This window comes from Manihot esculenta, chromosome 15 (assembly GCF_001659605.2).
Source record: "Manihot esculenta cultivar AM560-2 chromosome 15, M.esculenta_v8, whole genome shotgun sequence".
Classification (NCBI taxonomy): Eukaryota; Viridiplantae; Streptophyta; class Magnoliopsida; order Malpighiales; family Euphorbiaceae; genus Manihot; species Manihot esculenta.
This window is the reverse complement of record NC_035175.2, coordinates 16,337,426-16,409,514: the sequence shown is the minus strand read 5'-3', so window position 1 is coordinate 16,409,514 and position 72,089 is coordinate 16,337,426. Positions and strand designations below refer to the sequence as shown.

General features: G+C 38.2%; 3 protein-coding genes across 3 annotated transcripts; all 3 read right to left on the bottom strand.

Annotated features, from left to right (window-relative positions):
• Window positions 1–24,864: 24,864 nt before the first annotated feature.
• LOC110601408 (transcription factor PRE5) lies at window positions 24,865–26,136 on the bottom strand. The gene is made up of 2 exons (XM_021738530.1): window positions 25,784–26,136; window positions 24,865–25,290 (listed from the first exon to the last, which is right to left on the bottom strand). The coding sequence occupies exons 1-2, from the start codon at window positions 25,904–25,906 to the stop codon at window positions 25,138–25,140; spliced, it is 276 nt and encodes a 91-aa protein (XP_021594222.1). The 5' UTR covers window positions 25,907–26,136; the 3' UTR covers window positions 24,865–25,137.
• Window positions 26,137–42,726: 16,590 nt separating this feature from the next.
• LOC122721957 lies at window positions 42,727–43,701 on the bottom strand. The gene is made up of 2 exons (XM_043951376.1): window positions 43,378–43,701; window positions 42,727–43,293 (listed from the first exon to the last, which is right to left on the bottom strand). The coding sequence occupies exons 1-2, from the start codon at window positions 43,699–43,701 to the stop codon at window positions 42,727–42,729; spliced, it is 891 nt and encodes a 296-aa protein (XP_043807311.1).
• An 87-nt stretch (window positions 43,702–43,788) lies between these two features.
• On the bottom strand, window positions 43,789–59,516 carry LOC110602061 (zinc finger MYM-type protein 1). Its single transcript, XM_043951375.1, has 3 exons — window positions 59,435–59,516; window positions 59,149–59,333; window positions 43,789–45,141 (listed from the first exon to the last, which is right to left on the bottom strand). Exons 1-3 carry the CDS (start codon window positions 59,514–59,516, stop codon window positions 43,789–43,791), a joined length of 1,620 nt encoding a protein of 539 aa, XP_043807310.1.
• Window positions 59,517–72,089: the final 12,573 nt, after the last annotated feature.

The following is a 72,089-nucleotide window of genomic DNA, read 5'->3' as shown; positions in this document are numbered from 1 at the left end:
GGAGGCATTGCAGAGGGTTCATGGGTAGTAGAGGTCTTTAAGTCTCGACGGGTAATTGGGTTTGGGAATCTGGTTCGATTTGAGGAGCAGGTTCGGTTGGATTGGAAGTAAGTGAAACAAGGAGGATTGAATGTTGTAATTCGGTGGAGGTTGGGATTAATGAAATGGGGCGTGTAGGAGGGGCAAGGTTGGTCGGAGCTAGAGCTAGTGATGCGAATCGAATTGGTGATGGGCCTGGGTCTGGTTGGTGTGGACAAAATGATAAATTCTGTGGGGTGGTGATAGTTTCATTTTGTGTGGGTATAGTGCATTTTGGAGTAGGACCAAGAAGACCAGCTTGTTATTGGAAAACGGGTATTGGTGGTAGAGGAATAGATGTTGGATGAGCAGTAGTTCTCGTGCTAGTATCATCAAGTTGCTGAAAAGGGAACACCTGCTCATAAAATAAAACATGATGTGAGATAAATTTTTGACGAGACAAAAGATCAAGACATAAATATCCTTTATGAACTTTACTGTAACCAAGAAAGGCACAACGAGAAGACTTGAGAGCTTTATGTGGAGAATAAGTTTTTAGCCATGGGTAACATAGGAATCCAAAAACACGCAACTCATCATAATTTGGTTTTACATGAAATAAAATTTCGTAGGGAGTTTTATTATGAGTATTAGATGATGGCAATTGGTTGAGAGTGTAGACTACAGTGTTAAAGGCATTGGTCCAATAGATATAAGGAACAAATGTATTATGCAATAAAACACGACCTAATTCAACAATATGCCTATGTTGACACTCGGCACAGTCATTTTGCTCAGGTGTATAAGGACAGGATACATATTGAGTAATGCCATTATCTTATTGATATTTAGTCAAGGACTGAAATTCACCCTCCCAATCAGATTGAAAGCTTTTAATTGGTACCCCAAAGTATTTTTCAACCAATTGCCAAAATTAAATAAAGATAGAAAATACATCAGACTTTTATTTTAGAAAATTTAACCAACTATACTTACTAAAGTGGTCATAAAAAATAACATAATATCGATATCCATCCACAGAAATAATAGGAGATGACCCCATACATCAGAAGAAATTAACTGTAAGGGTTGGGTAGCATGATAAGCAGATTAAGAGAAAGGTAACTTGTGTGATTTACTCACACTACAGACATGAAAAAATTGAAAAGAATTACTAGAATCAATTGAAATTTTATTTGTTCTAAGAATAGTATTAACAATTCTAATGTTGGTATGGCCCAGACGTTCATGCCAAAGAGAAACAGTTACTGGAAACGCTTGAGGAGAGAATGAACGAACAGACTGCAATGGAAACAAATAAAGTTCATTCTTACTCTGGCCTTGGTAGAGTACCTGCCTTGTGGGGATATCCTTTATAAAATAAGTGTTAGGAAAAGTACAATAGAAACATTATTTTGTGTTGAAAATGTAGATATAGATAACAGATTATTTTGGACAGCAAGAGAATAAAGGACATCATTAAAAATAAATGAACGACAATTAATTAAAGATGATGAGGACCCATGAGAATGAATATGAAGAGTATTACCATCGACAATAGTGAGAGAAACAGTATCAAGAACAAGAAGAGGATGAGCAATGTTCTCTTGATTAGCAACAAGATGATAATTGGCTCTAGAATCTACTGTCCATGCTTGAGGTATTAAGATTTCAGTTTTGACACCATTGACTTGAGGTTGAGGTGCAGATTTGGGAGACGGACATTGTCTAGATACATGCCCACTGCCATTACAATTGAAACATGTCAAAGTGGAGAAACCTTAGCCAACACGACTAGCAGAATATGAATAAGAACTATATCCCCTAGGTCGCCCATAACCAGATTGTGATCCAACACGTCCAAGAAAGCCTCGACCACGCGAATGTCCTTCATATCCACGACCAGTAGAAAATTTCGTATTGCTATAGTATAGGGTGGGAGGAATTGCAACAGTCAGTTGAAGATTATCAAGGCGTAACTGAGTTTCTTCACTTAGCAGGAGCGTATACAGCTCATCAAATGTAGTTGAAGTATTTTTGTGCCTGAAGTGCCCAAGTGAATGGACGATACTCCATTCCAAGACCTTCCAGAACATCACAGATCAAGTTTTCTTTAGAGATAGGACTTTGAAAAGCATTCAATTGGTCAGCTATAGATCGAGCTCGCTGCATATAAATTTCAATAGTTTCAGATCCACAAGTTAAATGTTTTAATTACTTGTGCAATTGTTGAACCTGGGATTTTGCACCTATGGAATAAATGGTGGCTAACTTATCCTAAGCCTCCTTAGCGATGGTACGGCGAATGATCTGACACACTATAGATTCAAAAACTACGTAATTTATCCAGCTCTTTACGATCTAATCCTGACTGAACCATCTAATAAACTCAGGATTTGGTTCTCCAGTGGACAAAGTACTATGAGGCATTGAAAGAGATCCATCAATGTGAGAGGACAACCTATATCCATGAAGCAAAGGCAAAATTTGGGCCTCCCACAGTAAATAATTAGATGATGTGGGTTTGATAGAAAGGAATGAAGTCACATTAGGAATTTGCAGAACTATATTTGAGAGAGGCTGGTAGAAGAAGAATAAGAAAAAGATGAAGAAACAAGACTATGTTCAGTGGACATCTTTGACAGAAAATAACGAAAGAAATTGATGATAGAAAAGAAAAGAAGAATACGATTTAATTGGTGGAGCACATCAGCTCTGATACCATAAAGACGATTGTGGTATAATGAATTCTGTATATTTTCTTGTGTATTCGTGTAGGTGCATATATAGGAGTTACAATCTTATCAATATAGTTATATTAGATAACTACAAAGAATTTACAAAATATTGAAAGACTACTCTAATCCTTATCATATATTAAGTGCAATATATGTATTTATTTTTAATTTATAAATTTCACTTATCATTTTTTAACCTTACAAAGCTAATTACTTTAAAAGTTTATAAGGCAAATTAGACAAACAGAATTCAAGGCCACCAAACCTTGTAATAAAACCCCTGACCCATAGCCTAAGAATGGAAGTCTCATCTACAGAGCCAAACCAAATCCAACCGATGCCGTCTGAAACCACGACCGCCTCCACCGTCTCGCCACTACATGCGCTGAAAATCAAGCCATAACCAACTATAAGGACATACACAATTCAAAATCCAAACAACAACAGGAAAACAAACTAAAACCGAAAAATACAAAACAAATCACAAGATCTCCAACCACCAACAAGCACTATCAAACCAGTTAAAAACTATTATAAGTAAGGCATGAGTTAATATTATAAGTAAAGCATGAGTTAATGGGAATGTAATTCTCTTGTTCCATCTTTGTATGTACAAGCCTATATATATACAGTTGGAGGACGTTTATACTTAGTTAACAGTAACAGAATTAACATACTTTGCTGATATAGAATTTACAGAAAACTAACACAACTAACTAACTTAACTAATTGTTCATTGATATAATTTTGGCTTCCTTTAATGCTAAATAATCTTGATACTTCCCCTCAAGTTGAACATATATATTCTTTATATTCAACTTATTTAATAGAAATTTAAATTGTGAAGGGTGCAGCCTTTGTGAAGATTTTTGCAATCTGTTCTTTAGAACACATGTATTTTGTTTTGGTTATCCCTTCTATAATCTTTGCTCTTATGAAAAGGTAATCAATTTCAATGTGTTTGGTCCTCTCATAAAGAACTAGATTTTTTGAGATATGCATTGTAGACATACCATTAGAAAACAATGATATTGAATGTGGTATTTTTATTTGTAAAACCTTTAACAGAGTGATTAACCAAAGAATTTCTGCAACTGTTGATGCCATGGATCTATATTCTGCCTCAGCTGAACTTCTTGATACTGTGGATTGTTTCTTGAACTTCCAACTAATTAAGGAGTTTTCAAGAAAAATCCAAAAGCCAATCAAGAATCTCTTGGTTTCGTTACAACCTACCTAGTCACTATCTGAGTATGCTACCAGTTTCATTTCTTATTGTGAAGATAGGAGCAAGCCTTGCCCTAGAGATGTTTTAAGTACTTGAGGACTCTGTATGCTGTATTTAGATGAATTTGTGCTGGCTTATCCATGAATTAAGATAAAAACATGAACACCATATGCTATATCTGTAATACCCGGCTAGACTCCGGTATCGGGATTCCTACCGTCCGGTGGAATCTCGAGTGTCAGAGACCTCTAGAAGGGTAAAACCATGTTTTTATAAAATGTTTTAATGTGTTTTATGTTTTAAGCATGAAAGAAAATGAGTTTTTGCATGAAAATAGCTTTGGAGGAAAACTCAGGTTCGGCCGCTGAACCTCAAGTTCGGCCGCCGAACATGCATGCGTTGCGGGTGTGCTTTAGGCCCCCGAAAGCATAAGTGAGGGAAGTCCAGGTTCGGCCGCCGAACCTCAAGTTCGGCCGCCGAACATGGCATGCATGCGGAGGCACATTCGGCCCCCGAACGTGGCCTGGCCAGCCACTATAAAAGGGTCCCTTAGCCGAAAACGGGCGAGCTTTTTCCCCATTTTCGGCCAAGGTGAGCTCTCCGCCGTCCCTCACCAATCTTTGATGTTCTTCCTCTAAATCTTTCAAGATTTTCATTTGTTTTAACTTTGTTTTGAAGATTTAAGCTTTTGAGCAAAGTTTTGGAGATTGGAGGTTCAAGAACCCAATCTCTCCCAACTCCGAGTTTTAGGTCGTCTCTCTCGATCTTGAAGAGGTAAGAGCCGATCTTAAGCTCATTGCATGTTTTAAGTAAGTTTTAAGTAGATCTATGGGTTAGAATGCATGTTTAAGTTATGGTTATGTTTATGGGTATAAATGTGTGTTCTTGAACAATGTGGATGCTTGATGTGTTGTAGATGGGGTTTATGATGGTTTGAGGCCCCTAGGAACATGTATGCTTGTGTTTGTGTGTTGTAGAATAGGTTTGATGCATGTTTGGAAGGTTTGGAGGCGAAATGTGCAAATGGAGCCAAGTTTCTGCCCTTTGGCAGAAACCAGGTTCGGCAGCCGAAGGACTTTCGGCCGCCGAACATGGCTGGGGAAGCAGCCTTTCGGTTGCCGAAGCCTGCCCCCGAAAGGAGACTTTTGTCTCTGTCTGGCAGTTTCGGCCGCCGAAACTGCCGCCGAACATGCATGAGTTTCGTCTCTGTCTGGGAGTTTCGGCCGCCGAAGGTGCCGCCGAACCTGCCTGACTTTCGGCTCTGGAGGGACTTTCGGCCACCGAACCTGCCGCCGAAAGTGCCCTGTCCAGGCCTCCTTTGCATGTTTTTCTATGGTTGCTTCATGATGTTTTAGGGGGTTTTTGGGGAGTAGTTTAGAGATATGTTCCAGTATGTTTGGTCCCTCATTTGAGTCCACCTGTGTAGGTTCGGACCCGAGGAACCGAGGACCCCAGCAGTGAGTCCAGCTGCTTCGGTGTTGTCAGAGTCAGCCAGAGGTGAGTGGAACTAAACTTAACCTTTTAAATTGAGAAATTGAATGTTTTATCATGTTTCATGCATCATGATTATGCAATAGGATGATTGCATTAGTTTTCGCGAATATGCCGCATTGCATCAAATGTTGTTGATGTGGGTGAATATTGGATGACCCAATTAGTCCATGACAGGAAGACTAGGACCCCATTCTACGGCCTGGCACAGAGTAAGGAAAGACCAGGACCCCATTCTACGGCCTGGCACGGTTATGGGACTCGAAGACTAGGAGCCCAGAGGAGGCCCTGGGGAAAATGGTAAGTAATGTATGTTATGACAGGAAGACCAGGACCCCATGCTACGGCCTGGCACAGAGTTAGCTTGGACTAATTGGTGACAAGTTCACCCAACCCTTATGTGAATTGTCTGTGTTATGATGCATCTCATTGGAGCATAGTGTTAAAATGTTTTATAGTTCAACTCACTGGGCTTTTAGCTCACCCCTCTCCATTTACCCCCAGGCTTGCAGGTACAGTATAGCGCAGGAGTCCGGATAGAGTAGAGGATTCATGGTTGTGTAATAGCTAGCAATGGACATGATCGAATTGTAATGTAATGTCTTAATCAGTATAGTTATGTAATGAGATGATGTTTATGGATGTTAGAGGTGTGCTTGACCATAGATTGTTGTTATCCCTTTTATTACATGATCTTAGAGACTTTTATGATGTTTATGTAAACCAACTCAACATATGTTATGTCACCCATTGGGGGCATTGATGAGATCCCGCAGAGGGATCAATGTTATGTTAATGTATATGCACAGGTTGAGTTTGGTTGATGTATTTGGAAAGAAAAGTTTTAATATTTATGTATGTTGTTGATCATGTATGGGATTATACAGGTTTACAGGATTTATGTCAGGCTTGCTACGGGTCCCGGCGGCCTTAAGCCGATCTGGATCCTAGCACCGGTAGCGGTCTGATTTTTGGGTCGTTACAGAATGGTATCAGAGCCCTAGGTTCATATGGTCGGACCTAGAGTGTTGGGCTCATAGAGGTTGTAGAAGGTCAAGCACAATAGGAAGATCATGTCCACTAGGATAGGATGTGGAGTCCTGTCTTGTATGATGATGTGAAATGTCATGATAATATGCATGTGCATTACTAATATGCTATGATATGTTATGTATGTGATGCGGGTTCATGTGTGCCCACATGAACCATATGATGCTAATGTTTATTTGCTGTGCACTGTTTTTCAGAAAACAGGATGAGAGGAACTCATCGATCAGCAAGATTGACTGGAGTACCACCTGAGGATGAGGGCACGAGCGCCCGTCCTCCAGCATTGCCTAGGGCAATGTCTAGTAGGTCTAGCAAAGACAGAGCAGTAAGAGACCCTAGAAGGTCTTTGGATCTGGGTAGGAGTAGATCAGTCAGAGGAACAGTTCAGGGAGGAGCGTCAGAGGACATAGGGGATGATATGGATGTAGAGCAGAGAAGGGATGGCAGTCTGGGAGTTAGCATGTCAGAAGAAGGAATGGGAGAGTCCCAAGGAGGCACTCAGGCCTCGGGATTTGTTCAGCCACCCCACTACCCACACTTCACACAACGTCCCGGGTATTCGATGGGAGGTACATCGGATTACCCTAGCTTCACCCCTTATCCCACACAGATGCCATACCCACCATACTACCCACCATATTCACAATACCCAATGTATCCACCTCCACCTTACTATCCAAATCCAGAAAACCCTACCTCAGAAAATGTTGCACCACCTCCACCACCTACAGAACCAGCAGCCCCAGTTGCTCAGCCATCTAGACCTAGCTCAGCCAGTGGGAGCAAGGTTAAGATGACTGACTACATGAAGTTGGGTGCTCCTCAGTATGAAAAAGGGGATGACCCATTTGTGTATCTCGAAAGGGTTAAAGTGATCACAGAGGAGATTGGGGCTGATGACAGTAGAGCCATTCAAATGGCTGGGTTCACGCTTAAGTGCAAGAAGGCACGAGAGTGGTTCAAGAATTATGTGAACCCGAGAGTGGACAGCATGTCTTGGGAAGAGTTTGCAAACGAGTTTGCAGGATGGGCTTTTCCCGATAGTTCAAGGGAGCTGAAAATGATAGAGTTTGAACAGTTGAGGCAGACAGAGGATATGAGTGTAGAGGAGTACACCGACAGGTTCTTGGAGCTTTGCCTTTTGCTGGGCAGAGTCTGGATACAGATTCGAAGAAGTCAAGGAGGTATGTTATGAAACTTCATTCTAGGTATTCCTCCTTGATTCAGTCCGTGGACAGGGAGAGCTTCCATGCCATAGTAGATATGGCAAGGAAAATGGAGGCCAGTGCCATCATTCAGGGGGCAGTTAAGCAGATAGTGGCACAGCCTTCTGGTTCTAAAACTCCGAGTGGGGGAAGGTTAGATCCCTCTACCCTGAGTGCAGCAGCTTCAGGCAGTAAGAGATGGGGTAAGCCCAAGGGTAAGAAGAACAAGTTCTGGAACAAGGTTAAGTCTAGTCTGGGATTTGGAAGTGGCTCAAGCTCTGGTGCGGATATTGCAGTTTGTGCGAGGTGTGGTAGGCCACACAAGGGAGTATGTCGGTTTGGGATGAACGCCTGCTTCAGATGTGGTCAGGAGGGGCATATGGCTCGAGAATGTCCAAGACCAGTCCCGATGGCTCAGTCCCAGAAGACAGCCTCAGGCAGTGTAGCGCAGCCAGCAGCCCCAGCCATGACTCAGACCAGTGGCAGAGGCAGAGGGAGAGGGGCAACCTTTTCTTCAGCGGGTTTCAGAGGTGAAGGTCCATCAACTCCAGCACGGATCTTCACAATGACACAGCAGGAGGCAGATGCATCTAACACCGTGGTGGCAGGTAACTTAATCATTGGTTGTTCAGATGTGTATGCCTTGATGGACCCTGGTGCATCTCATTCTTTTATCGCTCCGAGAGCCGTGGGGAGGTTGGGTCTGATGACTTCTGGGTTAGAGTGTCCTCTCTGGGTCAGTGGACCCAAGTGTGATCCATCAGTGGCAGAGTCAGTCTGCCAGTGTAGTCCTGTGTTTGTTGAGGGAAGGTGCTTGTCCACTGACCTAGTGGTTCTAGATTTGACAGATTTTGACGTCATTCTAGGAATGGACTGGTTATCTACCCATGGTGCTACCTTGGACTGCAGGGACAAGGTAGTCAGGTTCAGAGGTCAGGATGGGTCTGAGGTTGTCTTCAGAGGAGACAGGAGGGGTACACCTAGAGGTCTGATATCAGCTCTTCAGGCTCGTAAGTTGCTCAGGAGGGGATGTCAGGGGTTTTTGGCTCATGTGAGAGAGCTTAGCAGTCAGGTTAGAGAGCCCGCCTCGGTGCCAGTGGTTAGAGAGTTCTTAGATGTGTTCCCAGACGAGCTGCCAGGTTTACCACCTGCTAGGGAGATAGAGTTCGAGATAGAACTGATGCCTGAAACCTGACCGATCTCTATCCCTCCCTACAGGATGGCGCCAGCAGAATTGAAAGAGTTGAAGGAGCAGTTACAGGAACTGGTAGACAAGGGCTTCATCCGACCGAGTACCTCACCCTGGGGTGCTCCAGTCTTGTTTGTCAGAAAGAAGGATGGATCCCTTAGACTTTGTAACGACTATAGACAGTTGAACAAAGTCACTACCAAGAACAAGTACCCTTTGCCAAGGATCGACGATCTATTCGACCAGCTAGCAGGAGCGGGTTGTTTCTCCAAAATAGATCTGAGATCGGGGTACCATCAGCTGAGGATCAGAGAAGAAGACGTACCAAAGACAGCTTTCAGGACCATATATGGGCATTTTGAGTTCCTTGTGATGCCGTTCGGGTTAACCAACGCCCCTGTAGCATTCATGGATCTCATGAACAGAGTGTTTAGCCAGTACCTGGATCACTTCGTTATTGTCTTTATAGATGATATCTTGGTGTATTCCAGGAATGCAGAGGAGCATGCCCATCATCTGAGGTTGGTTCTACAGACCTTGAGGGAACATGGCTTGTATGCCAAGTTCTCCAAGTGTGAGTTCTGGCTGAGGAGCATTTCATTCTTGGGGCATGTGGTGTCAGAAAATGATATAGAGGTAGACCCCAAGAAGGTAGAAGCTGTGGCTAACTGGCCTAGACCCACTTCCGTGACAGAGATGATAAGTTTCTTGGGTTTAGCAGGTTACTACAGGAGGTTCGTTCAGGACTTCTCGAAAGTTGCAGCTCCTCTGACCAGGTTAACCAGGAAGAATCAGAAGTTTGTGTGGACTGACCAGTGCGAAGAGAGTTTTGAAGAGCTTAAGAAGAGGTTGACTTCAGCACCAGTGTTAGCTCTGCCATCTAGTGATGCAGACTTTATAGTCTTTTGTGATGCGTCCCGTGTGGGACTGGGTTGTGTACTAATGCAGAATGAGAGGGTGATTGCTTATGCTTCTAGGCAGCTAAAGAAGCATGAGTTGAATTACCCCACACATGACCTTGAGATGGTAGCAGTAATCTTTGCACTCAAGATGTGGAGGCACTACCTCTATGGGGTAAAATGTGAGATCTTCACAGATCATAAAAGCCTGCAGTACATCCTGAGTCAAAGAGATTTGAACTTGAGACAGAGGAGATGGGTAGAGCTGCTGAGTGACTATGATTGCAAGATTCAGTATCATCCGGGTAAGACGAATGTCGTGGCAGACGCCCTAAGCCGGAAGTCACTAGGTAGTCTATCCCACATCACGGCAGAGAGGAGACCAGTGGTGAAGGAGTTTTACAAGCTCATTGATGAAGGTCTTCAGTTGGAGTTGTCTGGTACAGGTGCTTTAGTTGCTCAGATTAAAGTGACGCTCGTGTTTCTGAAGCAGGTGGCTCAGAAACAGCATGAGGACCCAGAATTAGTGAAGATTGCCAGGACTGTTCAGTCAGGCAAAGGCAGTGAGTTTAGATTTGACAGCAAGGGGATCCTCCGCTATGGGAGTCGACTTTGTGTACCAGATGACATAGGGCTAAAAGGAGACATTATGAGAGAGGCTCATAATGCAAGATACAGCGTTCACCTCGGAGCCACCAAGATGTATCAAGATCTGAAGAAAGTTTATTGGTGGCCAGCTATGAAGAGAGAAGTGGCACAGTTTGTGTCAGCCTGCGAAGTGTGTCAGAGGGTGAAGCTGGAACATCAGAGGGTGAAGCTGGAACATCAGAAGCCGGCTGGAATGCTTAACCCGCTACCTATTCCAGAGTGGAAATGGGAGAATATAGCTATGGACTTCGTAGTGGGGTTACCGGCGACGTCCAACAGATTAGACTCCATATGGGTGATTGTGGACAGACTCACCAAATCTGCTCACTTCATCCCTGTCAGGAGTGGCTATTCTGTGGACAAGTTGGCGCAGGTGTATGTTGATGAGATAGTCAGACTGCATGGGGTTCCTGTTTCTATAGTGTCAGATAGAGGACCCCAGTTCACCTCCAGGTTTTGGCGGAGTCTGTAGAATGCCATGGGTACTAGATTGGATTTCAGTACTGCCTTCCATCCACAGACAGACGGACAGTCAGAGAGGACCATCCAGACCATAGAAGATATGCTAAGAATGTGTGTGCTGGACTTTGGCGGTTCTTGGAGGCAGCATCTACCCTTGGTGGAGTTTGCCTACAACAACAGCCATCATGCTAGCATCGGGATGGCTCCATATGAAGCTTTATATGGAAGGAAGTGCAGATCACCTGTTTGCTGGGAAGAAGTTGGAGAAAAGGCCTTGGCAGGGCCTGAGCTAGTAGAGATCACCAGCAGGGTGGTACCCCTAATCAGAGAAAGAATCAAGACTGCTGCAAGTAGGCAGAAGAGTTATGCAGACATCCGCAGAAGACTAGTAGAGTTTTAGGAGGGGGATCTGGTATTGCTCAAGGTGTCTCCAATGAAAGGAGTGGTCCGCTTTGGGAAGAAAGGTAAACTAGCCCCACGATACATCGGACCCTTTGAAGTCTTGCAAAAGATTGGGAATGTGTCGTACAAGCTAGATTTGCCTGCTTCAATGGGAAGAATCCATCCGGTTTTCCATGTTTCAATGTTGAGGAAGTTTGTGTCAGATCCGGGCAAGGTTCTTAGTGAGCCTGATGTGGAGATCCAAGAGGATCTCACCTATGTTGAGCAGCCAGTGCGGATCATAGACACTCAGATCAGGAAGCTAAGAAACAAGGAAATCCCGATGGTGAAAGTCCTTTGGAACCACCACAATCTGGAAGAATGCACTTGGGAGACACGGGAGTCCATGCTCCAGCAATACCCTTATCTTTTCTAAGGTTAGTCCCTTATAAGTTTTATGTGCTTTGTGTGTTTGTTATATGTATGCCTTACATGTGCTAGTTAAGGAACATTCGGGGACGAATGTTCTTAAGGGGGGGAGAATGTAATACCCGGCTAGACTCCGGTATCGGGATTCCTACCGTCCGGTGGAATCTCGGGTGTCGGATACCTCTAGAAGGGTAAAACCATGTTTTTATAAAATGTTTTAATGTGTTTTATGTTTTAAGCATGAAAGAAAATGAGTTTTTGCATGAAAATAGCTTTGGAGGAAAACTCAGGTTCGGCCGCCGAACATGCATGCGTTGCGGGTGTGCTTTAGGCCCCCGAAAGCATAAGTGAGGGAAGTCCAGGTTCGGCCGCCGAACCTCAAGTTCGGCCGCCGAACATGGCATGCATGCGGAGGCACATTCGGCCCCCGAACGTGGCCTGGCCAGCCACTATAAAAGGGTCCCTTAGCCGAAAACGGGCGAGCTTTTTCCCCATTTTCGGCCAAGGTGAGCTCTCCGCCGTCCCTCACCAATCTTTGATGTTCTTCCTCTAAATCTTTCAAGATTTTCATTTGTTTTAACTTTGTTTTGAAGATTTAAGCTTTTGAGCAAAGTTTTGGAGCTTGGAGGTTCAAGAACCCAATCTCTCCCAACTCCGAGTTTTAGGTCGTCTCTTTCGATCTTGAAGAGGTAAGAGCCGATCTTAAGCTCATTGCATGTTTTAAGTAAGTTTTAAGTAGATCTATGGGTTAGAATGCATGTTTAAGTTATGGTTATGTTTATGGGTATAAATGTGTGTTCTTGAACAATGTGGATGCTTGATGTGTTGTAGATGGGGTTTATGATAGTTTGAGGCCCCTAGGAACATGTATGCTTGTGTTTGTGTGTTGTAGAATAGGTTTGATGCATGTTTGGAAGGTTTGGAGGCGAAATGTGCAAATGGAGCCAAGTTTCTGCCCTTTGGCAGAAACCAGGTTCGGCAGCCGAAGGACTTTCGGCCGCCGAACATGGCTGGGGAAGCAGCCTTTCGGCTGCCGAAGCCTGCCCCCGAAAGGAGACTTTTGTCTCTGTCTGGCAGTTTCGGCCGCCGAAACTGCCGCCGAACATGCATGAGTTTCGTCTCTGTCTGGGAGTTTCGGCCGCCGAAGGTGCCGCCGAACCTGCCTGACTTTCGGCTCTGGAGGGACTTTCGGCCACCGAACCTGCCGCCGAAAGTGCCCTGTCCAGGCCTCCTTTGCATGTTTTTCTATGGTTGCTTCATGATGTTTTAGGGGGTTTTTGGGGAGTAGTTTAGAGATATGTTCCAGTATGTTTGGTCCCTCATTTGAGTCCACCTGTGTAGGTTCGGACCCGAGGAACCGAGGACCCCAGCAGTGAGTCCAGCTGCTTCGGTGTTGCCAGAGTCAGCCAGAGGTGAGTGGAACTAAACTTAACCTTTTAAATTGAGAAATTGAATGTTTTATCATGTTTCATGCATCATGATTATGCAATAGGATGATTGCATTAGTTTTCGCGAATATGCCGCATTGCATCAAATGTTGTTGATGTGGGTGAATATTGGATGACCCAATTAGTCCATGACAGGAAGACTAGGACCCCATTCTACGGCCTGGCACAGAGTAAGGAAAGACCAGGACCCCATTCTACGGCCTGGCACGGTTATGGGACTCGAAGACCAGGAGCCCAGAGGAGGCCCTGGGGAAAATGGTAAGTAATGTATGTTATGACAGGAAGACCAGGACCCCATGCTACGGCCTGGCACAGAGTTAGCTTGGACTAATTGGTGACAAGTTCACCCAACCCTTATGTGAATTGTCTGTGTTATGATGCATCTCATTGGAGCATAGTGTTAAAATGTTTTATAGTTCAACTCACTGGGCTTTTAGCTCACCCCTCTCCCTTTACCCCCAGGCTTGCAGGTACAGTATAGTGCAGGAGTCCGGATAGAGTAGAGGATTCATGGTTCTGTAATAGCTAGCAATGGACATGATCGAATTGTAATGTAATGTCTTAATCAGTATAGTTATGTAATGAGATGATGTTTATGGATGTTAGAGGTGTGCTTGACCATAGATTGTTGTTATCCCTTTTATTACATGATCTTAGAGACTTTTATGATGTTTATGTAAACCAACTCAACATATGTTATGTCACCCATTGGGGGCATTGATGAGATCCCGCAGAGGAATCAATGTTATGTTAATGTATATGCACAGGTTGAGTTTGGTTGATGTATTTGGAAAGAAAAGTTTTAATATTTATGTATGTTGTTGATCATGTATGGGATTATACAGGTTTACAGGATTTATGTCAGGCTTGCTACGGGTCCCGGCAGCCTTAAGCCGATCTGGATCCTAGCGCCGGTAGCGGTCTGATTTTTGGGTCGTTACAATATCAGGTTTGATCAAGGTGACATACATGAGTTTTCCCACAAGTTGGCTATAAATACTAGGATCTGTAAGGAGCCATCCTTAGTATGAACAAGTTTTGCATTGACTTCTACTGGTACTGAGTTTGGTTTTGCTCAAAGCACTTCATATTCTTCGAACATTTCTAACATGAACTTTCTCTATGCAACTACAATGCCTTTGGATGACTTGGCTATTCCTAGTCCAAAAAAGTATTGACAGTTGCTTAGATTTTTTAATTTGAAAGTTGCACTTAATGTTGTCTTGAATTGATTTATTAGATCTTGACACTTACTACCAATGACAATGTCATCTACATATACCAGAACTGCAATGAATCCTTCTTTTAATTGTCTTGTGAAAAAAAAAAATATTATGCTTTGGATTGGACAAATCCATTCTGTAACAGACATTCAGTAAACTTGAGATTCCATTTCCTTGAGGCTTATTTTAGCCCATTTAATAATTTTTTAAGTTTACAGACTAGCTTTTCTAGTTTTCCTTGACACTCCCCCTTCATTTCATAACCCAATGGAATGTCTATGTATACCTTTTCATGAAGATCACCATTGATAAATGCATTATTAATATCTAACTAAGCTAATTTTTATTCATGAGCAGCTACAAGGGCTAGAAAAGATCTCACAGTAGTGTGTTTTGCTACTAGGCTGAAAGTCTCTAAAAAATCAAAGCTAGCCTATTCCTTGGCAACTAACCTTGCCTTATACCTTTTAATACTGCTAACTGCATTGAACTTGACCTTATATATCCATTTGTATCCTACAATTTTGGCACCTTCAGGTAAGGTGGTGATAATCCAAGTTTGATTGGATTCCAGCACATCAATTTCAATTTTCATGGCCTCCTTCTAGTGATGAAATTGAGCAGCTTGATGGAAGGTTTGAGGTTCATAGGTAGAGGAAACATTGAGAATAAAAGACTTGTAAGTTGAGAATAGTTTATCATAAGAGAGATACTCATGTATTGGATAAAGAAAAATAGCATGAAGCTGAAGGGGCTACTAAATTTCTTTTGAGTTTACCGTGGTAATCATTAAGATAAACATGGTAATTTTGTGGCCTTGGAACTTTTTCTGATAGAATTAGAAAGAGATTTTACAGGATTAATTATTTCAAATTGCAAATGACTGACTGTAGGAGCATGTATAGGACTACTTGATTCAAATTGTATTGGATTTTCCATAGATACAGAAGGTGACTCATTGACTTCAGTATTGTCAGATAGAGTAGAAGATTTATCATTAGGAAACGAACTCTGAAAAACAACATCAAGACTAGGTACAGTAGCAAAACAAGATTAGGCACATCAATGTGATTACCAGGCACTTCAATCTGTGACTTTTGAAAAGGAAAAGTGTTCTCACGAAATAATACATCTTTGGAAATAAGAGAGGTATGAGTTTTCATATTATATAAGGTATATCCTTTGTGGTTAGCAGGACAACCAATGAATACACATTTTCTTGCTCTTGAAGTAAATTTGATTTTATGAGCTGTGAGATTAAATGCAAAACAAAGACAATCAATACTTCTGATATGATCATAATTAGGCACTTTTTTGACTAGCAACTCAAAAGGTGTTTTATTATTGTGATTAGCCATAGGTGTTCTATTGATTAAATATGTAGCAGTTAGCATAACATATCCCCAAAATTTAATTGGTAAGGTTGAGTGAAACAGTAAAGCTCTTGATATGCTTAGGAGATGTTGGTATTTTTTTTAACCACCCCATTCTATTGGGGTGTGTAAATGCAACTTTTTTGATGTAAGATTCCATTTGAAGAAAACAAGGACTCAAGTTGGAACTCAGTTCCATTATCTATTCTAATTTGCTTGATATCCATCTTGAATAGAGTGTGAATGAGTTTGTGAAATTGAGGAATAATGAAAGACACTTCAGATTTAGATTTCATGAGATAAGTCTATGCACATCTAGAAAAATCATCTACTATTGTCAAAAAATAATAATTTTTATTAATGTAATACCCGGCTAAACTCCGGCTTTGAAATTCCCACTTTCTGATGGAATCACCATCGGAATCTTGAAATTGAAATCTTTAGAAGGGTAAAATAGGATTTTTATAAAATGAATTTGAGGTTTTTAGAATCATGTTAAAAAAAAGACTTTGAAAAGGTTTTAAGATTCAGCTGTTGAAACTTCAAGTTCGGTCGTCAAACCTTCAAGTTCGGCCGTCGAAGGTGGTCTCTCTAGCCACCTATAAAAGCGACTTTGCCCGAAATGGAGAGAACTTTCTCTCCGTTTCGAGCAGAGGTGAGCTTGCATGACCCTTTTCCTTCATAATGCTTCTTTTAAGTAGTTTTCTTATGAACTCTCCCTTTATTTTTGAAGATCTAAGTTGTGATTCAAAGCTCTAGTTCTTGGGATCTTCTACAGTTCATCCATTCTTCTTTCCCCAAAAACCTCCTCTTGATTGCTGTATTGGTGATCCTTCAAAAAGGGTAAGTTTGACTTCTCTGAAAACCTCTTGTTTGGGATTCAGTGTTAGTCATGAGTTGCTGTTTTGAAATGCATGCATAGGTTTGGGTCTTTTCCTCCTTTTTATGTTTTGAGTTTAAAATTCTATTTTTTTTTTAGCATTGGAGTTTTTCTTCTTGTGTTGTTGTTATTGCATAATGAGGATTAGGCTAGCTTTAGATGCCCTTATGCGTGTTGAGTATATACAATTGTTTCTGAGCTATTGCATGTGAGAAAGGGAGCTTTTGATGGCTGTGAGTGTAGGGTAGAATCAGATTTTGCTTTGCTGGAGAACCCAGGTTCGACCGTCGAACCTACTTGTGGAGGCAGCCATTTGGCCGCCTAAACTGCCTCCGAAGGTTTAACTTTCAAATCTATGAAGGGCTTTAGGCTGCCGAACCTGCCCTCGAAGGTTTTGACTTTCGAATCTGTGAGGGACCTTCGGCCGCCGAACCTACTGCCGAAAGTCCCCTGCCCAGCCTTTTTCTGCTTGATTTCTACGTGCGTTCTTGTGTATTCTTAGGGGTTTCTTGGGGGGTTGTTTTAAGTATTGTAAAAGTTGTATTTGGTCTCTCATTTTAAGTTCGTTTGTATAGGATCAGACTTGGGAGACCGTAGAGACTTGCAGTGAGATAACTGTTTCAGTATTAGGCGAGCGTCAGCCAAAGGTGAGTAGAACTGAACTGATTTATCATTCTAAGAAATCAAACTTTTTAAGCATGCTTATGCATTACGAATGTCATGCATATATAATTAGGTTGTTTGCATTAGAATTCATGAATATGATACACCGCATAATTTATTATTGTTGTGGATGGATGTTGGATGACCCACTAGCCCTCGAGTATGTTATGATATATTATGACGAATATGAAAAGACCAGGGCTGTCCATTCTATACCTCAGGCAATATGTCAAGGAAAGACCAAGGCTGCCCATTCTACGCCCTTGGCACTATGGACATGTTATGATATGTTTAAGAGGAAGTCCTGAGGAGCACACGTCATGGGCCAGACACTATTGAAATTTTTAGAGGGTTAATGGTGACAAGTCCATCTTGATGTGAATTGTTTGTGTTGTGATGCATTCATTCAATCATCATTTTATTAAACTTTTTTTTATATTCTGCTCACTAGACTTTTGTAGCTTATTCCCTTTCCCCTAACTCCAGATTTGTAGGATCAGAATTAGCTCGGGAAGTCAGCTGAGTTGTTAGTATAGTCTATTGCAATAGTATAGTTGTGGATATATATTGTTTTATGGATTAGAATTGTGCTTTGCCCTAGTGTTTGCCCTTGTAATCCCTGTTTCATGATCCTTTATATGTAACAGTTTTAAGTATATGTATATTTGAACTGAGCTTGAGGCATGTTATATTGATCATATTGAAGCATTTGATGAGAGCTCTAGTATGGGTTTATATGATTTCAGTTATGATGCATGCACAAGTTGAGCCTTGGTTCACGTAATGTTTAGGTTTTTGTTAGTTCATGTGATCATGTATGAGATTTTATCAGGTGTAATAGGATGTATAGTAGACTTATTACCAGCTCCGGCAACCTTAAGTCGATCTGAACCCTAGCGCTGGTAGCGGTCCAGTTTCTGGGTGGTTACAATTAATTTCCTTTTGTGAGTAAGGTCCCCGTACATCCATGTGGACTAATTCAAAGGGCCTTAAACTAATAGTATTGCTATGAGAAAAAGCTAATCTCTTTTGATTAGCTCTAGGACAAGTAAGACAGATTATTATTTTTACTGATTTGGAGTTGTAATTTAGGTTTTAAAAACATAAGCCTTTCATCTACAAGATATTTTGAACGATGATGCCATGGGCCAAAAGCGTTCGAAGATGCAATAGCAGAGTAAATATTGGAATTCATGTGATTATGTTGCTCAATGTAAATTAAATCATTTCTTTTATGTTGCTCAATATAAATTAAATCATTTCTTTCCTCAAGCTTCCCAATCATCATCCATGTTATGAGGTCTTGAATGAAACACTAATTAGATATGAAGACGAGAGATACTTGTGGTTCAGTGACAAGCTTACTTATAAAAGATTAAATCTGAAACTTAGAATGAAAAGAACATTTTGTAATAAAATTTTGGAATTAAATTGCATAGAACCAATGACTTTAACTTGAACTTTTTGTAACTTTTTGTCCATTAGGTAGAGACACAAAAGAATTTGAGATAGATGAAGATTTATCAAATAAAGCAGGATTGCAAATGATATGATTAGTTGCACCATTTTCCAATATCCATCTTGACAAAGGTTCAAGAACTGATTTAGAATAAGAAAAAAGAATAGTGGGATTGCACATACCTGCCATATTAATTTGAGGAGAGACATTACTGGTTTCTTGATCACCTAAAAGAGCCATTAGTTTTTATAATTAGTCTTTAGAAAGATTAAATATATTTACATTCTCAGACTTGTCAGACTAATTCATTTGAGAATTGTTGGACTTGTTGTAAGTAAAAGCCACAACTGGTGCATTTGAGACTTATTGGGCGGATGCAGACTTATAGAAATTAACAGAACTTCCACCTCCATCGTTGGAATTACCCTTGGATCTTGTGAACTTGAAATTAGTAGAAAAACCAACAGTTCTGTAGCATTGAGCCTTTACATGTCCAGTTTTGCCCAATGAAAACATACAATGTCTGCTTTAGCCTTTTTAACTGCTATTTCTAGAAAATTTTGAGTTTGTTGTGCTAATGATATCTGTATTTCTTTCCTCAAGACCATATTATATGCCTGATCCAGAGTGGAAAAGGGCTTTATATTGATGACTTGTGAACACAAGCCTCGGTAGGTATCATAAATCCAGTTAAAAATTTGAACACATAATCCTTCTATTGAATCTCAATGAATTTGTGAAAACAATTAGAATTAAATTTTTCACAGTTGCAAAAAGATAAAAGTCTAAAAATTCTCAATTCTTCCCACATTCCATTTAATTCAGTGAAATATTCGTCAAGAGATTTGGTACCTTAAATTGTAGTACACAAAAATTATTGAAGATGACTGACTTTTGAATCATTTGATTCTGAAAACCCTTGGTGCAATTTGTCCCAAATTTGCTTAGCATTTTCAAAATAAAAGATTATCGATGCGACTGGAGGTAAAACTGATATTAATAACCATGTGACTAACATATTATTGCTTCTTATTCATGGTAAAAATAATGGATCTCCGATTGATGGTTTTGAAATGGATCCATCCAAGAACTCTTTTTTTTTTTTTAATTGAAACAATTAACAAGAAGGATCTTCGCCAATAAGGAAAATCAATGATGATAATTCTAGAGTAATAATTACGAACTATAATTTTTTGAATGGTAGAGAAAGAATGGTGAAGGAGAATCTTTCGATGGATTGGAAGTAATCTTGATTCTGTCATGAGTAGAAGAGGAGAAGGAAAGAAAAGAAACAAAGAACACGTTTTAAAGCTACAATACTATATTATAAGACATGATTTAATGGGAATGTAATTCTCTTATTCCATCACTATATGTATAAGCCTATATATAAATAGCTGGAGGATGATTATTCTTAGTTAAGAGTAAAAGAATTAACAGAACTTGATAATATGAAATTTATAGAAAATTAACACTGCTAATTAACTGTTTATTAATATTTTTTTATCTCATAATTTTTATTTATTTTATTTTGTCACACATATTAAAAAGACAATTATTTTATTAACTTTTTAATTATATTATTTTAAAGATATTAAATTTTATTAAAAATTAAAAATATTTTAAGAGATTTTTTGAAAATAAAATTAAAATAATCAATTTTCACTTATAAATTTAATTTGATAATAAATATATTTAAATAAATCATTTTACAGATTTTAAAATGAAAAGAATATAATTTTAATATTGAATAGTCTTAATAAAAACTGCATTGAAAATTCTAAAAATCGAAACACTATATAAAAGGAAGTGGATACGACAGAGTTTACTACTCACAATCTATAGGAAAGGAGATTGTCCTACATAACCCTGCAATCCCAAATTCGACATCAACGAGCTCAATCTCTTTAAGATAAAATTCAATAATAAAAAACAAATACAATCAAATCTCAAATAAGGCCAAAAGCAACAAAATTATACATCGCTGGGCAGAGAAGCAGAGACTGAAGCAGCTTCTCTACCGTGATGCAACAAAACTCCTACTGCTCGCTTCTCTCTCAGTGCTATCTTCTTAATTTAACTTGTCATTAAAAAATGCCACTGTAGAATTATAGAAAATAATTTAATAATTAATGACACATGTCATGTTTTTAGAAAGTGTCAATCGTCCCATTATTGAAAGGAATTTGTAGGGACACTTCTCACATCGTTGGCTCTGCTGCCTCCAAGCTTGTCTAAATCTTTATCAACTTAAATATTATAAATTAATATTATTTAATCAATCATTCATGCACATATATGATGTCATTTTAATATTTATTTTTTTAAAAATAAAATAATAAAATTGAACTCAACCAAATCATTATTATTTAGCTTTCAATTCAACTTATTAAAATTAAAAGTCGGCATCCATTTCAAAAAAAAAAAAAAAAAAATTAAAAGTTGGCATCACTATATGCAGTCGTTTACTATTATTAAATGATTTAATAAAAATATATATAATTTTTTTTAATAATATTGATTTTTTTAATATCTACTCACAAAAACGTTTAATTTTTAATAGAAAAAATTATTATTTAAATTTTATAGTATAAAAAAATTTACGAATTAATCTCTTAAATTTTGAAAAGTGTTTTTAACTTTTAAAAATCTACTAATTAATTTTTTCATTAATTTTTGATGTTTTGAAATTTAAAAAATAGGATTTACAGAGGTTGTGTAAATTTGGACGGAGAAGAAGATGTTCCTCCCATTTTATCTCTCCCTTTTATCTGTTAGTAATGTCTAACTGTCTCTCTGCAATGGTGTCACCTATTTCTGCTACTCAGACTCGTACATACGGATGTGTCAGACTCTCTCACCATGTCAGGCGGTTATTTAATTTCTTACAGCACGCATGCAAATAGGGCTGCAAAGTGACTGGACCTGATCTCCTCGCACGCATGCAAGTAGGGCTACGAAGTAACTGAACCTGATTTCCTACCTCCTATCATGTCATCAGGTTAGGCTCCCTTCAGATAGGCTCGCGCACGAGGTCTGCCTGGCCTGATTCTTACCTCCGGGCTCGCGCACGAGGCCTGCCTGGCCTGATTCTTACCTCCGGACTGGGATGCATCGCATAGGGTTGGCTTGTTTTGAGAAGAATATAATGGATATTGGGCCTGCACTTTTCTTTAGGGTCTGACCTTATTTTTGGATATAGAAAATTCGGCGGTCATCATTTTTAACGGTTAAATATTATAAAATAAATCTAAAATACTCCTGTATAAAAGGATTAATTAGTAAAATTTTTAAAAAATTGAAAGAGTAACTAATAAATTTTTCAAAATTATAAGAATTAACTAGTAAAATATTTTACTAAAAAATTAACAGAAAAACTAATTAGTAAATTTTTTAAAATGCTATGAATATTTTAATGTAATTTTTAAAATTGAGAGATTAATTAGTGAATTTTTTTAATCCTATAAAAATTAAATAGTAATTTTTTAAAAATATATATCCAACAAAATGCATATCATGTTTAATTTCTAATATTGTTTGAATTAAAAGGGAAAATTTGAATCCAAAAAGCTAGAATAATGAAAATGGAGGAAAAGGAAAAAGTAAAGAGAAGCAAATATCTAATGTCAACCCTCATAATTTTTAGTTTTTTTTTTTTTTTTTCAAAAGAATGAAAACAAAAATTCTGTTATAATTAGTCATGCACTGGTAGTTTAATGTGGACTAGTGCTCCCCCCATTATTTCTTACCTTTCCCTTTCAATTCCCATGCCTCATTAATGATTATAAATTTATGAATCAGATTTTGTAATTAAAGTTTTTGGATGAATTTTATAATAAATTAAATTTCTTATTAAGTGATTTTTCTATATATATTCAAAATAAATAACAAAAATTAACATCAACTTTGACTAATTATATTTTCAAAAAAAAAAAAAACTTTGACTAATTATAAACAAATGTTAATGATTTATGTTTGTGAGATGAGAAAAAAGGAAAAATATATTTGTCAAATTATCTTATGCAGGGTTTAGACATGCACTTAAAGAGTATTTTTGTCAAATTATTTTATACAAAAGTTTGAGTTTGAATAATTATAAATCACTTAAGAACTGATATTTCTGTTAGATGAGTTCATCGTAATTCTATTCTAACTGCTCATACTTTGACTAAAAAATCTATTAAATATAATTATCTCTCTATTTAGGATGATATCCTCTTTATTTGATAGAATTTTATATAATTAGTAGTTTTGCTTTTTTTTTTAAAAAAAATTTTGATTTTAAACCCAAATTTCAGCTGAATCAATTGAAAAAATTACTCAAAACCCAAATTGATATTTTTAAAAGGAAAATAAATAAAAAAATTATTTTAACTCTATCCCATTTATAAAGAATTATCCTTCATTATACTATACAATTCAACTAATTAATCAAAAGAAAAAATATTTTATCTAATAATTTGGTATTAATTGATTAACATGATACAATAAGAAAAAAAAGGCAAAAATAAATTAATAAAAAAATACCAAATCTTGCATTCATTAGATTATGCCAATTAATGAACACTATTTCAAGATGTCTAACTACTTTAGTATATCTAATTAAAAGTGTTTATTTCATAACAACATACTAAAAACTACCTAATTTTACATATTTAGATTTTGACCCACATAAAAGTCTTATCAATTTTATTTTTTCACTAAAAAATAAAAATTAACAATGACCTTCTTTCGATAATCGGTCGATTCATATATATTTTAAATAGTCTATAATTTACTTTAAAAATTATTTTTTTTTCATAATTTGTCTGATAAATTTTATTTTTATTTTTTTTTACTTTTTTTAAAGTATTTATTCTCATCTAAGAGGTGAAATCTTTTTTTTTTTTTAATTAGAGATTTCGAGTACGAACCTTAAATATGGAATACTTTTAAAACTGGAAGGGTTACTTTACTTTCTTAATGGATATATTCCGTGCAAATCTGAATTAGTCGTATAATATATATTTTAAAAAAATAATTCATTTGACTAAATGCAAAAAAAAAAAAAAATTAATCCATATATATAGTTTGATGGCATGTCTCTATCAATTCCCCCTTTAAGAATCGGTGGTGAACGTAGGCTATGATTGTTGAAATTCAATATGTATTGCTATTGTCTCCTCTTTTCACATGAATAAAGAAACACTTGTTGCTCTATTGGTGTGGTAGTAACCACTCGAATTTTACCACCAATATTCATCTTAGCTACAATGTCATTTTCATTCACCAACCTTCTCTTTCTCTTTCTCTTTCAATCTCTACATTTCTTTCTTTTGTATTAATTAGTCACGGGATTTCATTTCATGGTTTAGTCCTTTTCTTCTTAAAATTTTCTTGACTTCATTCTGTATTCCTTAAAAAAAAAAAAATTTACTTCTCATTATCACCTTTTTATGGGTTTTAAAATCTTTCCGATATTTTATTAAATTTAAACTAGATTTAACTCATCTCAAAAGGAGAGGAGCAACTAAAACGAGCATATTACTCTTATATCCCAAATCCACATGGGACTCCTCTCACATTTAGGACTAAATTGGAGTGTGACATATTTATGAGAGACTCAACATCGGTGGGAGACTGATACCATATTAAATTTAGACTAGATTTAATTCGGTCAAAAAGCTAACTCAAGAGAATGATCGTCTAAAATACTTATAAGAGACGTATTATCCCTATATTTTAAACCGACGTAGGATTCAACATCATTACAATTGGATGGATAAAATTTTAAGAGTTTTTAATAACTTTCATTAATTGTTTTTTTTTAAAAAAAAGTGAGTACAAAAAGATGAGGAGATTAAGCATATAATACAGTAAATTGGAGAGTGTGAGTGTAAGTTAATTAATTAATTAATTATATTCAATCAAATCAGAATCATATAGTGATTTAGGCTTTTATGCTGACATTATGCAAGTTGATCCCTACTTACCGACAAAAGCCCCGGATTAATGTGTATTCTCGTAAAATTGAGATAACAACATCATCATATAATTTTTCATGTCAATGGACAGTGAAGCAAAAGTTTAACTCTGTGTAATGACAACCAAAATTAAATAGATTAATTCATAATTAATATAATATAATAGGCTTTGCTAGTGCAAATCCTCTTATTATACAATATATATAATTACATTGCTGCCTACCCACATGGCATCTTTTCTTAAAATAGCTTCTACCTCCCTCTGTTTGATCTGCTCCTAGTGATCAAACTCTCTTCTAACAACTTAAAAATAAGAATATTTAAATATATATATTTATATATCTATTGATATAAATATAATAATTGGTTAAGTAATTTCAAAGGGTCTAATTACATGATTAAACTCCTTATTATGGCAGCTTCAGGACTATCAGCATCAATTGTAGCCAAAAGCTGGGACAATCTCTCACTCAAGTCATCAACCTCCCTGTGCAAGCTCCTGATGTAGTTGCAGGTCTCTTGTAGGACCTTGGAAGCTGATACCTGCCACAGCAAAGTCAAATCCTAAGCATTATTGGACACAATTTGTAGCAAATGCATTTATATATTTTTATTACAAATCTCAAGTTTCCACCGTCTCTACAATGTTGTGGCTATTCACATTGACAAACTGAGGCTGAGACAGGATTATTCTACACCAACTTTTGCAAAAATTGTGCTACTTTTAAGACAGTTTTAATTAGTCAATGGTAAGAACATTAACTAAAAAAACTATCCCTTGATTTCCGGGTCATATTTCAAATTCAAACACTCTAAAAGAGTGCAATTATTAGACTAATAACGATATATGTTTTCACTATTCATTTACTACAAAGCTGGGAAGTCTCGAGTTCAAATTCTTCAGTTACTCACTCGTTGCTTTGAACCGTGAGGTTCTGGAGTTTGAACTCGAGACTCTAGTTCTGTAATTGTTTGTAGGTGTATCAACTTAAGCATTACATAGAGAATAAGAGAAAGAGAAAGAGAAAGAGGTTACCTTATCGGTGCGCCTATCACGAATCTCGGGGAGAAGTTGGCGTAACTTGGAGACAAGTTCAATTATCTGATCATCAGTGATTCTTGGAACACCAGCAGACTGCCTGGACCTTCTGCTAGACATCTTTAGTTTGAGTTGAAGATGAGTAGTGAATATGTGAATGGTGAGTGTGTTAAGAACCTAAGCTAATGATCTGATGGGAAAACTAAGGAAAATGTAATGAAACCAAAAGTGGAAATGGGGGAAAAAACATATATAGCAAGAAAGGAGCAAATAAAAGAGAAATGAAGAGAAAGAGAAAGAGAGAAGGACAAGTGTTAGATATAAGAGATATGAAGAATTGGAGAAAGTGATAAGAGAGATTTAAAGGAGGGGGGAGAAGAGAGAGAAAGGACCACGAGAGAGAGAGAGAGAGAGAGAGAGAGAGTACATAGACGAGAAAATGATGTTGGATGTGAAGAAGACAAGAGCGTTGGAGAAAGAAGTTGACATGTTTTTGAGAGAGAGAGAGAGAGAGAGATACAGACCATACACCATCTTCTCTATGTGTTCCCAAGTTGGGGTTTGATCTCAAGTGGCCTTGAAGAAATGTGTTTGTTTTTGAGCTAACAAAGTGGGCCTTCATGTGCATGTCTCAACACACAATACCATGTGATTATAGGACATTGATCTTCTCCAATCAAGATCTTCTTGTTTTTCACTCAATTTCATAATCCCATATTACCACTTGCCAATACAAGTCTTCCCCCCCTTTTACCCCCCTCTCTCTTTCTCTTTATATATACATATATATATATATTTATTTATTTTCACTCGACTAAAATTAAAATTCTGTTTACATTGAATTAAATATTTATTTTATTTATAAAAGTTAAATTCTCAATTTCATTTAAAAAAATATATTAAAATATTTATTTTAATATTTGTCGGTGCATACGTGTATATATATATATTACTGGCTTTTTCACTAGTCATGGTATTCTCTCATTGTCTCCATTTTTACATAAAGTTGTTATGCCGACCTGCAAATAGTTGTATATATAAAAGGAGGAAAGATATTTTGAGAAAATTAGAGCATTTTGAAAATTGCCGGTTAACCGTTAATGTTAGTTGTTAGTTAGCAACTGAATGTTTACCGTTAAAAATGGGAGCAGATGGCCAAAGCTCTACTGAATTTTGTTCGATTAAGCTTTAGAATTTTGGTTAATTAAATCTAAATTAGAAATTCTAGTCAAATAGCAGCCGAATTTGACATATAAACCAATAAATAAAAAAAATATTTTTATATAATTATAAAATAAAGCAAATGAAATTAAATAAAAAATCTTGAAATCGTACATGTTCTACAATTCTTTGAAAAGAAATGGAAATAAAGACAAGTTATGCCCTAATTTTCTTTCTTTTCTTCTCCGTTTGGTATGATTTATTTTGTAAAAAAGAATCAAATTAATTCTTACAAAATTATGCATGATTTCATTTTATTTGAGAATGAAAATTTTATAAGTTAAATAAGAAATGCATCATTTTATTCTAAATAAGAAAATTGATAGAAAAGAATTGAATTAAATTGAATTTTTGTGAAATTCTTGATTCCAAACAAGTGATCCAAATCTTTGAGCTCGATATAGTGTCAAGTAATATAAATGTGTATTTCACAAAAAAAAAAAAAAAAACTATTCTCTCCTACTTTAAGATCCCTAAAGCTCTAATAAGTGATATTAGAGTTAATGGTTTGACAGAGATTAGCATATATTGTGGTGGCTGATGATAAAGTAAGGAGATTACTGATAACTGATCGAGTGATGACTCTTGATAAATAATAATTAAGGCATGATCTAGAAAAAATAATGTACAATATCAAATAATAGAGCTCCAAAATAGGTTCATGATGGATTTGGTACAGTTTGGCTCTTAATGATTTGTAATAAAAAGGAGCAAATTTAGTACCAATATGAGAGTACATTTGAGAGGGAGATTATTGAAAATATGAAAGTAATAAAATTCGTTTGGCTGAATATTCCTTTTTTTATATATAAGGAAAGATTTTGTTTATATATTTAGGAAAAATTTAGTATGACACACCTCTATTCTCAAAATCCATAAAGAAATTACCTAGGCTCTTCTATGCTAAGTGAAAAGAGTTACAAAACCTTAAAAAAAATCAAGAGGAAGAGATCAAAACAAAAAACAACAATAGATATACTTAAATCAAAGGACAATGGAAGATAAAATAAGCTAAATATTTGTACATTGCAAAACACCTATAAAAAACTATCAAGAAGCAAAAACTTCACAAATAACAGCACCTGCTTTGGCTAGCACGTCTGTCAACTAAGAAATCCTATCAAAACATATAATTTAGCAGTATAAAACCTTAGAAGACTATAACCAAGCAATCATATCTTTTGTTCGAGAGAGACTTTTCTTATCTAAGCATTTACTTTCTAGCTAGCCTTCCTTGGAATATGTCGAATAACAAAGGATGGGAAACTCCTGGATAAATTAAGAATTCAATTTCGAATGTTGGATAGGTGCCATGGGAAGCTATCCAGAGATAAGGTCCAAGAAACAACAATCTTTGAGTCTGACTCTATGATAACAACCGACTTGGAAGTCCAAACATCTGGTTTCTTTGAGAGAATAATGAGAGCTTTTTCGATGGCAAAAAACTCAACATAGTTAGAGTCATAAGAACAAATAGGACATGAGAAGGTAAATAAAAGCACACTATTATAGTCCTACAAAACCCCTCCAATAGTTGCAAGTCTTGGTTTACTAATAGCCGACCCATTCACATTCCATTTAATTCAATTAGAAGTAGGATTTTCCTAAGAATCTATAGGGCGAGGTGCAAAGGGGGATTGAACCAATATTTGATAGCATTAGGAGAGATGAGAAGAGACTTACCATAATCCATCAACTTGGACTAGAACATCTTTTAAAACACCCTCAGGATATACAATAGATCTATCAGCAAGTTGGATAATAACATTTTTTTTTTAAGGGACCTGCATTCAATGAACTACAAATGGACAAAGGCATGACATTAATTGAGACTCCAAGATAACACATAGCCGTTTTAAATCCAACATTACTAATGGTGCAAGAAATAGCAAACATACCACTATTATTGTATTTAGGAGGTAATTTCCTTTAAATAACTGTAGAAACATTTTTCTCCATACTTACCTTTTCATTCTCGGGTAACTTTTTTTTTTTTAGTACAAAACTCCTTAAAAAATTTCATATATTTAGGCACTTGCTTAATAGCATCAAGTAAAAGAACTTTTATCTCAACATTGCAAAAAGTTTCAAGAATTTTCTTTTCTTCTTTTACCTTCTTATTTTTTGCTAACCTTTCAGGAAATGGTGGAGGGACTCTAAATTGATTTTGTTGCTTATTCTTGTTTGCTTTGTCCTCTTTCTACTATTCACGAGTTATCTCTTCAATCTGCAGTTCCTTCTCAGTGTTTTGCCCAAGTCTCTGCTCAAATCTGTCATTTTACAATACTTTCATGCTTCTCAAGGTAGTAGCACGAACAGTCTATTTTAGATTGACCACTGTCTGTGAAGGCAGTTTCCCTTGTGTCTCCAGCCTGCTTACTGATGTGGCAACTTGACTGATCTGCTGTTCCAAGTTTTGAACTGTGTTAGCGAGAGATTTCACAATCTCTTCAAGAGAAATACTTGGTTTTTGAGGGGCAGCTTGGGGAGGATGTCTTTGCTGATAGTTTTGATAATTGATGGCCTTTGCATAGCTGAAGTTCGAGTGATCTCTCCATCCGGGTTGTACATGTTGGAGTATGGGTCATACTTCCTTTGGCCATTGAACCCTCCTAGTGCATTAACTTGTCGTTCAACTTCTTGGAGAGAAGGACACATGTTTGTTGGGGGTCCAACTGTGGCACAGATCCCACAGGTTCTGGTTTATTGAGCTTGCCCTACAACCAGACTTCACACTGCAGATGTTAAATCAGAAATCTATGAGGCGAGGGTAGATGTACTCACGTCGTTTACCCTCCTAGGTGGCTCTTTTTGGTTTTCATATTGCTTTAAGATTACTGCCATGGTGGAGATTAATTCTCTTATGGCTTGAGGTGTCTTGTCCTCAATAGATCCTCCACATGCTGCATCAATGAGTCTCCTTTCTAAGGGTAGTAGGCCTCCATAAAAGTATTGAATAAGGGATTAATCGGAGATGTCATATTCGAGGCAACTTGTGTACAATCGTTTGAACCTCTCCCAATATTCGTGAAATTCTTCGATATCTTTCTGCTTGATACCACTGATCTCTCTTCTCATGCCAATAGCCTTTGAGGTTAGGAAGTATTTGCTCAAGAAGGCCTTCACCATTCCAGCCCAAGTAGAGATAGATCCGGGCGGTAAGTAAAATAACTAGTCTTTTGCAGATTAATTAAGTGAAAAGGTAAAGGCTCTCAGCTTAATGTGCTCTTCAGTTATCCCTTGAGGCCTCATGGTTAAGCAAATAATATGAAATTTTTTGAGGTTTTTATGTGGGTCTTCATTTTCCAGTTCTCTGAACTTGAGAAGCAAGTGGATTAGCCTATTTTCAGTTCAAAAGGGACTGCCAGAGGTGGGAATGTTTTGCACAATGGTACTTGATCATCTATAGGGGCTGCTAATTCACGTAGGGTCCTCTCTTGTGCCATTGGAGCTCTTCTTTCAATATTTTCAGCTTCCAGTTCAACGACGACGATTTTTGGTCCAGCAACTACAGCTCTTCTGGCTGAAATTTCTGGTTTAGTAGTTGGTGCGTTAGTTACAGCAGAAACTGTATTCTCTACAGCTTATTGTGCATCATACTCCAGTTTTGTGGCTGTTTCCCTATTGATTATAGATGAAGATGCCCTTGAGGCTTGTTTCCTCATATTTGCTTATTTTTGCAAGTTCTTAGCAAGTATTTCAATTTCTGAGTCGTAAAGCAAATCTTCTTCACATCCCAGCCTAGTCATGAAAAGAAATAAGTTAATCTACGGCAATGGTGCTAATTTTTTATGGATGTCAAAGCCACCAAAAATAAAATATTTAAATCCAAAATATATAAATTGTGTATAGATTAAATAGGATCGAATCCACAAGGAGTTGACACTAAAAATCTATAATCAATAGCTAGAAAAATAAACAAGTAAAGATGGGAGTTTTGATGAAGAGTGAAAACCAAATAAAATCAAGAAAATTAAAGAAAGCAAATATAAAGAGAAAATCAAATTAAAAGACTCCAGAGAAAATCAATGCAAATAAATTCTAGTTGAAGATCAGGATCCATTTCAGTTGTGAGAATTGATTATAGAAACAAAAATATCTTTATTCATTCTAATAAATTAGTTCTAGTTATGGAAGACGCTTCACATAACCAATATCTCCTTAAGTGTAAATTAATTAAGAAACGTTCGTTAATTAACCCTGGTTAACAAACAATCCAAAGAATATTTATTAGATTTAATTTATCAATCGCCTTAAGAATTACAGAGACCCAATTCTAACTAACAAACTAAACTGCGTGGTAAGTTCAAGCTAGATCATGCAATTCCTTAGTGGATTATACTAATTGTTACTTATTGTTGAATAACTCAAATAATTATAAATTTCAAGCATCCAAACTAATAATATATTACCTTGAAAATATGAAAAATGGGCCTTATTGGTCAATTATCAAAGTAATAATAAAGATAAGAACAGAAATTGCATAAATATTCAAAAAATAAAAGATGAACAATACCGTTTAGATCTTACAATTCATGAAGAAACTGAAATTTCAACCTATCTCCAACTAGAAGTAAAGAGTTTAGCCACACATGACTTGACAGAAAATATAAAAGAAAAGAAAAGAAATTGGCTGAAGAGAAGATGACCCATTGCTGCTGTCAAAAAGTTGTATTTATTGTAGCTGAACCCCAGCTGAACCCTTGCAGAACCCTTACCAAACTTTCCTAAAGATTGTGATTTAAATTACTTTAATGACAAATCTCCTTTTGATTTGTTTCCTTGAGGAGAGATTCCTTGATTTTTGGGAGAGATCATGTCGCACTTAAGGGAGTGATATCTGGATTGAAACACATGTGATCATGCATTCTTTAATGGGACCGTAACGACCCGGAAACCGGACAGCTACCGGCACTAGGATTCAGATTGACTTAAGGTCGCCAGAACCCGTAGCAAGCCTAACATACATCCTGTACATCTGATAAAATCCCATACATGATCATACATTTTCATAAAAACTTTAAACTTTTCATATACTAAGCTTGACCTGTGCATGTATCAGAACAGTATACATAAAACCCCTTACTGGAGCCCTCATCAAATGATCCAGTTGGGTCAACATCTCATATGTCAAGCCTGGTTCAACATATCTCATCATTAAAACATTTACATAAAGATAATGTACAACAGGGATTTACAATAAACATTAGGGCCAAGCGCAATACTAATCCTCATTACATTACTTTACATTACGTTACATGTCCACTACAACTCTATTACATGACAAAACCATTACCCTTACTGACTTTCTGCTATCTCTGACCCTGCAAACCTAGGGGTTAGGGAAAAGGGGTGAGCTACAAAAGCCCAGTGAGCAGAACAGTAAAAACGGTTCATTAAACATATGCTTCCATGAAATGCATCACATCACAAACAATTCACATCAAGGATGGACTTATCACCAATGGCCCTCTACATAATCAAATGTGCCCGGCCCACAACGGGAGCTCCTCAGGACTTTCGCTTAACATATCATAACATAACATATCCATCTGTGCCAAGGACGTAGAATGGGCCTCGACCTGGACTTTCTCTTACTCTGTGCCAGGGGCGTAGAATGGGCCTCGACCTGGACTTCCATACCATATCATATCATATCATATCAAGGGCCAATGGGTCATCCAACATCCATCCACATCAATATCATATTATGCAATGCGTCATATTCATGAATTCTAATGCAATACAACCTATTACATACATGGCATTCATGATGCATGAACATGCTTAAAAGTTTAATTGCTTTGAAATAAAAAGAGTTGTGTTTTACTCACCTCTGGCTGATACTCAACTGACTCTGGAGCAGCTAACTCACTGCTGATCACCTCGGTTCCTCAGGTCCGATCCTACACAGGTGGACTCAAATGAGGGACCAAACATACTCTATAAGGACTCTAAACATCTCCCCAAAAACCCCCTAAAACACCATAAAATATGCATGCAAAACAGGCAAGGGAAGGCTGGACAGGAGACTTTCGGCGGTAGGTTCGGCGGCCGAAGGTCCCTACAGATCCGAAAGTCGGGGTCCTTCGAAGGCAGGTTCGGTGGCCGAAGGTCCTCCATATATCCGAAAGTCAGGAACTTTCAGGGGCGGGTTCGGCTGCCGAAACTCCCCTCCAGAGCCGAAAGTGCATGTTTTTGGGGGCAAGTTAGGCGGCCGAAAGGCTGCCTCCCAATCAGGTTCGGCGGCCGAATCTAGGCTCCCCAGAAAGGCAAAACCCGACACAAACTCATGCATTTCAGCCCCACAACTTTCAAATCCTATCTCCCAACTTCCCACAGCATGCAAACACACTCCAACATGCATAAAGGGTATAAAACTAGCCTAAACTCCAACAAACAATATCACAAACATCACATTTTCATACATTTAACAAAAAACCAACATAAACCTTAACATTTTACAACTAGCCTAAACATGCATCAAAACCCTCAACCCCTTCTAAAAACTTATTCAAAACATGAACAAAGGTATGGATCTACACTTACCTCTTGAAGATCGAGGGTAGGCGTGACCCAAACTGGGAGATTAGGAGAAAGGGTCTCCGGAGGTCTCCAAACTTCAAAACTTCGGTTTTGAGCTTAAAAATTTCAAAACAAGATACAAGCTTGTCAAAAAACTTGTAAGATTTGAAGGAAATCATAAAATCAACCAAAGGAAGGCGAAATCTCACCTATGCCCGAAAATAGAGAGAGAAAACTCACCCATTTTCGGACAATAGGCCCTTTATAGGTGGCTTGCCAGAGCACCTTTGGGGGCCAAAGGTGCTCCCACAAGAGAGCCATGTTCGGCGGCCGAACCTGAGCTCTTCCTCCATGATTTTTTCTTTCAAAGCTCAATTTTCTTTCTTTATTAAAACCATAAAAGCATTAAAAACATTTTATGAAAACCTTATTTTACCCTCCTAGAAGGCTCCGACGTCCGAGAAATTCCGGATTCCAACGGAGATTCCGCCGGAAGGTAGGAATTCCGATGCCGGGGTCTAGCCGAGTATTACAGGGACGATCTAATTTTCTTTCTGCTTCGGTTTTAGGTCTGCTTCTGATGCTGTTCAGATGTTTACGTAGAGACTTGGACAAACCTTTGGTCAAATCTATTCAGCCACTACTCATAATCAACTTCTTTTCTCTTTATTTGGCTCATCTTTACCATCCTTTGCTTTTCTATAAAATATGACAAAATGCACAGAATTAATAGAAAATCACGTAGATTGATGATAGAAAAGAAGGAGAATATATGCTAAATTTGTGCTTCAACAGAAGCATAAGTTCAAATTCTAATCCAATTGATCTTCTATTGTACATAAAAGACTTCCTGCATGGTTCAATATTGCTAAACCATTTTTTAACCATGTGGCATTATTCTTAAGAAAAGCTTCCATGGTGTCTACTACCTAAAGCATAGGATTTTATAGAGAGAACTTCTTCTTCCACAAACAACTTTGTAGCATAGGTGTAACGACCCCAAAAATCGAACTGCTACCGGCACTAGGGTTTAGATTAACTTAAGAACGTCAGAACCCATAGCAAGCCTACTGTATATACTGTTATACCTGATATAATCCAATACATGATTATACAAGTATATAAAAGATTTCCATTTCATTAATCAAAACTCGACATGTGCATATATCATAATTGAAAAAAACATAAAACCCATACTAGAGCCCTCATCAAATGCTCCAGTATGGTCAACATTACATGTCTCAAGTTTGGTTCAAACATGACTTATACTCTAAAACTTTTACATAAAAATATCATAAACAAGGAAATATAAAAGAAAACTCGGGCAAAACACAATTCTAGTCCACAATATGAAATTACATGTCAACAACTATACTATTAGAACAGAACAATATCATGCTGGTGGAGGAGGAGGTGGTGCAACACTCCCTGGGTTAGGATTTGCTGGATTATGGTAGAAGAGTGGAGGTGAAAACATAGGATAGGGTGGGTATGGTGAGTGGTAGGGAGGATAAGGCATGTATGAGGGGTATGGGTGGTAGCTTGAGTAATCTGATGAACCTCCCATCGGATACTCGGGTCCTTGTGGCAAGGCTGGTACTGAGGTGGATAGGCTGGTCTTGAGGCCTGAGCACCTCTTGTTCCTCCTTTAGACTCTCCCACACCTTCTCTTTTAATGCTCATATCCAAACTTCCATATCTTCTCTGATCATCACCCACTGACTCCCTGACATCTGCAGACATACTACCTGGATCTGTTCTTCTTTTGTTTACATCAAAAGACCTTATAGGGTCCCTTAACGCTTCTCCCCTATTACTTTTACTTGTTCGTGCTCTTGATGGAGCAGTAGGGGGAAGGGCATTCATATTCTCGTTTTTAGGTGGGACTCCGGTCAATCGTGCATATCAACGTGAGCCGTGCATATCAACGTGAGCATCCTATCTTCTAGAAAACAACTTTAAACACATAAACATTAGTGGTTCATGTGGATACACATGAAACCATAACATATATATCATATCATCAATGCACATGTATACAGTGATGGCATTACACATCATCATACATACATCAAGACAGGACTCTATATCCTATCCCTAATGGACATGATTTTTCCTAATTGTGCTTGCCCTCTATAATATCTATGTGCCCAACACTCTAGATCTGACCATATGAACCTAGGGTTTTGACACTACTCTATAGCAACCCGAAAATCGGACTACTATCGGCGCTAGAGATCAAATCGACTTAAGGTCACCCGAGCCCGTAATAAGTCTACTATACATCCTATTACACCTGATATAATCTCATACATGATCACACAAGCATATAAAATATTTCCATTTCATTAACCAAAACTCGACATGTGCATGCATCATAACTGGAAAAAACATAAAACCCATACTAGAACCCTCATCAAATGCTCCAATATGGTCAACATTACATGCCTCAAGCTTGGTTCAAACATAATTTATGCTTTAAAACTTTCACATAAAAAGATCATAAACAAGGGATTATGAAAGGAAACTTGGGCAAAGCACAATTCTAATCTACAATATGAAATTACATGTCCACAACTATACTATTACAATAGAACTACACCATACAACACTGCTGACCTTCTGAGCTAACTATGGTCCTACAAACCTAGTGTTAGGGAAAAAAGATAAACTACAAAAGTCTAGTGAGTAGAAACATACACAAAAATAGTTTAATAAGATATATGATCATATGAATGCGTCACAACACAAGCAATTCACATCAAGATGGACTTGTCACTAGTAACCCTCTATAAATTTCAATAGTGTCCGGTCCACAATGGGTGCTCCTCAGGACTCCTCTTAAACATAGCATAACATAACTATAGTGTCAGAGGTGTAGAATGGGTCTCGACCTAGACTTCTATATCCGTCATAACATATCATAATATGGTCGAGGGCTAGTGGGTCATCCAACATCCATCCACAACAACAATAAATTGTGCAATGCAAAATAACCTAGTCATATGTACATGGCATTCGTGATGCATGAGTATGTTTAAACCGTTTGATTTATTTAAAGTAGTAGTTTAGTTTAGTTTTACTCACCTCTAACTGACGCAAGCCTAGCTCTGAAACAGCTGTCTCATTGCTGACCTTTACAGTCTCCAAAGTCCGATCCTACATAGATAGACTTAAATGAGGGATCAAACATAATTTTTACAACACTTAAACTACCACAAAAAACTCCTATAAATATATAAGAAAGCATGTAGAAAACAAGCTGAAAAAAGTTGGTCAGAAAACTTTCAGCGGTAGGTTCAGTGGCCTAAAGTCCCCTACAGATTCGAAGTTCAAACCTTCAAAGGCAGGTTAGACAACCAAAAGGCAGCCTTCCTAGGCAAGTTCGGTGACTGAACCTGACTTTGGCAGCCGAACTTGGGTTCTTCTGCATTGCAGAACCCAATTCTGTCTCAATCCATAGCCCTCAAAATGCTTGCAGCATAGAAGCAACAGTTCACAAACAACCAAAAACACCCAACATTGACTTAGAACGTTCAAACCAACTCTAGAAATATCAAGACATCAACATGCAATCAACACAGTGTATTTTCCACTTCAAGATTCAACTTAAGAGGGGACATTAACCATGTATGTATTCTATAACTAGAATATCAAGCTATCCAAAACCATAAGGAGCCTAAAAAACTACGAGTTTTGAGAAAAACCAACTTACCTCTTGAAAGAAACACAACCATAGCAAAAATGAAAAGATTTCGAAGAAGAAAAAGGGATGAGCTCCAAAAATCTCGAAAGCTAGAACTTAGAAAGCAAAGCTCGATTCTTCAAAACAAAGAAAAACTCATGAATTTCTAGAAGATTTGAAGAAAACTCAAGCAAAGATCATCAAGAGCATTTAGGTTTACCTCTGCTCAGAAGAGAAGAGAAGAATTTCTCTCAGAATCGGGTTGAGACCCTTTTATAATTGGGTCTACCAGCTTATGTTCGGCGGACGAACCTTGATGATTTAAAAATATTTTTTTTACACATCATAAAAAACTTCAAATTAATTTTATAAAAATCTATTTTACCCTTTTAAGGTTTTCGGTTCTGAGAATCCAGATTCCAACGGAGATTACGTTAAAAAGTTAGAATTCTAATACTAGAGTTTAGCTAGGTATTACAATAGGTATAAGATTGACATTTTTAGTAGTTGCACACCACATGAGTTATTCTTTGTTATTTTCTTTGACTTGTTATTTTCTTTGATATTTTGAGGGATATCATAAGTTCCTCACATAAGATATCTGTAGATTGGTTCAAAGCCATGACAGATATCAAAAGGCTTATTATGAGTCTTAGGTGGATCCCTGTTTTTGTACATCTTCTTCGTAGGATAATGTTGTTATTGCTCATTGGAACCATAAGATATTTGGATTCTATTGTGGCTGTTAAAAAAAAAGTGATACGGAAGCTTTGAGCTTATACATACTAGTCCAAAGAAAATTTAGAGTCTTGATTAGAAGATTCATATTAGATATTGTGAATACCCAAATAAACGCAAAATGTTTGTCTCCCTTATTAAGTTTTCCTGTCACATAAATATAAGAGACCCTAACAAACTTTGAAACAACCTTTCTCAAGAAAGTTGCATTGCACTTTGAAGAGAGATTCTCCAAATAAATCATAGGTTGGGAGTTTGAAGATGAGAGGTGAAAAGGGTATGTTGAGGTGGATTGGATAGAAGGGTTTGGGAGGAGGGGCAAAAAGAGTTCGCCATTGAGAGAGTGGAGAGCTAGTTTATCTTAAAGCTATATTGTTGTCTAAAAGCTTCTCACTAAAAGTCAAAGGAAAAGAGAAAACAGTAAATATCGCGCTAAATATTCCATTTCACTCATGTACTTATTGAGATGTTTCAGTTTACTTTTAACTGTTTATCAAAATTAAACTTAGATTTATAATTTAAACTTAATTTAGATTAGAAACAAGAATTTTTCGACTAAATTTCTTTATTTATTATTAAAATAAAAAAATTAAGAAAATCAATTTCATCTATAAAACTAATCGTGGCATCCATAAATATTGTGTCAACATGCCACATCAATACTATCATCAAATGGGAGCTGACGTCAACTTGTCATGAGTGAAACTTAATGTCATGAGCTATTAATTCTCATGGTGCTAACATAGAAATACATGCTTTCTTTTACAATAAGAAAATATTTAGATCCTAAATTGTAAAAGTATGAAAGTACATAGTACTAAAGTGTATTTTTCTCTTAAAAATGTTTATTCACCTCTCTCCCTTTTCTTTCTTTTTGTTTTTAAATCAAATTCTCTACTTTTCTTCCCATACAATTTTACGGCATTTAAATTCCTTTCTAGAGGCAATGAAGGGGAGGAGTATAGCTCGAACTCAGGACCTGGAATCAAGTACCATATCTCGCTGGCCAACCAAACTAGGTTGTCTGAGTTTAAACTCTCTATGTTTTATTAAACTAATGTGTCATTCAAATATTAGAGGGTTCGATTCTTAAAAAAAATGTAAAATAACTACGGTAGGAATAAACAATTAATTAATTTAGAAGAATTATATGGTAAAAGAAAAAAAGAAAAGAAAAGAAGAAGAAGGAAGGTGAATCTCTCTCATGTATAATTGTCATACTTCCTTGTTTGGAACATAACTACGTGAGTGATTGTCAATGGTAATGTCACATGACCTTTCCCTGCCTTACACGACATGACACGTGTCATGTCTTACTATAATGTTTTATTATAACAAATCTTTCTTAATTAACAGGACTACGTTACGAAATTTTCATGCTTTTGTCTAGCAGTGTCACATGTTACTATAAACCTAGGTGGCTAGCTGACCACCTTCTCCTTCGCCTTCTCCACCACCTGCTTCCTTCTTCCTTTTCTCTCTCTCTTACTCCACGCACACAGAATGACAGAGAGAGAGAGAGAGGCCAGTACAAAGTTCTGAAACCAACTTGAATTTTTGCTAACAACCAAAAGTTTCTTGATTCAGGATTATTCTCAGAATCTTTAATTAATGTTTCCAGATTTTATTTTATTTGATTTTATTTAACATAGTTTTCTTCAACAGTAGTAATTTTGACAGTTTATATACCATATCTCTGCATCATATATCTTTTATGACAATATCATATCTCTTTTTCTGTCCTGTCCTCACACCCCTTTTTTTTATATGGTTTTATATTTATAAATTACGTTTCTTTTTCTAAAAAAAAAAAATTGTTGTAAATGGCCGATTGATTCTTCTCCATTATATATTTTATCTTAAAAGTTTGATTGCATTATTAGATCCAACCTATTAGTCCAATTGAATTATTAGATCCGATTCAAACATCACATAATCTAGATCAGATCCGATTAGAACCATATTCGGTGACTCTAGTCTGAATTTTTCAATAAACACTTCAAATATATAGTCGAAATTTTGTAAAATAAATAATCTTAAATTAATACCGCTACTTTTTTAAAAATAACAAAAAAGAATTTTGTAAAATAAATAATTCTAAATCAATACCGCTACTTCTTTAAAAATAACAAAAAATCCTTTATAAATTATAATAGGGAGATTTATAATTTAATTTCTGGATATTACCATTATCAATAAATTAGTTCTTACATTTTCAGAAACCTATTCAAACATCCTTATCTTTTCTTTCCGTCAACAAAATAATCATTCCGTATATTTATGCCGTTAAAAATTTAGTAAAAGACCAAATTATCTCATTATTTTCCTCCTCCTCCTCCTCCTTTTTTTTCTTCTTCTTCACTTGATTCTTCCTCCTCTTCTTCTTCTTTGGTTCTTCTTTTTCTTCTTCTTCTTTTCTTCTTCTTCGATTCTTTTTTTTATTCTTCTTCTTTAAGAAGAAGGAGGAGGAGAAGATTTTTCTTCTTCTTCTTCTTCTTTTTCTTCTTCATCATCATCTTCTTCTTCTTCTCTTTCTTCTGCTTCTTTTTTCTTCTTTTTCTTTTTTTTTTTCCTTCATCTTCTTCTTCTTATTCTTTTTTCTTCTTTTTTAAGGAGGAGGAGAAGGAACTATTTATTGACGAAAGGAAACGATAAGGATGTTTTAATAGATATGAGAAAAGGTAAAAACGTTTTAATATATCTTTGAAAATGTAGGTACTGACTTGTTAATAATAGCAATATCCAAGAACTAAATAAAGGGTTTTATTTGAATGTAAAATTGGATTTTAAAAATTTTCTCTCATCCTTTATCTATTTTTAACGGAAAAGATAACAGAATGACTATTTCGTTGACAGAGAGAAAAGTTAAAGATGTTTTAATATGTTTCTGAAAATGTAGGGACTGACTTATTAATAATGACAATATCCCGAAACTAAAATATAAATCTCCCATTATAATATTCTAGATCACACATGACTATTAATTTATCACTTTTGATTTAAGACAATTTTCAAACCATAGATAGATTCTATGAATAATTCTAATCTTGAAAAAATTTCGACAACAGTGAATACAAAAAGGACATCCTAGATATGTCTAAGGTAATATTATCTATATATTCAGTACTAACTTAGATATCAAAGAAATTATCTAAACCAATCAATCAACATTTCTCTCATTTTCAGATCGAAAAAATAAAAAATATATCAATAAGTGAAAAAATTGTGCTTAACTATAAATGAAAATATTTAATAATTTAAAATTTTATTTTAAATTATTTACAAAATAATTTATATATTCAGCCAAAATAAAAATTTTGGAGTTGTTTATAACACATGGTATGGAAGCGGAAAGAGAAAGAAATTAATAAAAATATTTCAGTTGAATGTCAAATTAATGGAAATGGACGTATAGCTTAAATTAGGCAAATTAACCCAAATGGTAATTTTTTTGTGTAGAAATAGGAAACAAATATCCAGAAATTACGTATGAGCTCATGAGCTTTCTTAATTGCTAGCTACAAACGACATTGACCAAACCCATCCATTGTGTCGTTAATTGCAAGTCTCAAATAGTGCAATAACATGTTACCTCCATGTGAGTTTACTGTTTAAATAAGATAGTGTTTATATTATATAATTATTTTGTGAAAATCATATTTAATTATTATTTGTGATTTGGTATATTTTAGAGTTAGGAGTGAGTATCCGATCAGTTCGGTTTAAAATCGAATTGAATTAAATAAATTAAAAATCAAAATTTCAATGTTTGAAAAAATCAAATCGAATCGATTTGATTTAATTCAATTTGATCGATTGGATTTTTTAATAGATTTTTTATTGTTTATCCTTACTTTTAATATCTTAAAATTTGATTGAAATATTTCAATTTTAACTATCGTCGAATCTCTATATTATTAAAAATAATATACTATTATCATTAATCAGATCGATTTAATTCTTTTTATTAAAATTAAATTAAAATAATTGAAATTTTTAAAATTAAAAATCGAACCGAATCGAAATGAATAAAAAATCAATCTAAACTTTTAAATTAATTTGATTTGATCAATTTTTTTTATTTAAAAAGCTCCTATTTAGAATAATTTAATAATAAAAACAAAATGCTTTTGTGTTTTCCATTTTAATCTAAAAATTTCAATTTTAAAATTATTGTCTCAATATTTCTAATGGGTGATATCTTAGCTAAGTTTTGAAGTTAACATTTACTATAGAATTACTATGCACAATAATTAATAAATAGATATTCATCATCTTATATATTATTGATGATGGATGGGTGCAGCTTCACAAATAGGTCCCATGACATAGGATCTTAACTAGGGACCTGTAAATAAAGAAGAAAAAAAATTGTTAAAGAGTCCACAGTGTAGAGATCATTGATTGAATAATCTGATCATGTATATATATATATATAGAATATACAAGATAAGATATGTATATGAGATAAAATACAGAAAATAGAGATAAAATATAATACAGTAGATAGATTTCAATTGTGATTAAACTGAGTTATTAACCTTATCATGTCCATGTAGTCAGTGGCGGAGTCAGGAGCTTCCCTTTGGTAGGGCACCACTGGCTTAGCGCGACATTAATAATTTACCGAAATTTTAGCAAAACATCCCTAAAATATGGACATTTTCCAAATGATTTAACATGTTTATCCAACACAATAGATCCAATATAATTTTATAGATAACAAATCCAATATTTTTTACTGAACAAAATAAATCTATTATTTATACATCTAACAAGGATTTGGTCGACGAATTTTTAGTGGTCGCAATTGGTTTCTTCTAGACGCCAAGTTTTGAAAAGATTGCATAATCACTTCATCATCGATACTCTTAAAAATTTCTTTCTCAAAGTAACACACCAAACAGTCTGATAGTAAGTTATCTCCTAATCGGTTGCGTAAATCAGTCTTCACCACATTCATCGCCGAAAAAGTTCTTTCCACACTAGCTGTTCCAACCGGCAATATCAACGCTAACTCGATTAGTCGGTAGACTAAAGGGAAATAAGTGTGGTAATTTATCTCCACCATCTTCTTTGCAAGATCTCCAAGATTGGAAATATTTGAGAATATCTCATTTGATCTCATATCACAGATATAATTTTGAAGTTGATGATCAAGCTCAATTATATCAGTGGAACTAAAATCATCTGAATACAACTTAGCTAGTTGCAATAAGCGGACATGATCAAAATTTGCAAAAGAATTTGAAGGATCCAAACACATCACACATCTAAGTAGCTCTGTATTTGCCTCAGTGAAGTGTTTATCCATTTCCATTGCAATAACATCAATTACCTAATATCATATAAATTAAAGGTTGAATTATATTATATAATTAAATAATTATCAATGCTTTTAAAATAAGGTAAAAGTAAATACCTTTATGAAGATATCGATCCGAAAATGATGAAGATATGTCATTGGTTCTCCACCCTTAAGCCTTTTTCGAGATCGACCATGAACAAAATTCTCCATATTAGGCACATCAATAGAATGTCCTTCACAAAATTCAGTTACTTCTTTCAATAAATTATCCCAACCATCTTCCCTCAATTCTTGCAACTTATTTTTCACAACATTAATCATATTGAGTGCATATCCTATATTTTGATCTCTTGCTTGCAGAATCTTTGATAGGGTATTTGTAATTCCCAAAATCTTCATCATGAACTTTCCAATAAAAACAAATTGAAAACAATCCATCTTATCAAATACACCCTTAGCAGACTGTCGGATTTTAAGACTTTCAACTAGTTTGTTTATTGCCAACAACACTCTTTCAACTGAATTCTACATGTCAAAAAGTCTAACTATTGTTGTGTAGTGAGAACCCCAACGTGTATCACTAGGCCGAGCTAAACTTATTTCTTGATTCTGACCTCTTCCAGTTGAAATCTCACCCATCTCCACTTGATTTAACACTTCCTCATTGTGTATTTCTCGAAGAGAATCATTTCTTTTGCACGAAGCTCCAATTGTATTCACTATCATTGACAATGTTTCAAAGAAATCACCTACACTCTCTGATTCATGTGAAACAGTCACAACAACTAACTGAAGTTGGTGGGCAAAACAATGAATATAATGTGCATTTTTGTTTTCTTTTAGAATGAGTGTTTTTAACCTATTAAATTCACCGCTCATGTTTGCAGCTCCATCGTAACCTTGCCCTATGAGTTTTGCAAGTGATAAATCATGCTTGGCAAAAAAAGTATCAATAGCATTTTTTAGAACTTTTGCAGAAGTCTCATTCACATGAACCAATCCAAGAAAACATTCCAAAACCATTCCTTTGTCATTAACAAATCTCAACACCAAAGACATTTGCTCCTTTACTGAACAATCTCGGGCTTCATCAACCAAAAGAGCAAACTTCTTCTCCCCTAGCTCATTTAATATGATCTTTCTCGTTTCCATTGCACAACATTCAATAATATCCCTTTGAATCGTAGGAGAAGTCAATTGATTATTTCCTGAAGCATTCTTTCCCATCACTTTATTTACATTTTCTTCTCGCTTGCATACCCAACTAATATGTTCTAGAAAATTACCTCGGTGGAGTGACTCTGCAGATTCATCATGTCCTCTAAAAGGCAAACCTTCCTCTAAAAGTATTCGAGCAACACTTACAACCGTTGACAATCGAGTGCGATAATCATCTTCCATAGCAGCAGTTTGTCTTGCCAATAGCTGATTCACATTCCCTCTTTGATTACGATATTGCTCGACCTTCATTCTACAACCACTATGTGAGCTACCAGGACTTCCTTCATGATTAACAAATGCACGTCTTCCATCTTTCCAGTTATTAAAACCAATCTCAGTAAAAACATTTCCCCCACTTCTATTGTTATTTGCAAACAAATAACAATATAAACAATAAGCTTTGTCTTTAGATACACTATACTCTAACCATTCATAATCCTTGAACCAAGCAACTTGAAACCTTCGATTCTTTTCGCGAATAAGAGTGAATGGAAATTCATGCCCAACTGGTTGACAAGGGCCTTTAGCTAAGTATCTTCTCCTTAATGAATCTCTAATTTCAAATGGATAACTATCAATTGGTTTTCGCAGTCCAAGATCACCAATAATATCATCATCTGATGCAAGACTTTTTTTCTCAACAAAAGCAACTTTCTCCTTTGGTTTTCAATTTAAAGGTTCTGAATTTTTTGGTAGTTTGGTAAAATATTTGTCGATCATTATTGTAATTCCTATTTAAATAAACAAATAAAATATTAAAATCAATTACACATTCATCAAAGACTATCAATTTAACTATTTAAGTTTCTTATGTACTTGACATAAATTCGTCAGTGGCCTACCAAAATTATACAATATATTCCAATTAAAGTATAAAAGGTTACCTACTATTAGTAATTCACATTTAATTAGAATTTATTTGTTGTTTTTATTCTACTGTTTTCAATGAAGTAATTTTCTATGTGGAGTTGGGGTTTTACTCGTTCTTGGGCAGTGAGAGTGCTCTTTATTGGTACAATTTTCTTTCTGTTATTGTTTTATTTTTGAACTTTTGTTTGGTTGTGGAATACTAGAAGTATACTAAATAAGCATTCCACAATATTCTCCTTTATTGTATTATGATTTCTTCTTTTCTTAAAAAAAAATTAAGAGGGTTTAGTAGATTAGGAATTAACTTAACAATTAAATTAACTTAATAGTTTGTGTATAAAATTCAATTTAAATTTCTCAATATCTAAATTTAAATAAAACCTAAATTTATGTATAACACACAAACATACATAATTAGTATCATAATTAACAATTTAACATCAATTTCAAGAGTATGTAAAACACATAAACATTAAACAATATGATTGGTAACTAATTTATTCAACACATTCATGATTAATCCCTAATTTTAATTTAATAAACCCTAAATTAAATACTCAATTAATTGAACAAATTTAAACAATTTAACATCAATTTCAAAAGTATGTAAAACACACAACAATTATAATATTATTGTAACTAATTTATTCAACAAATTGATAATTAATCACTAATTGTAATTGAATAAACCCTAATAAATTGAACATTTAATTAATTAAACAAATAACAAAACAAAAAAAAAAGCAGACTCACCTGACCGGCGGCGGATTCCGGCGGCACAGTAGCACAGGCGAGGAGACAGGCAGGCAGGTTGCAGGCAGACTGGCAGAGGCAGGCTGAGTTGTGGCCTTGATATTCGTGCTTTGCTTTGATATTGGTGTTGTGGCATTGAACTTAGGCTTCTGCATATGTATATATACGTTTTAACTTTTATTTTTTTCCCTATTTAAGGCTACAAAACGGCACCGTTTAATTTAATTTTTTTTTTAAATAAAATTTTCAAAACGACGTCGTTTTGAAGAACCCTAAAAAAAAAAATAAAACATTCAAACTTCTATTATTTCCAGCCGCCTTCCTTCTTTTTCATCCTCCAAACCAAAACGCTGCAACTGCACTGCTGCGACACTACCGGCTGCGCCGCTGCGGCACCTTCATCCCCCTTCAAAGCATTTTCCGGTCGCCGGTACGGCACGTGCCCCCTTGCCATACCGTTCCTCCGCCCCTGCATGTAGTCCATACTTAGTTTTAGTTCAAATAGTAAGTTGATCCTATAGGCTTTTTATATCATGGCTGTGATAGTGATTTTATAAAAATATCAACTAATTGGTCTTTTGCAGAGATAAATTTAACAAGAAGCTCATTCTTGGACACTTTATTATGTACGAAATAGTAATTCTACCTCGATGTGTTTAGTTTTAACATGAAATATCAGTTTGCGGAAACGTAGGTGATACCACAAATTAAGAGTATAAGTAGGCCGTTGAATTTCACATAACAATATTTGTATCCCAGTAACTTCATTGGTTGCTTGACTAATAGTTTAGTATTCGGCTTTAGTTTATGAATGAGCCATAGTTTTTTGTTTGGCTAACAAAATTATTACCCATAAAATAACAAAACCAATTGTTGACTTTCAATCTTTTAATTCACTTGCCCAATCCACATCACTATTAACGTTTAATTGCAATGAGGATGCCATGACCTCATGTATATTGTTAGTACCACAGTATTCTTTTTACTGTTACCAAATGATTTTTCTGTGGAGAATTGAGGAATTAACTTTATCAATGCAATAAGTAATGTCGAGCCTCATGAAAGCATGGTAGTGTAATCTTCCAACTGTGCTTCAAAATAATGTGGCATCTTCATGCATTAGAGGCTTTGGAGGGGCATGTATTTAGTCTTTGAGACTTGTTGGAGTCGTGCAACCCTTACAATCAGCCATGTTAGACTTTTCTAACAAATCATGAGTGAATTTGCTCTGGGTGAGATGGAGACTAGCTGATTTCTATGCAAAGAAAGTATTCTAACTCACCAATATCTTTCAAAAGGAAATCTTGCTTCAAGTTTGTGATAAGTTGCTTAATAGAAGAATGATTATTGCTAATTAGAATAATATCATCAATGTACAATATGCAGAAAATTTCAAGTCCATTAGCACGATAATAAAAAGAATGAATTAACATTACACATGGAGAATCCATGAGCAAGAAATGAAGAAGCCAATTTTTTTATACAATGGCATAAAACTTGCTAAAAACTATAAAGTGAACACTTCAGTTTACAAACATGGTCGGGTTTGTTATGATCTTGAAAATCCAGATGCTACTCCATGTAGACATCATCTTCTAAGTATCCGTGCAAGAAATCATTTGAGACATCAAATTGTCATATATCCATTCTTTTATCATGGTAATCGCAAGACTTACTCGCATGATTGTTGGCTTTACTACCGAAGAAAATGTCTCTTTAAAGTCAAGTTCAAGCCTTTGATGGATACTCATAGCTACTAACTGAGCCTTATATTGATCAATACTTTCCTTTGCTTTTTCTTTGACCTAAAATATCCATTTCCATCCTACTATATTAAGAGCCATAGATCGAGGAATCGATCCCAAATTCTTAAATGCATTGATCTCAACAATTATTGCTTCTCTCGAATTGGTGTCGCCAAACTGCTTTTTTTGTAATAAGAGGGCACAACATAAGAGTACGAGTTTATTTATGAGATAAAAATTTATTATTAATTAATCTGCCAACAATAAATAATAAATATTCCACCAATAAATTAGATAATTAGGGCAAATAAGATTTCATATATTAGCATCAGTGACTGATTTGATGATGAACCGTTGATTTAATTTAAACCAAAATTAAAGGCTAAATGTGTTCCATGATTTAGTTTGGACTTTCTCATATGTCTAATTAAAGAGTATAATTTGCTTTAATGTTTCCCTTTAAAAGCACAAAACATAACATGACATGACTGATGTGTTGCTTTGTTGATAGGAAATTGTTGAATTTTATATACCTAATTCAACTATTAACTGAAATTTTTCCCTTTTTGCAACATGCAAAGTCACCCTTTTCCTATGCAACATATTATAATATTTATTTTTTAAAATTTAAATAAATAATATTAAATTATCGTCTTTTTTAATAGAATTTAATTTCAATAATTGCATAATGTCTTTCCAATGAAAACATTAAAAAAAAGAAAGAAAAAAAAAGGGGAAATTGTTGAAAGTTGAGAGTGATGGACTAGAGTCGACAAAATCCAATCCTTGAACAAGATATGCTAGATTTAATTAAAATATTAAAAAGTAAGATTAAAGTTCTCGGAGATAACAAATGATATTTCAGCAAATGTGCCGACTTTGTTTTACGAGCAACTTTCTAGCTTTATTCCTTTAATGGATAATAAATTATTATTATTATAATAAACACCTTTTCCTGTATCCTTCCCTAAATTACCTTTATAAAATTACAACCGCACGCTCGCTTTATTGCAATAATTATATCTTTAACGTTAGGTCAAGGACATAATTAACTTCCACTTCTCCAAGAAGCTCCAAAAAAAAATAAAAAATAATATATATATATATATATATATATATATAGTAATATCATGCTAAATTTTGGTATCCGAATTTAAATTTAAACGTAATTTACATTCAAATTTGAAATCATGAAATTTCAAATTTTAAAAAATAAATTGGATTTTTATACAAAAATTATTTTGAAAAAAAAATATCAAGTTTAGTCGCCGAGTGTGATTTTAAATGATCATCCATAAAAACTCACTCCCAACTCGAGAATGAAACTATTTTCCCTTCATTCTTGATTCAGAAGGTAATTTTAATTTTAATTCCTTTTCTTATTTTCAACATAGTTTTTATCAAAATCCTTCTCTTTTAAGAAATTGATCTTTGTTTTGAAACTTTAATAAGAGTTTCAAGTTTTGATAAGTATTGGAGCCCTTTCACGAATCTTCCTTTCCCTCCTCTTCTCAGATCTTTTGTTAATGCAGCTTCATTAAGAGTTTAGTTTTTTTGAAACCTTATCATTTTTAAGTTACAACTGAGATTTCATATTGTCTTGGGTAGTTATTTTTTTTATTTGCATGTAAAATTGAAATTTTTTTCCTTTTATTTTCAGTTTTGGATGTTAAGTGTATGGGGTCATTTGCATGTTACTATTTTTGGGGCTTTCTAGCTGATTAAGAGCTCCTAAATTGATATGAAATGGTTTTTGGCTATTACATGTGGCTGTGATTGTGATTTGGAGGCTATAGAGAAGAGGCAAAATTAAGCTCTACATTACAGAGAAACCCATGTTTGGCCGACGAACCTGCTTGTGAAAGCTACCACCTTTGGCAACCTAACCTGCTTTCGAAAGTTGAGACTTTGGAATCTGTAAAGAGACTTTAGGCCATCGAACCTGCCATTGAAAGTCCCATGTTCAGCCGTTTCCAGTCTATTTTCTACGATTTTCTTGTATGCTTTTAGAGGTGTCTTGTGGTAGTTTTAAGAGTATAAAAGTTATATTTTGTTTCTTATTTAAGTCCATCTGTATAGGATCAAACTTGAAAGATCGCAGAGGCTTCCACTAAGGTCTAAAGAGCAAGGCTCGTGTTTGTAAAAAGTGAGTAGAACTAAACTAAACTCTTATTGTAATCAAATTAAATATTTAAGCATGCTCATGCATCACGAATGTCATGTATATTTGAATGTGTTATTCTATATTACATTCACAAATATGATGTATTGCATATTTAATTGTTGTTGTGGATGGATGTTGAATGACCACTAGCCCTCAAGCATGATATGATATTTTTATGTATGATGGATATGAAAGTCCATATCAAGACCCATTCTATACCCCTGGGATTGTGTAAGAGAAAGACCAGAGTGTCTATTCTGTTGTCCTGACACTATGGATATGTTATGTTTAAGAGAAAGTCTTGAGGAGCACTCATTGTAGGCCGGACTCTATTGGATTTTATGAAGGGTTACTAGTGACAAGTCCACCTTGTTGTGACTTGTTTGTATTATAATGCATACATACGAACATATATTTTATTAAACTGTTTTATGTCATGTTTTTACTCACTAGGCTATAGTAGCTTATCCCTTTCTCCTAACCCCAGTGTTTGCAGGATTAGAGTTAGCATGGGAATTCAACAGTTTTCTTAGGTATAATCTCTTATATAATAGTTTAGTTATGGACATGTAATATTATTATATTTAGTATTGTGCTTTGCCCTTTTTTTTCTTTTATAATCCCCTTGTTAATAATCTTAGTATGTAAGAGTTTTAAATTCATATTATGTTTGAATCAAACTGTGGTATGTAATGTTGACTATACTGGAGTATTTGATGAGGGTTTTAGTATAGGTTTATTTTTACAATTATGGATATACACACATACCGAGTTTGGTTCATGTTATGATGATATTTTATGTATGTTTTAAGATCATGTTAGGATTATATCAGATATAACAAGATGTATAGTGGGTTTACTATGAGTTCAGTGACCTTAAATCAATTTGCATCCTAGTGCCGATAGTGGTCTAATTTCCTCATTGTTACAAATTAATATAAGAGCCCTAGGTCTATATAGTCAGATCTAGAGTGTTGGGCTCATAGACATTAGAGGGCAAGCACGATTAGAAAAATGCATATCCACTAGGGATAGGATGTAGAGTTCTGTCTTGTTATATATATGCTTGTATGTAATGCCAGGAAAATGTACATGTGCATTAATGATATGATATGTATGTTGTGGGTTCATGTGTATCCATATGAATCATATGATGTTGTTTATGTTTTTGACGTTATTTTTTAGAAGACAGCATGTGTGGCTCACATTGATCTACCTGATTGATCGATGCCTGATAAGGTAAAATTTTACACATTTACTCATATAGTTTTTGAACCACATCCACCTATTTTGACTGATTTTTATTAGCTTTATTAGAGTTTTATGTTTAAATTATGATTTTTAGTTTTAGTCTATTACTTGATTTTTTACCTCATTTATAGTGTTTTTACAGGTCAAAATAAGTCAAGGAATGAAGGAGATATTTTAAAGAGAAATCTAAAAAAAATTGGAGGGATTCTGAAGAAACAGAGAAAAACATGGGACTGTCCCTGTAATGACCCGAAAATCGGACCGCTACCGGCGCTAGGATCCAGATCGGCATAAGGCCGCTGGGACCCGTAGCAAGCCAAACATTCATCCTGTATACCTGTTTAATCCCATACATGATCAACACATACATAAAAATTTTGAACTTCTCTCATTTAATCACCAAACTCAACCTGTGCATGCACAACTCATAAACATAATCATAAACATTAACCCCTCCTTGGAGTCCTCATCAATGCTCCAATGGGGTGACATAACATGTATTAAGTTTGGTTTACATAAACATCATTAAAATCATGTACTCAAAAGGGATTAACAACGCACTAGGGTCAAGCACAATTCTATCCTCAATAACACCATTACATTACATTACTGTACTAAACATTACAATTCAATATTTATCATTTCCACTACTAGCTATTACATGACCATGACATTATTCTAGCTGACCTCCCGGTCCATCCCGTACCTGCAAACCTGGGGCATTAAAGGAGTGGGGTGAGCTACAAGAGCCCAGTGAGCAGAATAACAAAACATTATATTAAAAGTTCATGCTTTCATGAAATGCATCACATCTCAAACAAATCACATTAAGGATGAACTTGTCACCAATAGTCCTCTACATATCCAATAGTGTCAGGGACGTAGAATGGGTCTTCCTGGACTTCCTCTTACATAACATATCATAACATTCCAATATGCCAGGGACGTAGAATGGGTCTTCCTGGACTTCCATACCATATCATCATCATATCATACGAGGACTAATGGATCATTCAACATTCATCCACATCAACAACATAATATGCAATGCAACATACTCGTGAATACTAATGCAAACACCCTAACATATCACATGGTATCCATGATGCGTGAATCATGCTAAAATATTCATTATTTACTTAAAAACATAAAGAGTTATTCCACTCACCTCTGGCTAGCTCAGACTAGACACTGGAGTAGCTGACTCACTGCTGGGGTCCTCGATTCCTGGGGTTCGAACCTACACATGTGGACTCAAATAAGGGACCAAACATACATGAACATGACTCTAAAATACTCCCCAAAATCCCCCTAAAACACCTCAAAACAATCATAGAAAACATGCTAAGGAAGGCTGCACAGGGCACTTTCGGCGGCCGAAAGTCCCTCTAGAGCCGAAAGTCATGCACCTTCGGCGGCACTTTCGGCGGCCGAAGGTTCCCTCCAGAGGCGAAACTCATGCATGTTCGGCGGCACCTTCGGCGGCCGAAACTTCTCTCCAGAGCCGAAAGTCCACTTTCGGGGGCAGGGTTCGGCAGCCAAAGGCTGGCCTCCACAGGCAGGTTCGGCGGCCGAAAGTCCCTTCGGCTGCCGAACCTGAGTTCTTCCAAAGGCATAACTCAGCCTCAACTCATGCACATATGCCTCCCAAACCACTCAACTCAAAGCCAACACTTCCACAACATGCATACATACATACATAAGCTCCTAGGGGCTTCAAACTATCCTAAACCCTAACTACAACACATCAAACATACATAAACAACCCACATTGCTCAAAAACTCAACATTAACCCATAAACTCAATAAAAACCTAAACATGCATTTCTACCCCATAAACTTTCATAAAACTTGTTTAAACATATAATGAGCTCAAGATCAACTCTTACCTCTTGAAGATCGAGAGAGAGTGTGACCTAACTTGGAGATTTGGGGAAGATGGGTTCCTGAGGTCTCCAAGCTTCACAACTTCGATCTAAGCTCGAAATCTTCAAAAACCAAGTTAAAATCCATAAGGAATCATGAAAACTTGAAGGAAGAAGCTCAAAATCAACAAGGGACGGCGGAGAGCTCACCTTGGCCGAAAATGGGGAGAAAAGCTCGTCCGTTTCGGACAAGGGACCCCTTTATAGGTGGCTGGCCAGGCTACTTTCGGGGGCCTAACGTGCCTCCGCATGCATGCCATGTTCGGCGGCCGAAATTAAGGTTCGGCGGCCGAACCTAGACTTCCCTCACTTATGCCTTCGGGGGCCTAAAGCGCTCCCGAAGCGCATGCATGTTCGGCAGCCGAACTTCAGGTTCGGCGGCCAAACCTGAGTCTTCCTCTCAAGGTTATTTTCATTCAAAACTTAATTTCTTTCTTGTTTAAAACCATAAAATACATTAAAACATTTTATAAAAACATGATTTTACCCTTTTAGAGGTTTTCGATATCCGAGATTCCACCGGACGGTAGGAATTCCGATACCGGAGTCTAGCCGGGTATTATAGTCCCGTGTTTTTGTCTCTACCCATGTTCTTGCACTCTGTCCTGTGTTTCTCTCTGGATTAAAAATTTTTGAAGTTTGGAACCAGGCCAATCTCTATCCCTCCCTACAGGATGGCACCAGCAGAGTTGAAGGAGCTAAAGGAGCAGTTGCAAGAGTTGGTAGACAAGGGTTTCATCCGACCGAGTACCTCACCTTGGGGTGCTCCAGTGCTGTTTGTAAAGAAGAAGGATGGATCCTTGAGACTTTGTATCGACTACAAGTAGTTGAACAAAATCACTACCAAGAATAAGTATCCGTTATCTAGGATCGACGATCTATTCGACCAGCTAGCAGGAGCCGGTTGTTTCTCCAAGATAGATCTGAGATCCGGGTACCATTAGCTGAGAATAAGAGAAGAAGATGTGCCGAAGACGGCATTCAGGACCAGATATGGGCATTATGAGTTCCTAGTAATGCCGTTTGGGCTGACCAATGCCCCTGCAGCATTCATGGATCTCATGAACAGAGTGTTTAGCCAGTATCTAGATCACTTTGTTATTGTCTTCATTGATGATATCCTAGTGTATTCTAGAAACGCAGAGGAGCATGCCCATCATCTGAGGTTAGTTTTGCAGACCCTGAGGGAGCACGGCTTGTATGCCAAGTTCTCCAAGTGTGAATTCTGGTTGAGGAGCATTTCATTCTTGGGGCATGTTGTATCAGAAAACGGAATTGAAGTGGACCCCAAGAAGGTAGAGGCTGTAGCTAACTGGCCTAGACCCACTACAGTAACAGAAATCAAGAGCTTTTGGGTTTGGCAGGTTACTACAGGAGGTTCGTTCAGGACTTCTCTAAAATTACCGCTCCTATGACCAAATTAACTAAGAAGAATCAGAAGTTTGTGTGGTTTGAGCAGTGCGAGGAAAGCTTTGAAGAGCTGAAGAAGAGATTGACGTCATAACCGGTGTTAGCTCTGCCTACCAGTAATGAAGACTTCACAGTGTTTTGTGATGCGTCCCGTGTGGGACTTGGTTGTGTGCTGATGCAAAATGAGAGGGTAATTGCTTATGCTTCTAGGCAGCTGAAGAAGCATGAGTTGAATTATTCTACACATGACCTAGAGATAGCAGTTGTGATCTTTGCACTCAAGATGTGGAGGCATTACCTTTATGGGGTAAAGTGTGAGATCTTCACAGATCATAAAAGCTTGCAGTACATCTTGAGTCAGAGAGAGTTAAACTTGAGGCAGAGGAGATGGGTAGAGCTGCTTAGTGACTATGATTGCACAATTCAGTACCATCCAGGTAAGGCAAATGTTGTAGCAGATGCCCTAAGCCGAAAATCACTTGGCAGTCTATCCCATATCACAGCAGAGAGAAGACCGGTGGTAAGGGAGTTTTACAAGCTCATTGATGAAGGGCTGCAGTTGGAGTTGTCTGGTACAGGTGCTTTGATAGCTCAGATGAGAGTAACACCCGTGTTTCTGGAGCAGGTGGCTCAGAAACAGTATGAGGACCCAGAGTTAGTGAAAATTGCTAGGACTGTTCAGTCAGGCAAAAATGAAGAGTTCAGATTTGACAGTAAGGGGATCCTCCACTATGAGAATAGGTTATGTGTACCAGATGACATGAGTCTGAAGGGAGACATTATGAGGGAAGCTCATAATGTCAGATACAGTATTCACCCTGGAGCCGCCAAGATGTATCAAGACCTGAAAAGAGTTTATTGGTAGCCAGTTATGAAGAGAGAAGTGGCACAGTGCGTGTCCGCCTGCGAAGTATGTCAGAGGGTGAAGTTGGAACATCAGAAGCCGGCTGAAATGTTTAACCCACTAACGATTCCAGAGTGGAAATGGGAAAATATAGCTATGGATTTTGTGGTGGGGTTACCGGCAGCGTCCAACAGATTGGACTCTATATGGGTGATAGTGGACAGACTAACCAAATCTGCTCACTTCATCCCTGTCAGAAGTGGCTATTCTGTGGATAAATTGGCGCAGGTGTTTGTTGATTGTTGATGAAGGGGTCAGGTTGCATGGGGCTCCTGTTTTAATAGTGTCTGATAGGGGACCCCAGTTCACCTCTATGTTTTGGCGGAGTCTGCAGAGTGCTATGGGTACCAGGTTGGATTTGAGCACTGCTTTCCATCCACAGACTGACGGAAAGTCAGAGAGGACCATCCAGACAATCGAAGATATGCTCAAAATGTGTATGCTAGATTTTGGCGATTCTTGGAGGCAGCATCTACCCTTAGTGGAGTTTGCCTACAATAAATGCTATCATGCTAGCATCGAGATGGCTCCTTATGAAGCTCTTTATGGGAGGAAGTGCAGGTCACCTGTTTCCTGGGAAGAAGTTGGAGAAAGGGCCTTAGCAGGGCCTGAGCTAGTAGAGATCACCAGCAGAGTAGTGCCCATCATTAGAGAAAGGATCAAGACTGCTGTAAGTCGGCAGAAAAGCTATGCAGATGTCCGCAGGAAGCTTGTTGAGTTTCAGGAGGGAGATTTGGTATTGCTCAAGTTGTCTCCTATGAAAGGGGTGATTCGTTTTGGGAAGAAAGGTAAGCTAGCTCCACGGTACATCAGACCCTTTGAAATCATGCAAAAGATCGGGAATGTATCGTACAAGTTGGACTTACCTGCTTCAATGGAAAGAATCCATCCGGTTTTCCATGTTTCCATGTTACGGAAGCTCGTATCAGATCTGGGCAAGGTTCTTAGTGAGCCAGATGTGGAGATCCTAGGAGATCTCACCTATGTTGAGTAGCCGGTGCGGATCCTAGACACGCAGATCAGAAATCTGAGGAACAAAGAAATCCCGATGGTGAAAGTCCTTTGGAATCACCACAACGTAGAAGAATGTACCTGGGTGACGCGGAACCCCAGCCTATTAGAGACTGAAACGACACATACCCTAGTAAAAAGAACTTAGTTCAGAAAACAACTCCCCAATCTAAAGCACCCTTAATTAACATGCAATTAAGAACACTTATAACTGATTGATTTTAAAAGCAGCAAGAATAAGAAACATACAAGTTAGTATCAAATCTTATTCGTGATGCAATGTCAAGAACCAAGATCTCTCTTAAGCTCTCAAAGAAGAATCGCATAAAGCAATTGTATTGAATAATTGATAATCTGTCTACAATATGGAAAAAGAGATGCTTTATATAACCTAAATAAAGACCCATGATCTTTGCCACTTCCCACTACTATGCATGGACCCATGATCTATGCCACTATCCACTACTAGATAACTACCCACTACTGGTAAACTATCCACTACTAGATAACAACCCACTACTGATTAAATACCCACTACTGGTTAACTACCAACTGCTAAATAACTACCCACTACTAAATAAGTACCCACTCTTAAATAACTACCCACTATAAATACAAAGTTTGAACTGTCAATAAGAACACATTCGGCCTAATTGACTTGGAATGGCCAGATTGTTCTTCAACTTCAAAATGAACTTGCAAAGCTTCAACATATTCCTTTATGAATCCTTGAAGTGCTTCCTTCAACCTCTTGGATCTCAACCTTATAATTGTTCCTTGAGGCAATGCTAGCTCATCAGTGTTGTTGGTTGTGCTTACATCACTAGGAGACACGGGAGTCTATACTCCAGCAATACCCTCATCTCTTTTAAGGTTAGCATCTATGTGTTTTTTTATGTTTATGTGTATGTTATGCCTTGCTATGCTTATTTGGTGAACATTCGGGGACGAATGTCCTTAAGGAGGGGAGAATGTAATACCCGGCTAGACTCTGGCATCGGAATTCCTGCTTTCCGGCGGAATCTCGATTGTTGAAACTCTCTAGAAGGGTAAAATATGTTTCTAAAATGTTTTCATGTGTTTTTGAGGTTGTAAGTAAGAAAGTGATCAAGCATAAATTAGTCACATTTTTATTATCTTTATCAGTACTTATTTACACATTTTTTAGCTTAATTTATGGTTTTTATCTTGTTTTTACAGAAAAGGAAGAAATTGGAAAATTGAAGAAAAAGTGCAGAAAAAGCTGGAAAAGTGATTGGGTCATAGTGATTTGGCCAAATCACTCGTAGAGACTGGCCAAATCACTTGCAGAGACAGAAAAACTGGACAGACTCACAGAAAGCGATTGGGGCAAGTGATTTGCCCAAATCACCCGCCCCAATCACAATGACAGCAGAAATTGACAGCAGAGCGGGAAAAAGGGAAAAATCAAATTTAAAAAGAATAAAAGCCCAAATTCACTTCAAACATTGCCAGCTCATATCCAAAAGCCATAAGGATGTCCTTCTACCAAGAGAATTCCATCTACAACAAAATACAAAATCCAAGGAGGAATCAAAGACTACAAAGAAGACTAAATCAAATTGAGATTTCAAAACCCTAATCAAATTGGAATTGGGATTCTCCAGCTATAAAAGGGCAGCATCCAAACCAGCAAGGGGGCATCCAATCTTCGGAAATCTGCAAAAAATACAGCAGCTTGTCCTTTTCTTCCTTTCTTCTTTCTTTTGTGTATTTTGCCCACCATGAGTGGCTAATTTCCTTCTTTTCTAGTTGAAGTTGAGGAAATTCAGATTTGTGATGAATTGGGAGATTTAATACTCCATTGTTAAACTCTTATTTGCTTTCAATATTTATGCAACTTGATCTTTTCTATAATTGTTACTTTGCTTTTAGAATCAATAAGGGCCCATTGCTTTTAAATTGCTTGAGTAATAAATTGTTTGAATGATTTAAGTCCGTAATTGCTTATATTATTTGAACACAAATATAATCAGTTGCATAATCTAGACTTGACCACGCAGTTGGCAAGGATAGAATTGGGTTTCTCTAAGTCTTAATGCAGTCAACAGTTGTTCGATGCTAAATGCCCCAAGGACGTTCCTTGGCAACTCGTTGATTAGTGTTTGATTGGCGAACGTTTCCTAATCAAACTAGAACTGAGGAGGAATTTGGTTGTGAGAAGCGTCTTCCACAACCAAAACTAATTTATTGAAATAAAATAGGAGTCTTAGATAATCAATGATCAATTCTGAACAAAATGAAATTGACTCACACTTTAGCTAGAATCCCTTTCCCATTCATATTCTCACTTATTTAAATTATTGCTTTCTCTTGCTTTCTAGATTTAATTTATCAAAACAAAACCCCCCTCTTTTAATTATTTGTTATTTATTTGCCTTAGTCATTATTAGAAAAATATTTGGTGTCAATTCCCTGTGGTTCGACCCTATTGCCACTATCTGCAAGTTAATTGTTGATTGTTTAATAGGTTTATTTTTTACGGCTTCGACAACCACTATTAAAAATTGGCACCGTTGCCGGGGAATTGATTTAACTAACGTATTTTCCCTTTATGACCAGGGCTGGCCGTAAAGAAAATCTTCTTTACGATCCAGAGATAGAACGCACCGCCAAGAGCTTAAGAAAGCAAGCAAACTTGAGGAACCAAGCCTCAAGAGCATCTTCATCTTCACCAGCAACAAGTCTGGAATCTACTAGCCGATCTGTCACTGCACCAGCAAATAGAACGCCTACTGCCCCTGCTGCAGAATTTTCTGCACCAGCAGATTCGTCTACTGCCCGATCTGCCACAGCTGAAATTACACCAGAAACTGAGTTCCAGGTTACTGCAGAAAATCCAGCAATGGCGGAACCTCCTGCTGCACGTGAAGAAGCTGAAATTCAAGCTGGAAACCTGCCTGTCCAAGCTCCACAACCTGCTGCACGAGAGAGAACACTCTGAGAGCTAGATATGCCAGTTGAAGACCAAGCACCATTGTGCATAACTTATCCCCAACTGCAAGCACCTTTTGAATTGAAGACAGGTCTGATCCATCTCCTTCCCAAATTTAGAGGCCTTGAAAATGAGGATCCTCACAAGCATTTGAAGGAATTCCACATTGTTTGCTCAACCATGAGACCTCAAGGAATTTCAGAAGACCATGTCAAACTCAGAGCTTTTCCTTTGTCTCTTGAAGACTATGCCAAGGATTGGCTATTCTACTTGACACCCGGATCCATTACATCATGGGCCGACATGGCAACAGCATTCTTGAACAAATTCTTTCCAACATCAAAAGCCATTGGTATCCGTCGAGAAATTAGTGGTATAAGGCAAAAGCATTCTGAAGACTTATATGAATATTGGGAGAGGTTCAAGAGGCTATGCACAAGATGCCCTCAACATGATATTTCTGACAAGTCTCTCATAGAGTATTTCTATGAAGGATTACTACCTGCAGAAAGGAAGTTTATAGATGCAGCATGTGGAGGATCAATTCGAGATAAATCACCTCGAGAGATGAGGAATCTAATTTCCACCATGGCAGCCGCATCTCAACAATTTGAAGACCAAGAGCAACCACCAAGAAAGGTGAATGAGGTGAGTACATCCATTTTAGCATCTCAAATCTATGATCTCACCAACGCTATATGTAGCCTTGTTGTGGGTCAAGCCCAACAAGTCCAGCAAATTCAGTAACCAAGGCCATGTGGGGTATGTGCAAACATAAACCACCCAACTGATCTATGTCCATCCCTTCAAGAAGAAGACCAGCAAGTCAATGCTGTTGGAGGCTTCAATGGGCAAAGAAGGTATGATCCCTATGCAAACACCTATAATCCAGGTTGGAGGGACCATCCAAATTTCAGTTATGCAAGGGGAAATCAATATCCAAGTTACCAGCAAAGGAATCAAGCCCAAGCTGCACCTCAAAAGTCCAATGCACCCCTTGAAGAGATTGTAAAGACTTTAGCAAATACTGTGCAAAATCTTGAGAAACAAGTGAGCCAAATGGCCACTTCAATGAGCAAATTTGAGTCTCAAGGGAAGCTACCCTTCCAAACTAAGATAAATCCAAGGCAAAATGCTAGTGCCATCACACTGAGGAGTGGAAAAGAGTTGCAAGACAGTAGGGATGAAAAATTGCAAAAACAGACTATGGAAGAAAATCTGCCAGAAAGTGATCAGGGCAGTCGATCTGCCCAAATCACTGACCCAATCGCTAGGCAGACTGAGCTGCCCAGCAGTGATCTGCCCAAATCGCCAGACAAGGCAAAATCCGATCTGCCCAAATCAACAGATCAGGCAGAATCCAGTCAAAGGCAGAAACAGCCACCAGCAGAGAAATTCAAGGTACCTCCTCCCTTCCCCAAAAGATTTGCAAGGTCTCAAAAAGAAAAAGAGGAAAAGGAGATATTAGAGACACTTCGCAAGGTAGAAATCAACATTCCCTTATTAGATGCTGTGAAGCAAATTCCAAGGTATGCCAAATTTCTCAAAGAGCTATGCACCAACCGAAGGAAACTTGCTGAACGTGAAAAGGTAAGTGTGAGGGAGTGTGTCTCAGCTATCATTCAAAGAAAACTCCCAACCAAATGCAAGGATAGAGGAATGTTCGCTGTTTCATGCAAGATAGGCAATGTGGGGATAAAAAAGGCCATGTGTGACCTAGGAGCTTCAATTAATGTCATGCCTCTTTCTATCTTTAACTTGTTAAATGCAGGTACACTCAAGGGCACCAGCATTGTGATCCAATTGGCTGACCAATCAGTTGTCTACCCCAAGGGAGTGCTTGAAGATGTGTTGGTGCAAGTGGACCAACTAGTCTTCCCAGCAGATTTTTATGTAATAGACATGGAGGAAGAAAAGAGCAACACCACCTCTGACATCCTACTTGGAAGACCGTTCTTGAGCACGGCTAGAACAAAAATTGATGTGCATGATGGCACATTAACCATGGAGTTTGAAGGGGAAGTTATCAAGTTTAATGTTTATGATGCCATGAAATTCCCCAATGATGTTTTCCCTGTTTAGCCTTGATATTATTGATGATTTGAGTCAAGAAATTTTTGATTTTGATCAAGAAAACTTACTCTATGATGGTCTTTGCAGGAAAGAAGAAGTGGACAGCGGCAGTGCCATGACAGAAGCAGTGAAGACAGCAAACTGCTGTACATTGCTGGTGGCGGATGATCTGCCCAAATCACCTAAACAAGCAGAATCTGATTTGGCCCAATCACTGGAGCAGACAGACAAGGCCAGGTGAGACTTGACTACATCACTAGAATCAGTAACAGATGACTTGCCCAAATTACTGCCAGACATGACAGAAGGTGATTTGGCCAGACCACCCAGATAGACAGCAGGCAATCTGCCCAAATCAGTCAACCAGAAACAATCTGCAGATAAGACAGCAAATGCACCAGATCTGAAGCCCTTACCAGAACACCTCAAATATGTCTACTTGGGAGCTCGTAATACACTTCCAGTTATAATTTTCAACCAGCTCAGCCCACAAGAAGAAGAAAAGCTCCTAGAGGTGTTGAGAAAACACAAGAAGGCAATTGGGTGGACCTTGGAGGACATCAAAGGCATATCACCCTCAACATGCATGCATCAGATACTTATAGAGGATGAGTGCAAACCTATTCATGAGGCTCAAAGAAGGCTGAACCCACCAATGATGGAGGTTGTGAAGAAAGAAATTGTGAAACTCTTAGACACAGAAGTCATTTACCCCATCTCTGATAGTAAATGGGTGAGTCCCATCCATGTGGTACCAAAGAAGACTGGGATTACCATTGTCCCTAATTCTGAAGGAGAGCTAGTACCCACTCGTGTGCAAAATGGGTGGAGAGTTTGCATGGATTACAGGAAGCTCAACACAGCCACAAGGAAGGACCACTTTCCCTTGCCCTTCATGGATCAAATGCTTGAGAGACTTGCTGGAAAGAGCCATTATTGCCTCCTTAATGGATATTCAGGATTCTACCAAATTCCCGTTGCACTTGAAGATCAAGAGAAGACTACCTTCACATGCCCATTTGGCACCTTCATATTTAGGAGGATGCCCTTCGGTCTTTGCAATGCACCAGCCACCTTCCAAAGGTGCATGATGAGCATTTTTTCTGACTATGTGGAGAAGATTATTGAAGTCTTCATGGACGATTTCACGGTGTATGGCAACTCATTCAATGAATGCCTAGCTAACATGGAGAAAATACTTCAAAGGTGTTTGGAGTCAAATCTGGTTCTCAACTATGAGAAATGCCACTTCATGGTCAGGCATGGCTTAATCTTAGGCCATATTGTTTCAGCAAAAGGGATTGAGGTGGACAAAGCTAAAATTGACACCATCAAAAATCTGTCCTATCCAACCAGCATTAGGGAGATTAGATCTTTCCTTGGGCATGCTGGTTTTTACAGGAGGTTTATTAAAGATTTCTCCAAAATTACCCAGCCTTTATGCAGATTATTACAGCAGGATGTGCCATTCGAGTTTGATGATAGCTGCAAAACAGCTTTTGATTTGGTCAAATCACTGCTGGTTACTACCCCAGTCATCCAGCCACCTGATTGGACTCTTCCATTTGTGATCATGTGTGACGCCAGCAATTTTGCTATGGGTGCAGTATTGGGACAGCGAAAAGGTAACTCTCCTCATGTCATACACTATGCCTCACGCACCCTAGATGCTGCACAATGCAATTATTCCACCACAGAAAAGGAGTTGCTGGCTGTTGTGTTTGCATTGGAGAAATTTAGGTCCTATATACTTGGGACAAAGGTGATCATTTATTCAAACCATGCTGCACTGAGATATTTAATCAAAAAAAAGGAGTCCAAACCAAGGCTAGTATGATGGATATTGCTGTTGCAAGAGTTTGACTTGGAGATTCGTGACAAGAAGGGAAAGGAGAACCTTGTAGCTGATCACCTCAGCAGAATTCTGACCGAGATGGAGACATGCCCCATCAATGAAAATTTCCCTGATGAACATCTCTTTGCTGTCCAAGAAGAGGAACCATGGTATGCTGATATAGTAAATTACCTTGCCACAGGTGATTTGCCTACTGATTTGCCCAAACACATGAGAGTCAAGATCAAGAAAGATGCAAGATATTATGTGTGGGATGAGCCTTACCTATAGAAGCATTGTGCAGACCAAGTTATAAGGAAATGCATCCCAGAGCAAGAAACACATTCTGTCCTAGCCTTCTGCCACTCATATGGCTGTGGAGGACACTTTGGGCCATGCAAGACAACCTTGAAGATACTTGAAAGTGGGTTATTTTGGCCTAACATATTTAGAGATTCTTATTTATTTTGTAGGTCATGTACAAGATGCCGACAAACGGGAAACCTTGGCAACCGAAGTGAAATGCCACAAGCACCCATCATGGTGTGTGAAATCTTTGATATTTGGGGCATTGACTTCATGGGACCTGTAATACCCGGCTAGACTCCGGTATCGGAATCCCTACCGTCCGGTGGGACCTCGGATGTCGGAAACCTCTAGAAGGGTAAAACTATGATTTTATGAAATGTTTTCATGTATTTCATGTTTTTAAGTAAGAATTAAATGAGTTTTTGCATGAACAATCTTTGGAGGAAAACCCAGGTTCGGCCGCCGAACTTTGAGGTTCGGCCGCCGAACATGCATGCTTTCGGAGGGACTTTAGGCGCCCGAAAATTTTGAGTGAGGGAAATGCAGGTTCGGCCGTCGAACTCCAAGTTCGGCCGCCGAACCTTGCATGCATGCGGAGGCACCTTCGGCCCCCGAACGTGGCCTGGCCAGCCACCTATAAAAGGGGCACTTAGCCGAAATGGGAGAGTTTTCTCCCATTTTCGACCTCAGCGAGCTTCCGACCTCCCTCTCCCAAATCTTGTGTTTTTCCTTCAATCCCCACCATTTTCTTTGAGTTTTAAGGTTCCACAAAAGTTTTTGAGTGTTTTTAAGCAAGTTTGGAGCTTGGAAGTCTTGGAGCTAAATCCCTCCATTTTCCGAGCTAGGGTCGTTCTTCCTCTCGATCTTCAAGAGGTAAGCTTCGATCTATGTTGCCTTTATGTTTTATGAAAGTTTTATGCAAGTTGATGGGGTAGAATGCATGTTTAGGCTTGTTGTTAGGTTTATGGATTTATGTTGTGATTTGAACAATGTATGTTGGAAATGTGTTGTTTGAAGTGTTGTAGTTGGGGTATATTATGGTTTGAGACCCCTAGGTGTGATGTATGATGTGTATGCATGTGTAGAGACAAGTTTATGCAGGTTTTGAGGCGTTTTGGAGGCTGTGGACACAAGGGAGCCAAGTTTCTGCCCTTCGGCAGAAACTCAGGTTCGGCCGCCGAAGTGACTTTCGGCCGCCGAACCCCCTTGTGGAGGCAGTTTCGGCTGCCGAAGCCTGCCCCTGAAACTCAAGTTTCGTCTCTGTCTGGGAGGTTCGGCCGCCGAAAGTGCCGCCGAACCTGCATGACTTTCGGCTGCAAAGGGACTTTCGGCCGCCGAACCTGCCGCCGAAAGTGCCCTGTTCAGCCATTTCTTGCATGTTTTCATGTGATGTTTTCAGGATGTTTTAGGGGGTTTTTGGGGAGTATTTTTAGAGTCATGTTCATGTATGTTTGGTGCCTCATTTGAGTCCACCTGTGTAGGTTCGGACCCGAGGAACCGAGACCCTCGGTTGTGAGATAGTCGTTCTGAGTTTGTTGTTAAAGCTTCAGTTACCTGGTGAGTGGAACAACCCCTTAAGCTTTAAAGTAAATGAATAAATGAATGAATCATAAAGCATTGCCCATGCATCATTATGCCATGAGATATATTAGGTTGTTTACATTAGAATTCACGAATATGTTGCATTGCATACTTTGTTGTTGATGTGGATGAATGTTGAATGATCCATTAGCCCTTGTATGTCATGATAGCCTATGTGAGTCCAGGTGTGCCTGCTACGGCTCTACGCCCCTGGCACTATGATAGATTATGGAAGTCCGGGTGTGCCTGCTACGGCTCTACGCCCCCGGCAGGTATAAGTAAGAAAGATAGGGGCTAAATGGTGACAAGTTCATCCTTGTTGTGAAATGTTTGTGTTATGGCGCATACATGAAAGCATGAACAAGAAAAAGAAAGAAAAAGTTAAATGAATAATAATATACCTAAAAATGGAGGAATTAAAATAAATGTTTTTAGTTTCTGCTCACTGGGCTCTAGTAGCTCACCCCACTCCCTTTATCCCCAGAGTTGCAGGTACAGGATAGATCGGGAAGTCGGCTAGAGTGAAGTTAAGTCATGTATGTTGTAATAGATAGTAGTGGACATGAACATGATGTAATGAGTACTTATGACCATGTAATGTAATTAATGATTTTGATGATGTATTGAGGATTATAGTAGTGCTTGACCTAGAGGTGTGTGAATCCCCATTATGTACAGAGTATTTAATGAGTAATGATGTTAATGACCATGATTATCCAAGCTGATATGTATGATGATGATACCCCATTGGAGTATTTGATGAGGACTCCAGTGTGGGGTTTATGTATGATTTTGTGCATGCACAGGTTTTGCTTGGATAAGAGAAAAGAAAAATTTTTACAGATCATGTATATATTGTTATGTATGGGATTCCACAGGTTTACAGGAAGTATGTAGGCTTGCTACGGGTCCCGGCGGCCTTAAGCCGATCTGGATCCTAGCGCCGGTAACGGGTCGGATTTCCGGGTCGTTACAGAGTGGTATCAGAGCCCTAGGTTCATATGGTCGGACCTAGAGTGTCGGGCTCATAGATGTTATAGAAGGTCAAGCACACTAGGAAAATCATGTCCACTAGGATAGGATGTAGAGTCCTGTCTATATGATGATATGATATGCCATGATGATATGCATGTGCATAAATGCTATGTATGTGATGAGGGTTCATGTGTTTCCACATGAATCATATGATGCTAATGATTGCTTGTGCTATGTGCTGTTTTTCAGAAGATAGAATGAGAGGAACTCGTCGATCTGCACGATTGACTGGAGTGCCACCTCAGGACGAGGGCACTGATGCCCGTCCTTCAGCATTGCCTAGGGCAATGTCCAGTAGGTCCAACAGAGACAGAGTAGCTAGAGACCCTAGAAGGTCTTTGGATCTGGGTAGAAGCAGATCAGTAAGGGGAACAGTGCAGGGAGGAATGTCTGAGGATATGGAAGTAGACCAGAGGAGGGATGGCAGTCTCGGTGTGAGCATGCCGGAAGAGGGCATGGGAGAATCAGAAGGAGGCACTCAGGCCTCGAGTTATGTCCAGCCACATCACTACCCACCCTATTCACACCATCCAGGGTATTCGATGGGAGGTACATCGGATTACCCCAGTTTTAGCCCTTATCCTCCACATATGCCATACCCACCTTACTACCCACCATACTCTCAGTACCCCATGTACCCACCTCCACCTCTCTATACCAGTACAGCAAACCCTAACCCAGGGGATGTTGCACCTCCACCACCACCAGTACCTACTGTCCCGGAAACACAAGTACCCAAACCTACCTCATCTGGAGGGAGCAAGGTCAAGATGACCGATTATATGAAGCTGGGTGCTCCCCAGTTTGAAACCGGTGATGATCCGTTCGTGTACTTGGAGCGGGTCAAGGCAATTACAGATGAGATAGGGGCTGACGATAGTAGAGCCATTCAGATGGCCGGGTTCACGTTTAAGTGCAAGAAGGCACGGGAGTGGTTCAAGAATTATGTGAACCCGAGAGTGGACAGCATGAATTGGGAAGAGTTTGCAAACGAGTTTGCAGGATGGGCTTTCCCTGATAGTTCAAGGGAATTGAAGATGATAGAATTCGAGCAGTTGAGGCAAACAGATGACATGAGTATAGATGAGTACACAGACAGGTTCCTGGAGTTGTTGCCATATGCTGGGCTGAATTTGGACACAGATCAAAAGAAATCAAGGAGATATATTATGAGGCTGCACTCCAGGTATTCCTCTTTGGTACAGTCAGCAGAGAGGGAGAGTTTCCATGCCATAGTGGATATGGCTAGGAGAATGGAGGCTAGTGCTATCGTTGAGGGGAAGATAAAACAGTCAGTGGCACAGTCTTCTGGTTCCAAGACCCCAGGTGGGGAAAGGTTAGACTCTTCTTCTCTGAGTGCAGCAGTTGCAGGCAGTAAGAAGTGGGACAGAGGCCACAGAAAATCTAAAAAGAATAAGTTCTGGAACAAGATCAAGTCAGGTCTGGGATTAGGCAGTGGCTCAAGCTCTGGCGCAGAGGTTACAGCATGTATGAGATGTGGGAGACCACACAAGGGAGTATGTCTGGCAGGGACAAACACGTGTTTCAGATGCGGACAGGCGGGTCATTTGGCTCGAGACTGTCCTAGAGCAGCCTTTGCAGCACCGTCTCAGCAGACAGCCTCCGGCAGTGTGGTGCAGCCAGTAGCTCCAGCCGCAACACAGGCCAGTGGCAGAGGCAGAGGGAGAGGGTCAGCCTCTTCATCAGCAGGATACAGAGGTGAAGGTCCATCAGCTCCGGCACGGATCTTCACTATGACTCAGCAGGAGGCCAGCACATCCAACACCGTGGTGGCAGGTAATCTCATCATTGGTTGTTCTGATGTGTATGCCTTAATGGACCCGGGTGCATCTCATTCTTTTGTTGCTCCGAGAGTCGTGGAGAGGGTAGGATTGATGGTCTCTGGGTTAGAGTGTCCCCTATGGGTCAGTGGACCCAAGTGTGACCCGTCAGTGGCAGAGGCGGTCTGCCAATGTAGTCCAGTTTTCATAGAGGGAAGATGCCTTTCCGCCGACCTCGTGGTTCTAGATTTGACAGATTTTGACGTCATTCTAGGGATGGATTGGTTATCGACCCATGGTGCTACCTTGGACTGTAGAGACAAGGTAGTCAGATTCAGAGATCAGGATGGGTCAGAGGTCGTCTTCAGAGGAGACAAGAGGGGTACACCTAGAGGTCTGATCTCAGCTCTTCAGGCTCGTAGGTTGCTTAGGAGGGGATGTCAGGGGTTTCTAGCTCATGTGAGGGACTTAGATAGTCATGTCAGAGAGCCCGCCTCAGTGCCTGTGGTGAGTGAGTTCTTAGATGTTTTCCCAGACGAGCTGCCAGGGTTACCACCTGCTAGGGAGATAGAGTTCGAGATTGAGTTAATGCCTGGTACCAGACCGATCTCTATCCCTCCCTACAGGATGGCACCAGCTGAACTGAAAGAACTGAAGGAACAGTTGCAAGAGCTGGTAGATAAGGGTTTCATCCGACCGAGTACTTCACCTTGGGGTGCTCCGGTTTTGTTTGTGAGGAAGAAGGATGGATCCCTTAGACTTTGTATCGACTACAGACAGTTGAACAAGGTCACTACCAAGAACAAGTACCCTTTGCCGAGGATCGACGATCTATTCGACCAGCTAACAGGAGCAGGTTGTTTCTCCAAAATAGATCTGAGATCAGGGTATCATCAGTTGAGGATAAGGAATGAAGATGTACCGAAGACAGCTTTCAGGACCAGGTATGGGCACTATGAGTTCCTTGTGATGCCGTTTGGGTTAACCAACGCCCCTGCAGCATTCATGGACCTCATGAACAGAGTATTCAGTCAGTATCTGGATCACTTCGTTATTGTCTTCATAGATGATATCTTAGTGTACTCCAGAAATGCAGAGGAGCATGCCCATCACCTGAGGACAGTTTTGCAGACCTTGAGAGAGCATGGCTTGTATGCCAAGTTCTCCAAGTGTGAGTTTTGGCTTAGGAGCATTTCATTCTTGGGGCACATTGTGTCAGAACAGGGTATTGAAGTAGACCCCAAGAAGGTAGAGGCTGTAGCTAACTGGCCTAGACCCACCACAGTGACCGAGATCAAAAGTTTTCTGGGTTTAGCAGGTTACTACAGGAGGTTCGTTCAGGACTTCTCAAAGATTGCTGCTCCTATGACCAAATTGACAAAGAAGAATCAGAAGTTCATATGGACGTATCAGTGTGAGGAAAGTTTTGAGGAGCTTAAGAGGAGGTTGACTTCAGCACCGGTGTTAGCTCTGCCAAAAAGTGATGATGACTTCTCAGTATATTGTGATGCGTCCCGTGTGGGACTGGGTTGTGTGCTAATGCAAAATGAGAGGGTGATCGCTTATGCTTCTAGGCAGCTGAAGAAGCATGAGCTGAATTACCCCACACATGACCTAGAGATGGCAGCAGTGATCTTTGCACTCAAGATGTGGAGGCATTACCTTTATGGGGTAAAGTGTGAGATCTTCACAGATCATAAGAGCCTGCAATACATCCTGAGTCAGAGAGAACTGAACATGAGGCAGAGGAGATGGGTAGAGCTGTTGAGTGACTATGATTGCAAGATTCAGTACCATCCGGGTAAGGCGAATGTTGTGGCAGACGCCCTAAGCCGGAAATCACTCGGCAGTCTATCCCACATTTCAGCAGAGAGGAGGCCGGTGGTGAAGGAGTTTCACAGACTTATGAGTGAGGGATTACAGTTGGAGTTGTCTGGCACAGGTGCCTTAGTGGCTCAGATGAGAGTGACACCCGTGTTTCTGGAGCAGGTAGCTCAGAAACAGCATGAGGACCCAGAGTTGGTCAGGATAGCCAGAACGGTTCAGTCAGGCCAGAATAATGAGTTCAAGTTTGATGATAAGGGGATCCTCCGCTACGGGAACAGATTATGTGTGCCAGATGACATTGGTCTGAAGGGAGATATTATGGGGGAAGCCCATAATACCAGGTATAGTGTTCACCCTGGAGCCACCAAGATGTATCAGGATCTGAAGAGAGTGTATTGGTGGCCAGCTATGAAGAAGGACGTGGCACTGTTCGTGTCAGCCTGCGATGTGTGTCAGAGGGTGAAACTAGAGCATCAGAAGCCGGCTGGAATGTTGAATCCACTACCGATTCCAGAGTGGAAATGGGAGAATATAGCTATGGACTTCGTAGTGGGGTTACCGGCGACGTCCAACAGATTGGACTCCATATGGGTGATTGTGGACAGACTCACCAAATCTGCTCACTTCATCCCTGTCAGGAGTGGTTACTCTGTGGACAAGTTGGCGCAGGTGTACGTAGATGAGATTGTCAGACTGCATGGGGTCCCGGTATCTATAGTGTCGGATAGAGGGCCCCAGTTCACCTCCAGGTTTTGGCGGAGTCTGCAGAACGCTATGGGTACCAGATTAGACTTCAGTACTGCCTTCCACCCACAGACAGACGGACAGTCAGAGAGGACCATCCAGACAATAGAAGATATGCTCAGAATGTGTGTGCTAGATTTTGGCGGTTCTTGGAGGCAGCATCTACCTTTGGTGGAATTTGCCTACAATAACAGCTATCATGCTAGCATAGGGATGGCTCCATATGAAGCTTTATATGGAAGGAAGTGCAGATCACCTATCTGCTGGGAAGAAGTAGGAGAGAGGACTCTTGCGGGTCCGGAGTTAGTAGAGCTTACCAGCAGGGTGGTACCCATAATCAGAGAGAGGATCAAGACTGCTGCTAGTCGGCAGAAAAGTTATGCAGATATCCGCAGAAGACAGCTAGAATTTCAGGAGGGGGATTTGGTTTTGCTCAAAGTGTCTCCTATGAAAGGAGTGGTTCGGTTCGGGAAGAAGGGTAAGTTAGCTCCACGGTACATCGGTCCTTTCGAGGTGCTTCAGAGGGTCGGTAATGTGTCGTACAAGCTAGACTTGCCTGCTTCGATGGAGAGAATCCATCCGGTTTTCCATGTTTCTCTGTTACGGAAGTACGTGTCGGATCCAGGAAAGGTTCTTAGTGAGCCTGATATGGAGATCCATGAGGATCTCACCTATGTAGAACAGCCAGTGCGGATCCTAGACACCCAGATCAGAAAGCTGAGGAACAAGGAAATCCCGATGGTAAAGGTCCTTTGGAACCACCACAACTTAGAGGAATGCACCTGGGAGACCCGGGAGTCTATGCTCCAGCAATACCCCCATCTGTTTTGAGGTGAGTGTTAGTTGTTTTGAGTGTCTGTATGTATGCTATGCGGTATGTTATGTTTATGCCATGTTGATGCCATGTTTCATGTGTTAGTTGAGGAACATTCGGGGACGAATGTTCTTAAGGGGGGGAGAATGTAATACCCGGCTAGACTCCGGTATCGGAATCCCTACCGTCCGGTGGGACCTCGGATGTCGGAAACCTCTAGAAGGGTAAAACTATGATTTTATGAAATGTTTTCATGTATTTCATGTTTTTAAGTAAGAATTAAATGAGTTTTTGCATGAACAATCTTTGGAGGAAAACCCAGGTTCGGCCGCCGAACTTTGAGGTTCGGCCGCCGAACTTTGAGGTTCGGCCGCCGAACATGCATGCTTTCGGAGGGACTTTAGGCGCCCGAAAATTTTGAGTGAGGGAAATGCAGGTTCGGCCGCCGAACTCCAAGTTCGGCCGCCGAACCTTGCATGCATGCGGAGGCACCTTCGGCCCCCGAACGTGGCCTGGCCAGCCACCTATAAAAGGGGCACTTAGCCGAAATGGGAGAGTTTTCTCCCATTTTCGACCTCAGCGAGCTTCCGACCTCCCTCTCCCAAATCTTGTGTTTTT

Excerpts from the sequence above, each read along its gene's own strand:
- LOC110602061 (XM_043951375.1), bottom strand. The coding sequence starts at position 59,516 with ATGGTGCTTGGTCTTCAACTGGCATATCTAGCTCTCAGAGTGTTCTCT. Across the intron at positions 59,334-59,434 it reads TGTGGAGCTTGGACAGGCAG|CTGTGGCAGATCGGGCAGTA; the intron begins GTTTCCAGCTTG and ends GTGTAATTTCAG. Across the intron at positions 45,142-59,148 it reads GCTTTCTTAAGCTCTTGGCG|GAGAAAGTTGCTTTTGTTGA; the intron begins GTGCGTTCTATC and ends TGAAAACCAAAG.
- LOC110601408 (XM_021738530.1), bottom strand. The coding sequence starts at position 25,906 with ATGTCTAGCAGAAGGTCCAGGCAGTCTGCTGGTGTTCCAAGAATCACT. Across the intron at positions 25,291-25,783 it reads GTGATAGGCGCACCGATAAG|GTATCAGCTTCCAAGGTCCT; the intron begins GTAACCTCTTTC and ends TTGCTGTGGCAG.
- LOC122721957 (XM_043951376.1), bottom strand. The coding sequence starts at position 43,701 with ATGGATTGTTTTCAATTTGTTTTTATTGGAAAGTTCATGATGAAGATT. Across the intron at positions 43,294-43,377 it reads GGATCGATATCTTCATAAAG|GTAATTGATGTTATTGCAAT; the intron begins GTATTTACTTTT and ends ATATGATATTAG.